At 42.5% G+C, this 66626-nt stretch overlaps 1 protein-coding gene across 1 annotated transcript; it reads left to right on the top strand.

The window, feature by feature from the left end:
• The first annotated feature begins 1483 nt into the window (after nt 1–1483).
• On the top strand, nt 1484–30569 carry kcnj3a (potassium inwardly rectifying channel subfamily J member 3a). Its single transcript, XM_046360485.1, has 3 exons — nt 1484–3095; nt 3801–4017; nt 28191–30569. The coding sequence occupies exons 1-3, from the start codon at nt 2418–2420 to the stop codon at nt 28826–28828; spliced, it is 1533 nt and encodes a 510-aa protein (XP_046216441.1). The 5' UTR covers nt 1484–2417; the 3' UTR covers nt 28829–30569.
• The last annotated feature ends 36057 nt before the right edge of the window (nt 30570–66626 follow it).

Consider the following 66626-nt stretch of genomic DNA (forward strand, 5'->3'; position numbering starts at 1 on the left):
GTGTTCTTCCTGACAAGCACGGTAATTAAATCCTATATTTTAGCCCACTGTTAAGAATGAGAATTGTTCCCTAGATCAGACTAAATAAAGTAAATAGGTAATACAATTTCCTGAAGACAAGATGACATACATTTGCGCCTACACCCTAACCGAATACGTTGTCTATGTATTTCCCCCCTTTAGAAACAAATTTAGGGGACTAGTGCAAGTGTGGATTAAATCGACTTTAGTACATGCAGTCAATAGGCTGCATTCTACAATAGGCAATGAGAGTAATAGCAACCTAATCGTATTGACAACATTGCACATAAAACAGCGCGAACGTGCTGCTCTTTGTACACTTTTATACACTCGGCAGAGAACGTTCTCTCTCCATTCAACTCAAAGCTAATCCTACGGGGCGTTCCTTTAAAACATGCATCCAATCTCCTTGATCCCTTACATATCTAGACCAATCATGTGCTTCAATTGGTCGCGGCTCTCAGTGCTGTGGCAAGACAGGACAACGATAGAGGTTCTGCTCGTGATGTTTAATTTGCAGGCGCATATGCTCCGATTTCAAAACGATTTGGAGCACAGTTGAAAAGTTAACGCGCTGACTATAAAATGGACTAATTAGATAAATAAAAACAGTACTTTTCAATGTGTGAGATATAGGAGGTTTGCTATGAGAGTGTGAGAAGAGGGTTAAATGCGTGTGTCTCACGGTCAATGAATAAATGGCCTGCTCTGGTGAACTGTGTTCGTAACAGGTTTTTGGAACAGAAAAAATGAATTGAGATCAGATGTTTCATCAATGAGAAAAATAGAAGACTATCATCCTAGTTTCACCTAGTTCCATCCTCTCCCACTACTGGACTTCCTTTCACTGCCATATTTGGTGGTGAGAAAACGTTTTAAATGGATGCTTCAGCTTTATAGCCCCTGTGATATGTCTGGGTTAACCCCTTCTGTCGGTGCTTATACATGTCGTTGTTGAATACTCGTTTCTGATTGGCTAAAAAGGGGATTCTAGAGTGGAATTCAATGGCTATTGCTTATGAAAGCAAAAGTGATTTGAACACATTTGAAAACATTTCTAGGCACACATTTGTAAATGCATAGCTCTTGTATAAAATGGATCATCATCTCGAGGCTCTATCTGTTCTCTGGAAAATAATGCAACTTTGTGGAGGATTCCACCACCCCGCAAGTGCGTCATGGAACACATCTTCCACGTCGTTCATTATTTTTCATAGAACGCATAGCCCCTCCTTGATGATCCCTTACATAATTGTCTATCCCACCATCTATGTACCACTAAAGAAAAATCAGAACGGGTTCAAAAAAAATCAATGGCACAGTAGCCTGCTCTAAAACGCGTTATTCAATGGTAGGCTGATTTGAATGGATTGCAATGATATCTTAGAAAACTGTGTTAAAGTAAATTAACTGCATACCTCTTCCCTTCCTCTTCTTCCAAACTGTATGTCTATTTAGTACCGGTAGGCAGTAGTGAGTGTATCATAGCATACGGAACGTGCAGTGCGCAGGAGCCGCGAAGGGGAAAATCGAGGGGAAAGAACGAAGCAGCCGCTGTCGGATTCTTATTGCATGTGTCCACAAGAACACCAGTAAAATTCCACCCGAAGAGGAAAGGGGGGACAGGAAAGACAGCGTGCAGGCATCATCGTTAAGGGGAACCACATAAGTATGACCGGACAGTAACTTGTTCCACGAATCCATTATGTACCATCATATTCCACTGTCAATGAACTGAATGCAGATCCTATGTGCGCACGCAGGAGCACAAAGCGGAGGTTTGGGAACCAAATTGTGTCCAACACCAACACTGACATCGGATGTGCAGCATGTATGGAGCGGTTTCATCTTGACCACGGCTTATAATCACAGTAACCAACGGTTAATTGATTACCTACAACATCTTAATTGCTTGATGGGGCGTGGAAACAATTGAAACTTTTAACCCAAGGTGTGGACTTCACAGATGAGGACATTGTTGACCCAACCTGCATTGATTGCTCTAGCCTGGGAGGGCGATGATCAGCAGCGACGCACCAAATAATAAACTGTTCAAAACCTGAACTGCGACGGACGCGTTTGGTTAGAAGATGATCCTGTGCGTAATTGTTTTTTAGCAGACTGCTTTTCGAATGAAGATCTGTTTGTAGTGATTGAAGTGACATTATCCCTCTCTATTTTCATGGATTTGAAGTGCAGTAGTAGTAACAGTATGTGGAGAGAGGGGACAGTGCATGATTAGTTCGTTACAGAACGCACTTTCCACGCCGTATTTCCAATTCCGGGATATTGCCCACAACATAAGGCCAATTACTGCAACTACAACGAAATCCTGTACATAAATAGACTTTATATTGAACCCTTCAGATTATTTCTCTCGCGGCTGTCATCGTAGTATGTCTGCACTTCGAAAGAAATTTGGGGACGATTATCAGGTAGTGACCACCTCATCCAGCGGGTCTGGATTCAACCAGCCGGCACCAGAGAAGAAGAAGAAGAGGCAACGCTTTGTGGACAAGAACGGGCGATGTAACGTCCAGCATGGAAACCTGGGTGGTGAAACCAGTAGATACCTTTCCGATTTATTCACTACGCTGGTCGATTTGAAATGGCGCTGGAATTTATTTATCTTCATCCTAACATACACGGTGGCATGGCTCTTCATGGCATTCATGTGGTGGATCATAGCCTACATCAGAGGAGACCTCCATCGAACCCACGATGACAAGTATACGCCATGCGTTGCCAATGTCTACAACTTTCCCTCCGCGTTTTTATTCTTCATAGAAACGGAAGCCACAATAGGATATGGCTATAGGTATATCACGGACAAATGTCCCGAGGGGATCATTCTCTTTCTTTTCCAGTCAATCCTGGGATCAATCGTTGATGCTTTTTTGATTGGCTGCATGTTCATTAAGATGTCCCAGCCCAAAAAAAGGGCAGAGACCTTGATGTTTAGTGAACATGCAGCTATTTCGATGCGAGATGGAAAACTAACTCTCATGTTCAGAGTCGGCAACCTGCGTAATAGCCATATGGTGTCCGCACAGATCCGCTGCAAATTGCTGAAAGTAAGTGTCACTTCTCGGCCCCACGCACAACAATATTTGTGTATCTAAACCTTAGTGCCCCATTTACTTCTGTCATGTGGGTGTAAGTTATTAGTTTTCTTATTGTTTAATTACGCCATAGTTACACATCAAATACTTAGAGGAGTATTATAAAGTTTATTATTCTCTGCTGATATTACATTTCAATACCAGTATTGCTCTTTTATCGCTTTAGAGACATTTCTATTGATATTAATGTCGGCCTAATTAAACATAGATTAATGGATTTCTAGAGCCTACTTTTATGAAGAGTCGTTTTTTTTCTCACTTTATTTGCAAATAAGCCTACCAATGTGAATTAACACATAAAGCAATTGATTCCAGGGAAGTTTAGTGGCAATGCTATTCATATATAAATATACATTTGACCATTATACAGGCCCCCTGAAGTAGAAGAGAGTCACTGGGTCATTATTAACATCTTGAGATGTGCCTTTGATGTGGCATGATGTGCCTGATTAGCTATAGCCAGAGCTATATATATGGCTCTGGCTATAGACATTGATTTACTAACTCTGTATATTTACTGATGATTGGTTTCTTTAATTGTTCACAAAATGTGGATAGCTTTCAGTATGGCTCACTGGGTTGCAGTAGTTAAACTGTCCACCCCCCAGCCTCTCTCAATCTCTCTCTCTCTCTCTCTCTCTCTGAATACTTCCATAGTCTCGTCAGACGCCCGAAGGTGAGTTTCTTCCACTGGATCAGTTGGAATTGGACGTGGGCTTCAGTACCGGGGCGGATCAGCTCTTCCTCGTCTCACCACTCACAATCTGCCACGTGATTGACACTAAAAGTCCATTCTACGAACTCTCCCAGAGATCCATGCAAACAGAGCAGTTTGAAATTGTGGTCATATTGGAAGGAATAGTGGAAACCACTGGTAAGTTATCACAAATACCTTGTTTTTCTTTCTTGCAGTATCGGGCCTATTGTATATCTATGCCCTGAGATGAACTAGTAGAGAATGTTTGGCTCTGGCTAAAGTATATGACAGCAAAATAAATGCACCAGTATGAGTGTTTTAATGATGTGAATGAGTATAACGTGAAGTTGCAGGTGTATACTGTAAGTTGACCCAGATGGGCCTCTCCATTGACCCCTGGATGATAGTGGATGTCATTGATTGCATACTATTGATGTTCTGTTGCACAACTGGATAGGTTTATAAATCATATATGTTCTGATTGATTTTACGTTTGCAGTGGAAATGGCACAAAAACAAATTGCATTTGGATATGCTCAATCTCTTTTGAATTTGGTTGGCCTGTGTTTAATACAGTACATCAACATGGCATGGGATTCAATTATGTTTAGTTTATCTAAAGAGCCAGTCCCTTGATAGATTTGTACAAATCATTTTCAACATTTTTTTATGAGATCTCCTAAAATAATTGCTGTCTAGGGAACAGTTTTGCTGTTCTTCATACTGTTCTGGGGGTATACTTTGCTTTCCCAATTTCCTTCTGAAATTGGAAACGTCAATTCAATAAAAACAGTAATGACACTTGAGAAACATTTTGGTTGCTGTGATCATATTTCAAATTCAAGTGTTTCATTTGAGGCCGTTAATAAATGGCTGCAGGGAGTACTTTAAAATTGTGGAATGACATACCAGTCCTGTCTGATGCAATACAGACCACTGCAGAAAACAGTTATGTTCAAGATGAAATAGTTGGTCCTGTACTGTACTGTACGTATGTGGCAGTGGTATACGGTTTACGTCATGTATATCCATATATCCACAAAAAAAGTTGTATCTCAAATCTGAAATCTTTTCGGTCCTCCAATTTCTTAAGAAATCCCCGTTTTCAATGTAGATTTGTGTTGATGAAAAATATAGTGTTGATGAAAAATCAGTAGCAACTGACATGCAACTTATTGACACAACTCGTATAGTATATGAACATTTAATTGTACTATTTGATTTATGAGGGGTTACGTATTGATGTTATATAGACAAAAAGGTGCAGAGAAATGGCTGTATGATAAGTCTGTCATAATGGTGCTGCCTTGTAGAATATATCCTTGGAACTAGTTATGTCATTTTCTTTTCCCAAAGTTTTGATTAATTGGTCAGTCGTTAACACGGAAAATTCTAGAATGCGGATAAGAATTTCAAAACATACACTTTGGAGTTAAAGGTTCACATGTGTCATATGCATTGGGCACAACAACCAAATTAGACAGCAAACACATTTTGTAATTGTAATTTAACATGTTTTTGATGTTTTCTCAATGTCAAGATTAATTCTAGATACAGTAGTAGTGTAATCTCGACCGTGTCAATGCGAACATACGTAGGTGGTCGGGTTAGGTTAGAAAGCAAGAAGAGAGATGTCAATGTGAAAACAATATGTGGTTAAAAATGTATGTACAGTGAAAGTCTAATCCTCAGACACTTTCATTTCGGTCCAATGTAACTCTGTTTCCATGGCAACCTCTCTTTGAGCGTTCTGGATTTCAGCACTGCACCTGAACTTAGATTTTATGCCTATGGTATGGGGGAAAACTGTAATGCATTTTAATTGTCAGTAATACACAAGTGAACATGTGGTAACCGTACACAAAACAAGAGGTCTACTGACAAAATAACCTGATATTAAGATTAAGATTAAGAACTACTTTTCTGAGATCAAATTAGGAGGTGGACTCGTGAGAGCTACCATGAGGTATTACAAGGCTTAATGGGTGCCAGATAGAATGTTTATAAAATATTAATTCAGAGACATTTACCGGTGTTAGCTAACATCAGCATGTCCAAGTTTTACATGTACATTTTTTTTTTACATGTTCATAGAAAATCAGCTCTCTTCATATTCACACAATGAGCTTTTCAAATGACATCATCATCCCAACCTCTCATGATATCACAAACTGAAAGTCAGCTCCACATGGCTTCCCATCTGTTATGTTGTCAGAGATTTGAACATAGTCACTGCATGCATGAAAGTATGATACGAGAGTGTTACAATATAATAATATAAAGGACAAGAAAAAACGACACTTTTCATATGATTTAAATACCTTTGTAATGATGGCATGTTCAGCAGAACAACGTTCTTTAAAAAAATATATATGTTTCTACATATCCTTCATTAGGGACTACTGATTCAAGTGTTATAACATTGTCATTTACATATTTGCAATTGATATAACAGATAGGATTGTTTAATCCAAATTGTTACGGTTTAGTTAACCGTTCCTTCTATAAATGTTTCAAAAACAACATTCCGGGGAACACCGTACTGAATCACTGAGTTGCAATAACATTTTCTTTGTAATATTCAAAAGTGAAATTGCTCAGACTGCAATTGATTTACCACTCGTCTGTTCAAATGGTATGCCAATTATACACAGCACATCTAACATGCAATTTTGTACTTTTGTCCCGTTCTCCATCTTTGATCATCTCAGTTACATGACAAACAAGGCTGGGATTTTAATTTCATGGCAAGCTGACTTTGAATGTGTGATTGACTAGAGGAAGAATGCTGTCACCAACACGTTTCTCCCTGAAAAGTTGTGTGTCGTTCTTTATTAACAAGACGCTTCACAGTTCAGCAAAAAAAATACTTTTGTGAAGCACTTCATTTAAGTTTCGTGTTCACTCATCAATTATGTTTAGAAACACAGTGGCTGGCACATCAGCAGGAAATGAACTCTGTGAGAAGACCGCGATGTGACTATCATGCAAATGCTAATGATTGATGGGCTATTGGGAACATGCTGTGGCATTTACATGACGCTAACAAGGCGTTTACAAATATTTTCCCGAACAACTCCAGCCGAAAGCTACAGTGGAACATTTTGTTACACTATTTGAAAAGAGCAATCCCCATATTGCGCTGGTCAAAAGTAGTGCCCTACATAGGGAATAGGGTGCCATTTGGGACACGGTCCATAACTAGTTAGCTGTGCATTGAAGTGGCCTGTTGTCTTGGCTTCCTCTCCGCCTCCTCCATGACAGTCCGAGCCTTTTTCACGATTCACTGGTATTGGAGAAAAATAGAATCTCCCTTGTTATTGTTTTTTTTTGCTATTTGTTCATGCTAAGACGTGTGGGTGGCATGAGACTGTTGTGGACTTGAATTGATTTAAAGTGCATTTGATGTTTATTCATGTGCATCTGTGAGCATATAAATACAGTATGTTTGTCTGTGGAAATTCTAGTACTGGATAAAGAAAGTGTTTTTCGAGTTACTCGTAGTCTCACGGTTGGGCTTCTCCTGTACCAAATATTCTGCCAGTTGAATCATTTCAGAGTGTTGGACTAGTAACCGAAAGCTTGCAAGTTCAAATCCCCGAGCTGACAAGGTACAAATCTGTCGTTCTGCCCCTGAACAGGCCGTTAACCCACTGTTCCTAGGCCGCCATTGAAAATAAGAATTTGTTCTTAACTCAATTGCCAGGTTAAATAAAGGTAAAATAAAACAACTTTAAAAAACTAGTATAATGCATTGGATTTGGAAACCATGGGAATTATGTTATTATCATGTTTTAATCTACATCATGATTTATGAGCCTCTTGAAATATATTGCTGTATTTGCAATGAATTTTCCCATATTTTTTTATGTTGAATATTAAACAAAAATGCTGCATATTGGACAAAAAGCATGAAAAAAAACTAAGACAGAGTGGGCATATTGCATGACGTCTCACGTCATGTCACTGGCTGCTCTGCCCCGAGAGCCCGCGTCCCCCATCTATCCAGACTGACTTGCTGCAGTCTGGTCGAAGCGATGACCAGTTCTACGAGAGCCCGCGTCCCCCATCTATCCAGACTGACTTGCTGCAGTCTGGTCGAAGCGATGACCAGTTCTACGAGAGCCCGCGTCCCCCATCTATCCAGACTGACTTGCTGCAGTCTGGTCGAAGCGATGACCAGTTCTACGAGAGCCCGCATCCCCCATCTATCCAGACTGACTTGCTGCAGTCTGGTCGAAGCGATGACCAGTTCTACGAGAGCCCGCATCCCCCATCTATCCAGACTGACTTGCTGCAGCCTGGTCGAAGCGATGACCAGTTCTACGAGAGCCCGCATCCCCCATCTATCCAGACTGACTTGCTGTAGTCTGGTCGAAGCGATGACCAGTTCTACGAGAGCCCGCATCCCCCATCTATCCAGACTGACTTGCTGCAGTCTGGTCGAAGCGATGACCAGTTCTACGAGAGCCCGCATCCCCCATCTATCCAGACTGACTTGCTGCAGTCTGGTCGAAGCGATGACCAGTTCTACGAGAGCCCGCGTCCCCCAATCTATCCAGACTGACTTGCTGCAGTCTGGTCGAAGCGATGACCAGTTCTACGAGAGCCCGCGTCCCCCATCTATCCAGACTGACTTGCTGCAGTCTGGTCGAAGCGATGACCAGTTCTACGAGAGCCCGCGTCCCCCAATCTATCTAGACTGACTTGCTTCAGTCTGGTCGAAGTGATGAGCAGTTCTACGAGAGCCCGCGTCCCCCATCTATCCAGACTGACTTGCTGCAGTCTGGTCGAAGCGATGACCAGTTCTACGAGAGCCCGCGTCCCCCATCTATCCAGACTGACTTGCTGCAGTCTGGTCGAAGCGATGACCAGTTCTACGAGGGCCCAGGGAGACCTCATCCCAAAACATGGTGACCACGCCATTTGGGGTGGAAGAGCTAACATACCCAGGAAAAATTGGGAGATGCCGTATGCTTTCCCTCATCATCTTCGTGCCCCTCGATGACAAGTGGATTTCCCCAGACGGCAGTTACAAACCTGCTTATGACCAGTCCTGGCAGCTATCGTCATGCAGGGCTTAAACCACACCGAACAAAGCAATTTTCTATCCTCACCCGGATGCATAGAATAAAAAGGAAAGAGCCAGGCCCGCGACTCTTGAAAAACAATGCCAACCCCTTATGCATGCTCTCTGTTTTACAGTTGGTGCGTCTTTTCGTGGAGAAGTGGTGTGAATCTGTTTTTCCATGGTCCTATGCTCCGTGCAGGATCTTGCTCTACTAGCCACTGTTCGTGCCCTCAGACTGAACAGGTTTTTTCCCCCAGGTTAATGTGCCTATGTCTTTTCATTTGTCGCCTTCCCTAGAAGGGCGTCCCCGTCGTTGTCCAGTATGCGCAGTGGGCGTCTACCTGGCATGTAGGAGAGCTCAGGCAAGAGTGTCATGCTCTTCGCTGATCGGGCAACTACCCTCAGATGATATCCGACGATATCCTGCCAGATCATGGGGACTATTATACTGATTTATAATCGCGAGGGTGACAACCTTCGGGCCCTCTCCCACATAGGAGTTTACCTATTGGGCACTACTTTGGGGACATGAAAAGAAGCATGCTTGAGAATAGTGGCTCCTTTTAAGGGAGGTGAGGCTCGCACCTCATTTGCCACTCTACCAGTCTGTCCCCAACAGGAGCTTTTGTTTGGTCCTTCCGAGAGTAGGCGATCCTTAGCGAATCCGCCACATGTGAGATATATCGCTCTCTTAATATCAGAGAACCGGGCTATGCAAGTTTTGCGAGGGCATGGCCTAAAAGCAAACAAAGTTGTGTGTCTCTTTTTTAATATTTTAATTGTTGTAATTAGATATTAATAGTATCCACATACTGCATTATCATAATACGTTTCCATTATAATCTTGAAAGTAAAACAAGCCAAAGAGGAGTTTGTCGTGTACAAAGACTAGCAGCAGAATAATGAATTCAGAGAAAGGGATACATCTCAGAGGCATGCGTTGGTCTGAGGTAAATAGTGTCAGAATGGAGCTTGTTATTACACACCACTGTGAAAGGATAGACAAGGCCCCTGGAGTAAGTGACCATAATTAATTCAGAATGATCACACTCAGAGCATGTCCGTCATGATCCCCGCTCTCCATTCCGCCCCACACTCAAGCACTCTGCGGTTCAAGGGTTAATGTGGGTTCAGCCGGGGGAAGTCGGCCTTCTAAGCAGGTGAGAGCAGGAGTCTCCGATTAAATCTGATGTGCCCAGGGTCAGAGCACGGCAGAGGCACGCCCCCCCCACGGGTGCGCTGATAAGACACTTATTTAATAGCCTTCTGTTCTCCAGTGGTTTACAGGGTTTTTTATTAATTTGTTTCATTTAACTTTCTTATTTTTATTTTAACGACCCGTCTCACGCATTTCATTGCATTAAGAAGCCGTTGAAGCTTCATGTTTTTCCAACGCAAATGTTAATTGTGATTAGCGACCAAATTTAGTGCGATAATGTTTTTGGAATGTCTTTTTTTTCCAGTTTACAGTATAGAACACACACTCGGTAGTACATACAGTACTGTACGTCTCATGCTGGAATTCTAACTCAGTTGAGGTACTGTAATTTCTGTAATAGACTAAATGTATATTGTGTCGAATTACACATGACCAGTTTGCATTAAGAGATATCCACTTAGTGACAGCGTACTTTTGTCTAAATTTGTCCCACTGTGAGAGAACGTGTCGATTCAGAAAACACACTGGGGAGCTTCACCTTTCCTGAAGATATAGTAATTGCACAAGGAATGGACTCCACATAATGGGCATTGGGTTGAACCAGCTATGACATGGAGGATTCTTTATCCTCTTTCCCAAGGGGAAACCAGCTTACATTGTGTCTTTGGGGATTTGTCAGGTCTCTGTATTGTGTATAGTAATATTGCCAATGATACTGTTTAGTGCCTACCCCCCAAGAAAAAAATATTCCAAAAGGGCTATTTGACCCTATGTGTCATGCAGGTGAATGAGGACCCAAAAGCGACTTGGCGAAAACAGAGTCTTTAATCCAGTAAAGTAAATCTACAATCATAAGACATAATTCCACTCGTAATGACGAGAACAGACTGGAGACTCGATCAAGAACTGCAGGTTGCCTCGGGAAGGCACTTGAACGTAGCAGACTCAGACACCTGCTCACCACGCAGCATCTGAGGGAAACACGACACGACAGGGCGATACACAGACACAGCACGGTGAACAATAGACAAGGATCCGACAGGGCAGAAACGGAAAACAAGGGGAGAAATAGGGACTCTAATCAGGGAAAAAGATAGGGAACAGGTGTGGGAAGACTAAATGATTGATTAGGGGAATAGGAACAGCTGGGAGCAGGAACGGAACGATAGAGAGAAGAGAGAGAGGAAGAGAGAGAGAAAAAGGGGAACGAACCTAAAAAGACCAGCAGGGGGAAAACGAACAGAGGGAAAAGCAAAATGACAAGACAATCTAAGACAAAACATGACAGTACCCCCCCACTCACCGAGCGCCTCCTGGCGCACTCGAGGAGGAATCCTGGCGGCAACGGAGGAAATCATCAATAAGTGAACGGTCCAGCACGTCCCGAGACGGAACCCAACTCCTCTCCTCAGGACCGTAACCCTCCCAATCCACTAAGTATTGGTGACCCCGTCCCCGAGAACGCATGTCCATGATCCTACGTACCTTGTAAATAGGTGCGCTCTCGACAAGGACGGGAGGGGGAGGGAAGACGAACGGGGTGCGAAGAAAGGGCTTGACACAGGAGACATGGAAGACAGGATGGACGCGACGAAGATGTCGCGGAAGAAGCAGTCGCACAGCGACAGGATTGACAACCTGGGAGACACGGAACGGACCAATGAACCGCGGAGTCAACTTACGAGAAGCTGTCGTAAGCGGAAGGTTGCGAGTGGAAAGCCACACTCTCTGGCCGCAACAATACCTTGGACTCTTAATCCTACGTTTATTGGCGGCTCTCACAGTCTGTGCCCTGTAACGGCAAAGTGCAGACCTCACCCTCCTCCAGGTGCGCTCACAACGTTGGACAAACGCTTGAGCGGAGGGAACGCTGGACTCGGCAAGCTGGGATGAGAACAGAGGAGGCTGGTAACCCAGACTACTCTGAAACGGAGATAACCCGGTAGCAGACGAAGGAAGCAAGTTGTGAGCGTATTCTGCCAAGGGGAGCTGTTCTGCCCAAGACGCAGGGTTTCTGAAAGAAAGGCTGCGTAGTATGCGACCAATCGTCTGATTGGCCCTCTCTGCTTGACCGTTAGACTGGGGATGAAACCCGGAAGAGAGACTGACGGACGCACCAATCAAACGACAGAACTCCCTCCAAAACTGTGACGTGAATTGCGGGCCTCTGTCTGAAACGGCGTCTAACGGGGGGCCATGAATTCTGAACACATTCTCGATGATGATTTGTGCCGTCTCCTTAGCGGAAGGAAGTTTAGCGAGGGGAATGAAATGTGCCGCCTTAGAGAACCTATCGACAACCGTAAGAATCACAGTCTTCCCCGCAGACAAAGGCAGACCGGTAATGAAGTCTAGGGCGATGTGAGACCATGGTCGAGAAGGAATGGGGAGCGGTCTGAGACGACCGGCAGGAGGAGAGTTACCCGACTTAGTCTGCGCGCAGTCCGAACAAGCAGCCACGAACGGCGCGTGTCACGCTCCTGAGTCGGCCACCAAAAGCGCTGGCGAATAGACGCAAGAGTGCCTCGAACACCGGGATGACCAGCTAACTTGGCAGAGTGAGCCCACTGAAGAACAGCCAGACGAGTGGAAACAGGAACGAAAAGGAGGTTACTAGGACAAGCGCGCGGCGACGCAGTGTGCGTGAGTGCTTGCTTAACCTGTCTTTCAATTCCCCAGACTGTCAACCCGACAACACGCCCATAAGGAAGAATCCCCTCGGGATCAGTAGAAGCCACAGAAGAACTAAACAGACGGGATAAGGCATCAGGCTTGGTGTTTTTGCTACCCGGACGGTAAGAAATCACAAACTCGAAACGAGCGAAAAACAACGCCCAACGAGCTTGACGGGCATTAAGTCGTTTGGCAGAACGGATGTACTCAAGGTTCTTATGGTCTGTCCAAACGACAAAAGGAACGGTCGCCCCCTCCAACCACTGTCGCCATTCGCCTAGGGCTAAGCGGATGGCGAGCAGTTCGCGGTTACCCACATCATAGTTGCGTTCAGATGGCGACAGGCGATGAGAAAAATAAGCGCAAGGATGAACCTTATCGTCAGACTGGAAGCGCTGGGATAGAATGGCTCCCACGCCTACCTCTGAAGCGTCAACCTCGACAATGAATTGTCTAGTGACGTCAGGAGTAACGAGGATAGGAGCGGACATAAAACGTTCTTTTAGAAGATCAAAAGCTCCCTGGGCGGAACCGGACCACTTAAAACACGTCTTGACAGAAGTAAGAGCTGTGAGAGGGGCAGCAACTTGACCGAAATTACGAATGAAATGCCGATAGAAATTAGCGAAACCTAGAAAGCACTGCAACTCGACACGTGACCTTGGAACGGGCCAATCACTGACAGCTTGGACCTTAGCGGAATCCATCTGAATGCCTTCAGCGGAAATAACGGAACCGAGAAAAGTAACGGAGGAGACATGAAAAGAGCACTTCTCAGCCTTCACGTAGAGACAATTCTCTAAAAGGCGCTGTAGAACACGTCGAACGTGCTGAACATGAATCTCGAGTGACGGTGAAAAAATCAGGATATCGTCAAGATAGACAAAAACAAAGATGTTCAGCATGTCTCTCAGAACATCATTAACTAATGCCTGAAAAACAGCTGGCGCATTGGCGAGACCAAACGGCAGAACCCGGTACTCAAAATGCCCTAACGGAGTGTTAAACGCCGTTTTCCACTCGTCCCTCTCTGATGCGCACGAGATGGTAAGCGTTACGAAGGTCCAACTTAGTAAAGCACCTGGCTCCCTGCAGAATCTCGAAGGCTGATGACATAAGGGGAAGCGGATAACGATTCTTAACCGTTATGTCATTCAGCCCTCGATAATCCACGCAGGGGCGCAGAGTACCGTCCTTTTTCTTAACAAAAAGAACCCCGCCCCGGCCGGAGAGGAAGAAGGCACTATGGTACCGGCATCAAGAGACACAGATAAATAATCCTCGAGAGCCTTACGTTCGGGAGCCGACAGAGAGTATAGTCTACCCCGAGGAGGAGTGGTCCCCGGAAGGAGATCAATACTACAATCATACGACCGGTGAGGAGGAAGGGAGTTGGCTCGGGACCGACTGAAGACCGTGCGCAGATCATGATATTCCTCCGGCACTCCTGTCAAATCGCCAGGTTCCTCCTGAGAAGTGGGGACAGAAGAAATGGGAGGGATGGCAGACATTAAACACTTCACATGACAAGAAACGTTCCAGGATAGGATAGAATTACTAGACCAATTAATAGAAGGATTATGACATACTAGCCAGGGATGACCCAAAACAACAGGTGTAAAAGGTGAACGAAAAATCAAAAAATAAATAGTCTCACTGTGGTTACCAGATACTGTGAGAGTTAAAGGTAGTGTCTCAAATCTGATACTGGGAAGATGACTACCATCTAAGGCAAACATGGGCGTAGGCTTGTCTAACTGTCTGAAAGGAATGTCATGTTTCCGAGCCCATGCTTCGTCCATGAAACAACCCTCAGCCCCAGAGTCAATCAAGGCACTGCATGTAGCACCCGAACCGGTCCAGCGTAGATGGACCGACATAGTAGTACAGGATCTAGATGAAGAGACCTGAGTAGTAGCGCTCACCAGTAGCCCTCCGCTTACTGATGAGCTCTGGCCTTTTACTGGACATGAATTGACAAAATGTCCATCAAATCCGCAATAGAGGCACAGGCGGTTGGTGATCCTCCGTTCCCTCTCCTTAGTCGAGATGCGAATACCTCCCAGCTGCATGGGCTCAGTCTCTGAGCCAGAGGAGGGAGATGGTTGCGATGCGGAGCAGGGAAACACCGTTGACGCGAGCTCTCTTCCACGAGCTTGGTGACGAAGATCTACCCGTCGTTCTATGCGGATGGCGAGAGCAATCAAAGAGTCCACACTGGAAGGAACCTCCCGAGAGAGAATCTCATCTTTGACCACTGCGTGGAGTCCCTCCAGAAAACGAGCGAGCAGCGCCGGCTCGTTCCAGTCACTAGAGGCAGCAAGAGTGCGAAACTCTATAGAGTAATCCGTTATGGATCGATCACCTTGGCATAGGGAAGCCAGGGCCCTAGAAGCCTCCCTACCAAAAACTGAACGGTCAAAAACCCGAATCATCTCCTCTTTAAAGTTCTGGTAATTGTTTGAACAATCAGCCCTTGCCTCCCAGATAGCTGTGCCCCACTCTCGAGCCCGGCCAGTAAGGAGTGAAATGACGTAAGCAACCCGAGCTCTCTCTCTAGAGTATGTGTTGGGTTGGAGAGAGAACACAATATCACACTGGGTGAGAAAGGAGCGGCACTCCGTGGGCTGCCCGGAGTAGCAAGGTGGGTTATTAACCCTAGGTTCCGGAGGCTTGGCAGGCCAGGAAGTAACAGGTGGCACGAGACGAAGACTCTGGAACTGTCCAGAGAGGTCGGAAACCTGAGCGGCCAGGTTCTCCACGGCATGGCGAGCAGCAGACAATTCCTGCTCGTGTCTGCCGAGCATGGCTCCTTGGATCTCGACGGCAGTGTTACGAGCGTCTGTAGTCGCTGGGTCCATTCTTTGGTCGGATCCTTCTGTCATGCAGGTGAATGAGGACCCAAAAGCGACTTGGCGAAAACAGAGTCTTTAATCCAGTAAAGTAAATCTACAATCATAAGACATAATTCCACTCGTAATGACGAGAACAGACTGGAGACTCGATCAAGAACTGCAGGTTGCCTCGGGAAGGCACTTGAACGTAGCAGACTCAGACACCTGCTCACCACGCAGCATCTGAGGGAAACACGACACGACAGGGCGATACACAGACACAGCACGGTGAACAATAGACAAGGATCCGACAGGGCAGAAACGGAAAACAAGGGGAGAAATAGGGACTCTAATCAGGGAAAAAGATAGGGAACAGGTGTGGGAAGACTAAATGATTGATTAGGGGAATAGGAACAGCTGGGAGCAGGAACGGAACGATAGAGAGAAGAGAGAGAGGAAGAGAGAGAGAAAAAGGGGAATGAACCTAAAAAGACCAGCAGGGGGAAAACGAACAGAGGGAAAAGCAAAATGACAAGACAATCTAAGACAAAACATGACACTATGGGACAGCCCAATAACCATTTTGGTTTCTAGATAGCACCTTTTATTTCTAAGAGTGTATAAAGGGTCAGTTAAATTGTTGATTATGGTATCATGCTGCTCCTTTTGTCACCCAGAACTAAAAGGAAAACGACAAAGATCTTGGTTATATGAAAGACTCAAAAAGGATGGGTAGGCTAGAGCTTGGTCAAAACTGACTAAAGATGGTGGCTCCTCAATAACAATATGTTATCGTTGTGCTCTGCTTTAATTTTTTTTTATATATATATATATATATATATATAATATTTGTATCATACGCTGGATAGGTGTAGTGAAATGCATTGTTTTACAGGGTCAGCCATAGTAGTACGGCACCCCTGGAGTAAATTAGGGTTATGTGCCTTGCTCAAGAGCACCTCGGCAGATTTCCACCTTGTCAGCTTGGGTATTCGAACCAGTGACCTTTCGGTTACTGGCCCAATGCTCTAATTGCTAGCCTAGCTCTCAGCGTTTTGGTCACTGTGCAGCATTGATTGATAGTGTCTGAGTGTCCCTGAAGTGCACGTTAATCGATCTATGTCTAAACAGACACAGCCACATTGACATTTTGTCTTTTGGATGCGCTTCTAGCGAGACAATCCTTAGGGGGATGCGTGCTTTCTATTTCAGTCCCATTGACATGCTGTGGGGTATTGGACCTCACTCAAACCATAGTGAGAAAACACAAGCTTAACTGAACATGCGATATCCCTTTTTAAATGGCCACACTCCGAGTGTGATTTGTCTGCCCACCATTAGTTGGTGTTTGGCTTCAAGGCTATCGATCGTGTGCCCCTCCTCCTGCTCCTCCCTCTCCTACTCCTCACCCACCATCACCACTAACACCCTCTTTCCTTCATAATGTCTGTCCCCCCCCCCGGCCCCCTGCTGCTTGTTAATGGTCTTACTGTTGTGTAGAGCCGTATGTTCCAGTGCCTGGTCTGTCACCTCACCCTGTGTAGAGGCTTGGCAGGCAATGACACTCTCCTCTCTCTCTCTCACACACACACAGCCTCTGCTCTGCTCCTCTCTGCTCTGCTGTTTACCTCCACACTGATGTTATTGCCTGAGTATTCTGGCTCCCTCAACACCCATCCCCCATAGCAGTACATTTCTACACCATTTTTTCTCCGGCAGTATATTTCCTTCTCTGTGTTTTTTTTTTCTTCTTCTTTTTTTTTTGCGCAGATTTTGCCTACCGCATGTCGTATAATGTGGAATAAGCTTGGGATGCAATAAATCTCGGGATGCAATAAGCTCGGGATGCAACCTTAACAAATTGATTGAATTCTTAAATAGCATTACAGCTGAGGAATGTTGTATTCACCTACGACGAATCAAAGAGGGAAAAAAGCAGGCCTCTAAAAGAATACCGTGTTTCATCTCAGTGTACCGTTTGATGGCGGTCACCATAGCAACAGATTGTCTGTCTTAGAGAGGACTTGTGCCCATAACAGATGTATCTGTATCAAAATGAGCGAAACATTTCTCATATCCTCTAATAGACACAATTTGTTGTGGCCTTTCAGGCGTTTCATGGAACAATGTGTATAATCCGTTGTCAGGAACCGAAAGTACCGTACTCAGCACAGTATTATTGCTGTACTGTATGTCCTGTGAATTCAAATGTTCCTTCTCAATTAAAGACGACATCTCTTGGATGCTTATTCCCTCTCTCTTTTGTCAGTTGTCCTCCGTGCTGCTCGAGCTCAGTGCCGTCTCTTTAATATTTGATACCGCGGGGCCAAAAAGCAGTCAAGCAGGGATGTATTCTTCTGCTTTTCAGCAACAACCTTCCACATGATGCATTGTTAGTTAGCTGCTGCTGCTCACCGTTTGGTAAATAATTCAAGCATTCATATGTTAATGTGATTTGTTCACAGAAAATAATCTTAATGGTGCAAGCATTAGAGGGTTGACTCATGATTCTCTGTATTCACTGTCCAGAGCGCTGATTCACAGTCTTGCTTCCGCCACTGTTTCCTTAAACAGATAATGCTTCTGTCACGCCCTGACCTTAGTTATCTTTGTTTTCTTAATTATTTTGGTTAGGTCAGGGTGTGACGAAGGTGGTATATGTGTTTTTGTCTTATCTAGGGTTTTTTGTATATCTATGGGGTTTAGGGATTGTCTAGGTAAATGTAGGTCTATGGTGGCCTGAATTGGTTCCCAATCGTTGTCTCTGATTGGGGACCAGTTGCTTCTAAAGCCTGTATACTGTGTTGATAGCCATATTCTGGTCAGTGAGGTTGCATGGATGAGTGTTTGTTGTATGCATAAATTATGTTATGCTGCTTTTAGCGATTACCATTTCCTCCTGATTCGGCACACACCGAGGCGCGAACTAGAGGTCGACCGATTTAATCGGAATGGCCGATTTAATTAGGGCTGATTACATGTTTTCATAACAATTGGTAATCGGCATTTTTGGACACCGATCATGGCCGATTACATTGCACTCCACGAGGAGACTGCGTGGCAGGCTGACTACCTGTTATGCGAGTGCAGCAAGCAGCCAAGGTAAGGTGCTAGCTAGCATTAAACATATCTATAAAAAACAATCAATCTTAACATAATCACTAGTTAACTACTCATAGTTGATGATATTACTAGTTCATCTAGCTTGTCCAGCCGTTGAATATAATCGAGGCGGTGCCTGTTAATTTATTGTTGAATCATAGCCTACTTTGCCAAACGGGTGATTTAACAAGTGCATTCGTGGAAAAAAAGCACTGCCGTTGCACCAATGAGTACCTAACCATAAACATGAATGCCTTTCTTAAAATGTGTACACAAGTATATATTTTTAAACCTGCATATTTAGTTAATATTGCCTGCTAACATGAATTTCTTTTAACTAGGGAAATTGTGTCACTTCTCTTGTGTTGTGTGCAAGCAGAGTCAGGGTATATGCAGCAGTTTGGGCCGCCTGGGTCGTTGCGAACTAATTTGCCAGAATTATGACATTACATTGAAGGTTGTGCAACGTAACAGGAAACTTCTTACCTGGGAATATTGAAGACTCATGTTAAAAGGAACCACCAGCTTTCATATGTTTTCATGTTCTGAGCAAGGAACTTAAACGTTAGCTTTTTTACATGGCACATATTGCACTTTTACTTTCTTCTCCAACACTTTGTTTTTGCATTATTTAAACCAAATTGAAAATGTTTCATTATTTATTTGAGGCTAAATTGATTTGATTGATTTATTATATTAAGTTAAAATAAGTGTTGATTTAGTATTGTTGTAATTGTCATTATTACAAAAAAAAAAAAAAATTGGCCGATTAATCGGTATCGTCTTTTTTTGGTCCTCCAATAATCGGCATCGGCCTTTTTGTTTTTTTTTTTTTTGGGGTACTCCAATAATCGGTATCGTGCTGAAAAATCATAATCGGTCGGCCTCTAGCGCAAACCTAGGACCTCTGCCTTGCTGGAACACCTGACCACCCCCCTGCGTCTTACCAGTTGGCGCCACGAGAAAAGCTAGCCATTCGCTGACACAAGTGGGGAAACTTCAGGCTGAGGAGTAAGTTTCACACATCCCCATGTGCTACACTTGTGTGCTTGCAAGTGTTTGTTTGTGAGAGGGTGTCTTACATCTGCAGATCCTTGTCTGTGAGAGAATGGAGAGGTCGGGGAGGACTTTTTACGCCCACCTTTCTCCCAGTGACTTGGACTGTGGGAGTCGAAGTGCAGAGGAAGGCTAATCTGAAAAACGGGCAATCAATCATTTGCATAAATATGTAAATGCATTGCTCAATTTGCATTGCTCTATTTTCCAAAGAGTGCAGGTGGTTGTGAGTGTTGTCAAATAAACTGTTTTCTGAAGTCAAATGATGTGTATGGATTTGTTGATATGTAAGAACTGGATTGAATAAAACAGGCATCTATCTAAAGCCGGGATGCAGGACTCTGGTCCTTGAGCTGTGGAGACAGTGGAGTTGTGCCTGATCTCCAGTATACGACTGAGCCATGCAGCAAACGGATATAATCCTCTGCTCCTGTGGCTTCTATATCCTCGATAAGCTTACGTTCGAGACTCTCTGCTCCATGAATGCCAGTACATTTTGTGAGTCACCATCAAGCAGAAACTATTGGCAATCTTCCTCCTAGTTTATGTTCCATTCCCGCCACCCAAAGAATCAATTTTATCTCCCTGTCACCTTAGCGACTTGGCTGCGTCTTGACTTTGTTATTTGAAACACAAGAGAGCTCAGTATTATCCTGCGGTGCTAGCTAGCTTCATTTACTCACAAAGTACTAGCTTTTGATAGACTCCCAAACATACAACCTCAGCGAGATCAATGTCCTTTGCCCTTAATACTCTCTCAATGGCAACAAGTTTTTGCATGAGAAATATAGTGTATATTCAATTTGAAGAGCAAAATTCCTTTGGTATATTGTAGATTTACCTGCTGTAAAAAGAAGGGAAATTGAGTCTTGTTTGCAGCTCAGTTTTCTTTACTAATAATCTGATATTTGAAAATAGTATGTGTTTTGCAGGGCTTTCACGCTTCAAATCCCATCTATCTGATTTCACCATCTAATTAAAGTTAAATATTTCGCAACATCCAGTTTTATGGCGCAACATCCAATTTATACAGAGAAGGCACGATATAAAGTAATGTTACCAATCTCCTGAGATGATCTCGAAAACAAACTGACACCACTATAGGTGTTTCTGTCTCTTAAGACTTGTTTGGATCTGGTATCACAGGAGGTTGGTGGCACCTTAATTGAGGGAGGACAGGCTCGTGGTAAAGGCTGGAGCGGAATTGGTGCCATGGTATCAAATACATCAAACACATGGTTTCTATTTGTTTAGTGCCATTCCATTTGCTCCGTTCCAGCCATTATTATGAGCCGTCCTCTCCTCAGCAGCCTCCGCTGTTGACAGTGCTCATCACGCAGTACACATTACAGGGTATACATTAGAACATCAAAGAGAGGTCTGTACACAAAGCACAGTCTGATGAAAGAGCCAGACAGACTGTACTAAATATGGTATTTGTAATATGAGCTCACGTCAATGATAAGGTACTACATAGGATTCGATCAAAACAATACACTTTGAGGAGCAGTGATGTGCTGGAAAGGGTCAGGGGCATACAGGCATTCAAACCAGTTCACTGTGGTCAGGAACTAGGGGTATAATGTATCATCCAGTATTGAGTGATAAAACCAGTGGTTTTATGGATGGTTGTTTTGATTGGGATGGCCGAAGACAAGAAATATACTTTTGTGTGTCCTGTAAATGCGCCACATTTGCCTCGGGTTGCACTCAAAGGTGACAATCCAAATAGACTTTATATGGTGTGTTTTATGCCTGTTGGTACACTACATGACCGAAAGTATGTGGACACCTACTCGTCGAACATCTCATTCCAAAATCATGGGTATTAATATGGGTTCCCCCCCCCCCCGCTTTCCTGTCTTAACAGTCTTCACTCTTCTGGGAAGGCTTTCCACTCGGGACTTGCTTCCATTCAGCCACAAGAGCAACAGTGAGCTCGGGGCACTGATGTTGGGTGATTAGGCCTGGCTCGCAGTCGGCGCTCCAATTCATCCCAAAGTTGTTAGATGGGGTTGAAGTCAGGGCTCTGTGCAGGCCAGTCAAGTTCTTCCACACGGATCTCGACAAACCATTTCTGTATGGACCTAGCTTTGTGCCCAAACTGCTGCCACAAAGTTGGAAGTACAGAATCGTCTAGAATGTCATTGTATGCTGAAGCGTTAAGATTTTCCTTCAATGGAACTAAGGGACCTAGCCCGAAACCATGAAAAACAGCCCAAGACCGTTATTCCACCTCCACCAAACCTTACAGTTGGCATTATGCCTTCGGGCAGGTAGCGTTCTCCTGGCATCCGCCAAACTCAGATTCGTCCGTCAGACAAGTGTGATTCATCACTCCAGAGAACGCGTTTCCACTGCTCCAGAGTCCAATGGCGGTGAGCTTAACATCACTCCAGCTAACACATGTCATTGAACATGGTGATCTTAGTCTTGTGTGCGGCTGCTCGGCCATGAAAACCTATTTCATGACAAACAGTTATTGTGCTGACGTGCTTCCAGAGGCAGTTTGGAACTCGATAGTGAGTGTTTCAGCACTCAGTGGTCCTGTTCTGTGACCTCGTGTGGCCTACCACTTCGCGGCTGAGCCGTTGTTGCTCCGAGACATTTCCACTTCACAATAACACCACTTACAGTTGACTGAGGCAGCTCTAGCAGGGCAGAAATTTGAGGAACTGACTTGTTGGAAAGGTGGCGTCCTATGACGGTGCCACGTTGAAAGTCACTGAGCTCTTCTGTAAGGCCATTCTACTGCCAATGTCTGTCTATGGAGATTGCATGGCTGTGTGCTCGATTTTATACACCTATCAGAAACTAATTTGAAGGGGTGTCCACATACTTTTGTATACAGTGCATTAGGAAAGTATTCAGACACCTTTACTTTTTCCACTTTTTGTTACATTACAGCCTTATCCAATATTGATTGAATTGTTTTTTCTTGACAAAGACAATGTTTAAAAATAATAATATTTTATTTTATTTTTTACAAATGTATATAAAGAAAAATATGAAAAATCACATTTACATAACTATTCAGACCCTTTACTCAGTACTTTGTTGAAGCACCTTTGGCAGGGATTACAGCCTAGAGTCTTGTGTATAACGCTACAAGCTTGGCACACATGTATTTGAGGATTTTCTCCCATTTTTCTCTGCAGATCCTCTCAAACTCTGTCATGTTGGATGAGGAGCGTCGCTGCACAGCTACTTACAGTTCTTTTCAGAGATGTTCGATTCTGTTCAAGTCTGGACTCTGGCTAGACCACTCAAGAACATTCAGAGACTTGTCCTGAAGCCACTCCTGCGTTGTCTTGGCTGTGTGCTTAGGGTCCTGTTGGAAGGTGAACTTTTACCTCATGATGTCCTGAGGTTCTGAGCGCTCTGGAGGAGGTTTTCACCAGGGGTCTCTCTGTACTTCGCTCCGTTCATCTTTCCCTTATTCCTTACTAGTTTTCCTGTCCCTGCCGCTAAAAACATCCCCACAACATGATGCTGCCACCACAATGCTTCACTGTAGGGAGGGTTTCAGGAATTCAGGCCAAAGACTTCAATCTTGGTTTATTCCCCACAACATTGATGCTGCCACCACAATGCTTCACTGTTTGGATGGTTTCATGAATTCAGGCCAAAGACTTCAATCTTGGTTTCAATCAGAGCAGAGAATCTTGTTTCTCATGGTCTGAGAGTTCTTTTGGTGCCTTTTGGGAAACTTCAAGCCGGCTGTCATGTGCCTTTTACTGTGGAGTGGCTTCTGTCTGATTTTTGGGAGTGCTGCAGAGATGGTTGTCCTTCTTGAAGGTTCACCCATCTCCACAGAGGAACTCTGGAGCTCTGTCAGAGTGACCATCAGGTTCTTGATTACCTCCCTGACTAAGGCCCTTCTCCCCGATTGCTCAGTTTGGCCGGGTGGCCAGCTCTAGGAAGAGTCTTGGTGGTTCCAAACTTCTTCCATTTAAGAATGATGGAGGCCACTGTGTTCTTGGGGACCTTTAATTCTGCAGACATTTTTTGATAGCCTTCCCCAGATCTGTGCATTGACACAATCCTGTCTCTTAGCTTTATGGACAATTTCTTTAACCTCATGGCTTGGTTTTTGCCCTGACATGCATTGTCAACTGTGGGACATTATATAGACAGGTGTGTGCCTTTCCAAATCATGTCCAATCAATTGAATTTACCACAGGTGGATTCCAGTCAAGGTGTAGAAACATCTCAAGGACGATCAATAGAAACAGGATGCACCTGCACCTGAGGTCAAGTTTGTGTCTCATAGCAAAGGGTCTGAATACTTATGTAAATAAGGTATTTCTGTTTTTAATTTATAATAAATTTGCAAACATTTCTAAAAACCTGTTTTTGCTTTGTCATTACGGGGTATTGCGTGTAGATTGATGAGGGAAAGCATGTATTGAATACATTTTAGAATAAGGCTGTAACGTAAAAGGGGAAAAGGGAATGGGTCTGAATACTTTCCGAATGCACTGTATATAGTGTAGCTTATTATACTCATCTAAAACGCACAGCAAAGCTGTTTGGCTGTGTTTGATCATAGTCATATCACCTCCAAGTTTCCAAAATGGTTATGATAGCAATTTGTCTGTAATTGGGGCTTTTCCCTATGGGTGAAAAGGAAAGCAACAGAGCAGCCTCTTCAGTGAGACTGTCGATGGCCTTTAGTGTATGGATGCAGGAATGAACCCACTTATACCTCACCACTTTACCTTTTTGCCATGCTGTCGATGGTGCTATTACAAAATTGCTGGGCTCTCCTCCAATACGAGGCCGCTCAATAGGATGCAGATCAGAAAATAGAGAGCTACCCAACAGGGAACCAGAAGTTGATTATCTGATTTCAGATGAACTGTGCGATTATCCTTATGTGTGCCAATTTCTATAGATCACTGAATATGATTATGTTGCGGAGTTAATGGAGGAAAGTTATATATTGGTAAATTTGTGGTAGAATTAATGGAGGAAAATTCTATTTGTGTTCTTTTTTGCTGGAATTAATGGAGGAAATGTCTGTTTCTTTGCTTTAATAATCTCCTGTCATGCTCCGGGGCAGTTCTGTTGAACTTTGTCACAATATTTGAATATCCTCTACTGATTATTTTCCATTGAGTGGTGTGTGATATTGACTTTTAATATGTTCTGTGTGTCTCTGGCAGTCTTTGGGACGTGACTCTTAGCCCACTTCTGACTAAAATAGCAGAGAGGCTCAGTTGCTAGAGCATGGCGCTTCCTACACCAGGGATGTGGAGTCGATTCCCGATTCCTGTCCTCGATGCACTTATTGATAAAGCCAGTGACTGATGTGGTGTACTCCTCAATGCCATCGGAAGAATCTCGCAACATATTCCAGTCTGTGCTAACAAAACAGTCCTGTAGTTTAGCATCTGCTTCATCTGATCACTTTTGTTTATAGACCGAGTCAATGGTGCTTCCTACTTTAAGTGTTGCTTGTAAGCCGGAATCAGGAGGATAGAATTATGGTCAGATTTGCCAATTGGAGGGTGAGGGAGAGCTTTGTACGCGTCTTTGTGTGTGGAGTAAAGGTGGTGTAGAATGTATTTCCCCTCTGATTGCACATTTAACATGCTGATAGAAATGAGGTCAAACTTATTTAACTTTCCTGCATTAAAGTCCCCGGCCACTAGGAGCGCCGCCTCTGGATGAGCGTTTTCCTGTTTGCTTATGGCGGTATATACAGCTCATTTAGTGCTGTTTTAGTGCCAGCATCGGTCTGGGGTGGTATGTATACAGCTACGATAACAGGCACACTGTTATTGGTGGTAAAATGATACATGAATTACTGAGGGTTTAAGCAAAATACCAGTGTAGTAGAAGTGTGCTTTTGCATGTGTACACCAATACTCGACCTTTGAGCTTACAGTATATGCCTGTTGGTCAACATGTCGTGTGACTATATGCTTTGGAAGATTTTTGCGGTGTGACAAGTTCATGATACAAATGACTACAAGATTCCCTGCACTTAGCCTCAATTGGCTTCTCAACCTCAAGTCCCTATTATTACTGTGGACCCCAGTCATTGAAGCATATTTCCATATGCCGAGAGCACTCAGAAGTGCAGAGCGATAGGGCTGAAATAATGCCCAGAATACCCTGACCGTACTCAATGTTAATAACTCTGGCACATCTGTGACTTGACTGTGGCTGTTAAAAACTGTTGTCAGCGCATTATTCTATGGACCTTGGAAACTGTGGCAGAAACAAAGATGATCATAGCTTCCATTAAGATTAGCAATACCTAGCGTACCATGATCTTTAGTCTCTTTGAATGCTTATGCTTATGATTCATTTATTGCTGCCAGGGCATTATTACGCTAGCAATTAGTATATGTGGTATTTCTATCAGGGCAACCACTCAGCTTTTAATGGACTTCAACAGACCTTCAAGAACACAAGTGCCTCCAGCTTTGTAACAGCTTGGATACTTAGTTAAAAGGAAATAGGAAGACGTGGCTCAGTTCAATGTTCTGGACTGACAGATGATAAGCCGTGCATCTCATCTCCGTTAGAATTTGTTTCTACTGATTCATGAATTGTGGGGCGGCAGTGCAAAACGCTGCTTTCAGCAGCCACGTTTTCCTAGGCATTCCGAAGAACAAAAGGTTTGCATGGAGCTCCGTGGAGGGTGGGATTGATACACTGCAAGTATTCAGATCATGTAACAGTAATTACGATATAGAGTCTGCCGAATAACAGTGACGAGAGAGTTATCACTGAAGATGAACCTGTAACTTTTATGTAAAACAAAATGAATGTTGTTGCTCATTAATTCATTCCTCATCATTTGACTAATTGTATTAATTTGTTTATGGGTAAACTGGTGGAGTGTTTGTTAAGCATTCATTTCATTCAACGTCTCCAGTAACAAAACAAACAAAAAAGAATGCCTGGTGCTCATGATCGAGTGTATCTTGTTTAATCTATGGGAAAAAAAACGTATGAACTTTGAACTTTCCTTCACAGACCTTGACGGGCAACATGGCTGATCACACGGACCTTGCTAAAAGAGTATCCCACAAAGCTCTCTTATTTTAACTTCATCTTATCTTCTTTTCTTAAAAGCAACTTTTAAGGAAAAAATAAATAATGCATGAAATCTGCTTTGGTCAGGCTGACATTCTTCAGGCAGCACTATGATGACCTAGTTAACCACTTGTCATAGGCACATTAACATTTTGAGACCAAACATGTTATGTAAACAGGCTTTGAATTGGAAGTCCCATACATGGTGATGAATATTTGTTTCTCAAAAAGGTATACGAGTTGTCAGGAAAGCCCATTGGACCCATTGCATCCTTATCTTTGCTAAGCCTCCTCTGGTCCGTCACTCAAGTCATTTGATTATCTTTAATCTGCTCTTTTGTCGTTCCTAACCAAGGTTACGATGTGGACTAAATTGCCAAGTAGCTAAAGACCCCGGGTGGCTTAGATAAAAGACATCTTACTTATTTAGGAAATTGTTTTTAAAGTGTCTTAACATGATTCAGTGCCTCTGAAAATAGCAATTGTTTCCCTGTCAATGCAAGACAAAATGAAAACAGTATTTTAGGAATAAAGATGTAGAGGCATCTTGTTTATGTTGTACTCCGCCAAAGACAATGAATCCCACTCGTGTGCACTGTACTGTATGCATTATGTATTAGGTGAACACTTGTAGTTTCTTATTTTCATGCTCCCGGTACTGTTGCTCGTACACTGATGAGAACAAGGAGCTGGATTGATGCCTGTTGCAGAATGTGCATAAAAGCGGCACCTTTAGTAGTTGACAATTTTAGCACTGACATAGTGACTTTAAAAAAAACAATAACAGAGGTAAAACACTGTGTGCTTTTTCATTTTGTTACAGTGGTTTGGGAGAGAAAATGGTTTAGTTATTTTTCTCATCAGAGCAAATCTATACAGGAATAGATCGCCCAAGGCAAACGGTGTTTTACATTGTAGCGCTTTTCATCTCAAAAGTAATCGCTGAATGCACTCGCTCAGCTATCCCCTGCACCGTTCTCAACCTACTGAGGAACTTGCTCATTAATGTTGTATGGAATCGGAAAATAAATGAAGTATTTTTTGAGGCCACTTCCTGTGTTTATATGTACTTATTCATCACGTCAGTTTGTGAGGGATATTGTTTGTTGAAGGAAAATCATCTTTGAGGAACACTTCACTCTTGTGACTGAGCTGAGGGCACTTCGTCAGCCATGTAATTGAATCAGGGTTTCTCTTTGATTCTGAAGTGTTTGTTTATATATTTGACTAGCATAGCATTCATCTCCATAGCATTAGCCTTGTCTGCCTTGTCCACAGGCAATTGTGCATAATTCCCTGCATAGAGTCGAAGTCGTCAATTACATTTCCTGAAATAAAGACATGGAGACAATCAAGCCAATCATACATGATCTTTTTTTGTTGTTTTGTCTGTGTTCGACAGGGATGACTTGCCAAGCGAGGACTTCTTACACTGAGGACGAGGTTCTATGGGGACATCGTTTCTTCCCAGTCATCTCTCTGGAGGAGGGGTTCTTCAAGGTGGACTACTCCCAGTTCCACGCCACGTTTGAGGTCAACACCCCCCCGTACAGCGTGAAGGAGCAGGAGGAAAACCTGCTCATATCCTCTCCTCTCATGGCCCCGTCCCTGTGCAACAGTGGCGAGGGGGGGAAGAACAGCTCCATGGACTGCCTGGAGACCCTGGAGGACAAGGAGAGCACCACCACCAAGCTGCCATCCAAGCTACAGAAGATGCAAGGGGGCGGCTGCGGCCGGGACGGACTGCCCATGCCTAGGAAGCTGCTGAGGATGAGCTCCACCACATCGGAGATGATCTACCCCGGGAGCATGGGGGAGCTGCCCATGAAGCTGCAGCGCATCAGCTCCGTCCCCGGCGTCTCCGATGAGAAGCAGGTGAACAAGATGGCCTCCAAGATCAGCTCCGATCACATCAGCCAATCCGTGGCAGACTTGCCCCCCAAGCTGCTAAGGATGCAGGGGGGAGGGGGAGTAGGGGGACGAATGGACGGACACCTTCCCCCGAAACTCAGAAAGATGAATTCCGACCGCTTCACGTAGAATGGGCGACCAGTTTTAACTTATTACACCCCAACCCTTTATTATTTCTAATTTATTAAAGGACATGATTCTTATATTCAAGAAAATGTAGTATATAAATACGTACAGATAAAGTATACCTAGATAGAATACCGCAGATTTGTTCCTGGATATAAGTATACATGCTATGATGAAAGACAATGTATGATAAGCACAATCTGGCACGTACGATACACTAAGTGCATGTAAAACCTAGTTTCTTTCATTTCTGGCATGACATTTCTAGATATATTATTTTACAGAGATGATTTGAGCAGGGATGTTACCTCCAATGGATCTGAACAGTTGCACAAAGCCATATGGTTTACAAAATGGAAAACCTACACAACATGGGACTCATTTGCGGTGAAGAAGGGTACATACATTCGATTTGAGTTGGCTGCTTTTGTTGTTTAATGTAAAATTGTGTGGCAATGTTCCGTTAAATGCATGCTGCTTTTATTGACTTAGCTATACAAAGGTAATAGACACAGATGTTTAGCCTTAACTATATTACCTTGTTTCCATTTCCACGATTGTTCACAGCTGTATTTTTTGGTATTTTCATGTATAGGATGATATTTTACCATGTGCAATTTTAAGAACTTCTTAGTTCAGCAAGCGTACTGTATGTTGCTGGATGATGCAATCTATATTTGAAAATGCATGATCCATATCATATGTTATATTGGAACTGGGCACAATCTTATTAAGCAACCTGAACTCACTTTTCAAGGTAACACTTATGTTGAAACGACCAGTACTTTCAATCAAATTCAATCAAATGTATTTATAAAGCCCTTCTTACATCAGCTGATGTCACAAAGTGCTGTACAGAAACTACAGCCCTATAAGCACAACACTGTACACTGTTTATGGCAGTAAGCATTTATGGCTTTTTGACATAAATGTCCTGAACAGTACTGTAAAATTACTCTTTTACCTGGAAGGAAAACAACTAAATCATGGTCATGCATGCCTTATTCAACAGTACTGCAGTTTGGAATTTCAAATTCTTATTCATTCTACATTTAATTCAACGAACATGTGCACCAAAATTTCGACTTAAGTGTTACTGCAGAAATATAGATTTAGAGGTGGACCTATAGCATATTTAGGAAAAAGTCACCACCTTTTGTCTTAAGAGTCCATATGCTCCCTGTTTAACTAAAGCAATAATGTTATAATGACTATAATCTTTATATAGCCACAGGGTCTGCAGCAGCCCAATAACCATTATATTTACCGAATCCATGGAATTTGGTTCAACTAAAAGCACCAATGATATTGTATGATCCTTATACTCTTCAGGAATAAAGATCTAAGATCAGTTCTTGACACGTTGATTTAATGGGATAGCTAGCTTTTTGTGGACACTATCAAAGAAATGAAAAAGCTTGTATCGAAGACAAAAACATGACAAAAGCCCGACTTGTTATGGATATGACATATGGTGCATTCGGAAAAGTATCCAGAACCCTTCACTTTTTCCAACTTTTGTTACGTTACAGCCTTAATCTAAAATGGATGAAATACATTTGTTCCCCTCGTCTACACACAATACCCCATAATGACGAAGTGAAAACAGATGCAAAAATGTTGGGGTAAATTTATAAAAAAAATATAAAAAACAGAAATACTTTATTTACGTACGTGTTTAGACCCTTTGCTATGAGACTAGAAATTGAGCTCAGGTGGATCCTGTTTCCATCGATCATCCTTGAGATGTTTCTACAACTCGATTGATTGGACATGATTTGGAAAGGCACACGTCTATATAAGGTCCCACAGTTGACAGTGCATGTCTGAGCAAAAACCAAGCCATGAGGTTGAAGGAATCTGTGCCTCGACACAGGAATGTCTGCAGAATTGAAGGTCCCCAAGAACACAGTGGCCTCCATCATTCTTAAATGGAAGTTTAAGAATGGAAGTTTGTAACCTATAAGACTCTTCCTAGAGCTGGCCGCCCGGCCAAACTGAGCAATCGGGGATCAAGGGACCTGGTCAGGGAGGTGACCGAGAAACCAATGGTCACTCTGACAGAGCTCCAGACCTCCTTTACGGAGATGGGAGAACCTTCCAGAAGAACAACCATCTCTGCAGCACTCCACCAATCAGGCCTTTATGGTAGAGTGGCCAGACAGAAGCCACTCCTCAGTAAAAGGCACATGACAGTCCGCTTGGAGAATTCCAAAAGGCACCAAAAGGACTCTTAAGACCACGAGAAACAAGATTCTCAGGTCTGATGAAACCAATATTGAACTCCAATTGAATCAATATTGGAATAAGGCTGTAATGTAACAACAACAAAGTCAATGGGTCTGAATACTTTCCGGATGCACTGTAATAAAATCTAAAGGTATGTTTTGAATGTATGAATAAGCACGACTGGCTTTATTTTATAAAGTGACCTAAAATGGTTTATTATATACAGTAAGTCAATGCAGTATCATATCAAGCTTGCCATTGGATTAAGTCTGTTCTCTATCCAGAGATAAGCTTTAGTTCAGAATCTTAAATAAGCCTATGTGACATGGATCATAGTATCAGAGCTCCTGGTGCCATTATCCTCAGTGCTCCTGAAGTGTAGACTAAATCCTCACAATGCACCTTAAATCAGCACTTACCTCAGCTGAGCCAATTTCCCTTTGGCATCAAGGAAATCTTTGCACCAGGTGCTATTTGCCTTGATCATCTGCCCTCAGAACGCCAGTGTCGCTGAGATCTCTATCCATTAAAGGTTTCATAACTGCACCCAGAAAAACTGCACCCACACCGTCGTCCTTGACTTACTGTATGTGAACTTTAAAGACCTACATCTTTGTCACATGTTCTCTTTTCCTACTGTAGGAGAGGCAGGTAATAGCAGAAACTCTGACTTGTAATTCTGCTCAGATGTGTTGGTGGAATTAGAACAAGCAGAGCAATATGTATTGAATGGCTCTGCTGATGTGTCTCTCCTTGTTTCATTGACATTGCCTGTATCTGTTGGTACTAACTGTAAAGAGGGTACTACAATAAAATGCAAAATGCTTGTTGACATCTGAAGAGTTAAACATGTGAAGGCGTTATGGAAATGCCTTTTCATACTATATCCTGTAAAGTGAGGCTGCCTATTGCAAGGACATTGCAGTTATTAGCAGCTGATCATCCAAATAGATTACATTTAGAACTGGCTGGTAATGCACTTATAAAAGGACTACATTCTCCAGTTGCATCCATCTGCGGTTCCATAGAATCCAAACGGAACTAAAATAAACACCCTTCCCCCATCTATTTGTTTGCTAAATAACATAAATGTTCTTGCGTTCAGCCATTTGCAATTAGGATCCCACTTTGTTTTCATATCACAACAACAGTGGCACTGAGTTGAATATTCCATGCTAAATATAGTCTGTTGACTTATGAGGACTGACTGCTTGCACAGCGCTCTCTCTCTCTTTTTCTCTCTCTCATGAGTGACAGCCAAACAGACACCTTGTGAATTTTAAATATACAGTACCAGTCAAAAGTTTGGACACACCTACTGACTCAAGGGTTTTTCTATATTTTATTATTTTCTACATTGTAGAATAATAGTGAAGACATCAGAACTATGAAATAACACATATGGAATCATGTAGTAACCAAAAAAGTGTAAAACACATATATTTATATTTGATATTCTTCAAAGTAGCCACCCTTTGCCTCGATGACAGCTTTGCACACTCTTGACTTTCTCTCAACCAGCTTCACTTGAAATGCTTTTCCAACAGTCTTGAAGGAGTTCCCACATATGCTGAACACTTGTTGGCTGCTTTTCCTTCATTCTGCAAGTCCAACTCATCCCAAACCATCTCAATTGGGTTGAGGTCAGGTGATTGTGGAGGCCAGGTCATCTGATGCAGCACTCCATCACTCTCATTCTTGGTCAAATAACCCTTACACAGCCTGGAGGTGTGTTGGGTCATTGTCCTGTTGAAAAACAAATGATAGTCCCACTAAACGCAAACCAGATGGGATGGCATATCGCTGCAGAATGCTGTGGTAGCCATGCTGGCTAAGTGTGACTTGAATTCTAAATAAATCCTGACAGTGTCTCCAGCAAAGCACCATCACACCTCCTCCATGCTTCATGGTGGGATCCCAAGCCTTACTTATGATTCAGTACTACACAAATTGGTTTAATTATTTATTTACTGGCTAATTAAATGGTAACACAGAATAAACATAAACACTATGTTAAAAACAGATCCCTAGCGGGAATGACAACAATATGGCTGCTACTCTCACATACAGTAATCATATACTTTGTACACGAACCACCGCCTTCTGAGTAAGAAATCATGAATGTATTTACGTGAAATTCCAAATCTCTTTTGATGGACAGGGCCTTGGAAAGGGGGCCTTTTCGCGGCATGCTTGTAAGGTTCGGAATGTCGCAAAATGCAAGCCTTCTACTGTTGTTCTTCTCCGTAGGTGTCCGATATCCGGTGACTTGTCATGTAGTCCTGAACAGAACTACAGAGTTTATTTTCCTTCCATTCACTCCTGAAGATGCCTCTTTGAAGATAGGCAAGCCGGGTCAATGGTTCCCAGTGGGGTGAGGAGAGCAGCGTAATATGATGGGTTGAGCAGAATGGTAGAATGGTCTCACTTAAATTCCCTTTTCTAGATACTTTACTTAGGATAGCTAATCAGCCGTACCAGTGATTGTCCGGGAGGTGAGTTTATCGTTTCTCTACCTCTTGTTGATATTCAAAGTTCAGACCACTTTAAACATGCAGCTGCAGCTCAATGCTTTTCTGGTCTGGTATGTGATTCTTAACCCATCATTTTATACAGTTTGTTCAAAACAGCAGTTCATCAGGCTGACACTCTCTGACCTCACTCAGGGGCATGACTTGTCATGGTTTTTTAAATGTTCCAGTTTACCTTTATTTAAGTAGGCAAGTCAGTTAAGAACAAATTCTTATTTTCAATGATGGCCTAGGAACAGTGGGTTAACTGCCTGTTCAGGGGCAGAACGACAGATTTGTACCTTGTCAGCTCGGGGGGTTTGAACTTGCAACCTTCCGGTTACTGGTCCAACGCTCTAACCACTAGGCTACCCTGCCACCCAAGTGTATGTAAAGCAATTATCTCAAATGGCTCCTAAAATCACATCCCTTTCTTAACAACTACACTTTCATTATTTTTCATATTACATGCACTACACGCAGGATGGAAACTTTGCACATGTAGTGGGTATACTTTCCAAGTTACAGTATTTTCTTTCTAATAGTTTTATGACAACACAAAATAACAAACAATATGACATTAGTGTTCTATAGATCGCCTCTGACTATTCCCCATGTTCTATGCTAGAAATATTGTTCCAGTATTTGCTTTTGAACGTGTTAGAGTTTCGGCGGGAAAAAGTATCTTGAAACAAAGCACATTTGGAGAGGGAGAACATAATCTTCTCTGTTTGATTGACAACAGTACTTGAGTTGTTTTTTCCTCCCTCCTTCTACGGGTGAGAGGGGGTCTGGTTGAAGTTATTCATTGCAAACATGATCTGACCTATTTGGATCCTCACAGGACATCATGACAAGACCAAAGGACAAATTTCCACCGGTCTAATGTTGCTCGTGTTTCTTGGCACAATCAAGTCCCTTCTTCTTATTGGTGTCCTTTAGTAGTGGTTTCTTTGCAGCAATTTGACCATAAAGGCCTGATTCACGCAGTCTCCTCTGAACAGTTGATGATTTCATACAGTTGAAGACAGAAGTTTACATACACTTAAGTTGGAGTCATTAAAACTTGTTTTTCAATCACTCCTCAAATTTCTCGATAAAAAAAACGATAGGTTTGGCAAGTTGGTTAGGACATCTACTTTGTGCAAGTCATTTTTCCAACAATTGTTTTACAGACAGATCATTTCACTTATAATTCACTGTATCGCAATTCCAGTGGGTCAGAAGTTTACATACACTAAGTTGACTTAAACAGATTGAAAAATTCCAGAAAATTATGTCATGGCTTTAGAAGCTTCTGACAGGCTAATTGACATAATTTGAGTCAATTGGAGGTGTACCTGTGGATGTATTTCATGGCCTACCTTCAAACTCAGTGCCTCTTTGCTTGACATCATGGGAAAATCAAAAGAAATCAGCCAAGACCTCCACAAGTCTGGTTCATCCTTGGGAGCAATTTCCAAACGCCTGAAGGTACCTTGTTCAAACAGTACAAATAATAGTACGCAAGTATAAACACCATGGGACCACGCATCCGTCATACCGCTCAGGAAGGAGATGCGTTCTGTCTCCTAGAGATGAACGTACTTTGATGCGAAAAGTGCAAATCAATCCCAGAACAACAGCAAAGGACCTTGTGAAGATGCTGTAGAAAACAGGTACAAAAGTATCTACGTATATCCACAGAAAAACGAGTCCTATATCGACATATCCTGAAAGGCCGCTCAACAAGGAAGAAGCTACTGTTCCAAAACCGCCATAAAAAAGTCAGACTACGGTTTGCAACTGCACATGCGGACAAAGATCATATTTTTTGTAGAAATGTCCTCTGGTCTGATGAAACAAAAATAGAACTGTTTGGCCATAATGACCATCGTTATGTTTGGAGGAAAAAGGGGGAGGCTAGCAAGCCAAAGAACACCATCCCAACCGTGAAGCATGGGGGTGGAAGCATCATGTTGTGGGGGTGCTTTGCTGCAGGAGGGACTGGTGCACTTCACAAAATAGATGGAATCATGAGAAAGGAAAATTATGTGGATATATTGAAGCAACATCTCAATGGGTCTTCCAAATGGACAATGACCATACTTCCAAAGTTGTGGCAAAATTGCTTAAGAACAACAAACTCAACGTATTGGAGTGGCCATCACAAAGCCATGACCTCAATCCTATAGAACATTTGTGGGCAGAACTGAAAAAGCGTGTGTGAGCAACGAGGCCTACAAACCTGACCAGCTCTGTCAAGAGGAATGGGCCAAAATTCACCCAACTTATTTTGGGAAGCTTGTGGAAGCCTACCCGAAACGTTTGACCCAAGTTAAGCAATTTAAAGGCAATGCAACCTAATTGAGTGTATGTAAACTTCTGACTCACTGAAATAAATCATTCTCTCTACTATTATTCTGACATTTCACATTCTGAAAATGAAGTGGTTATCCTAGCTTACCTAAAACAGGGAATCTTTACTCTGATTAAATGTCAGGAATTGTGAAAGACTGAGATTAAATGTATTTGGTTAAGGTGTATGTAAAATTCTGACTTAAAATGTATGTGTTATTTCATAGTCTTGAGGACTTCACTATTATTCTATAATGTAGAAAACAAATATAAAAAAATAAAGAAAATCCCTTGAATGAGTTGGTGTGTCCAAGCTGTTGACTGGTACTGTAAATCAGCTTCACTAGAGTTATGTTATTCCCCCAAAAAATGATAAATAAAAAACATATAAAATAATTTATCTTTCATCTTTCTGTGTTTCATAATTGTCCTTCAATTTGCAAGAGGCTGAATGTATCTCACCGGAGAAAGCATTCGAGTTAACGAAAAAGCGCCCCATACTATTGCGGAGGACTTTATTCTTCCTGTTGCCGTGGATATGGCTGGGACAATGCTGGGGGAAAAGCCCCAAAAAACTATACAGACAATGACATCATCAAACAACACCATTTCACGACGCATCAGTGACATGGCAGGAGATGTTTTGAAACAATTACTGTTTCACAATACAAGTTAGGTAATTCTATGCGTTATAGCTGGATGAGTCAACAACCTGGCACAGTTCCTGGTATATGTCTGTTATGTTTATGGGGGTTCAATTAAGGAAGACATCCTCTTCTGCAAACCACTGGAAACCAGGACAACTGGAGAGGATATTTTTAAAGTACTGGACAGCTTTGTAACATCAAATGGACTTTGGTGGTCAAGATGTGTTGGTATCTGTACTGATGGTGCAAAAACCATGACAGGGAGACATAGTGGAGTGGTAACGCGCGTGCAAGCAGTTGCTCCAGATGCCACTTGGGTACTCTGTAGCATCCACCGAGAGGCTCTTGCTGCCAAGGGAATGCCTGACAGCTTGAAAGATGTTTTGGACACTACAGTGAAAATGGTTAACTTTATTAAAGCAAGGCCCCTGAACTCTCGTGTATTTTCTGCATAATGCAATGATATGGGCAGTGGCCATGTAACGCTTTTACAACATACAGGAGTGCACTGATTATCAAGGGGCAAAGTATTGACACATTTGTTTCAATTGAGAGACTAGCTTAAAGTTGTCTTTATTGACCATAATTTTCACTTGTCTGAACACTTGCGTGATGGCGAGTTTCTCACACGACTGGCCTATCTGCTTGATGTTTTTTCTCACCTGAATGATCTGAATCTAGGATTATAGGGACTCTCAGCAACTATATCCAGGGGCAGGACAAAATTAAAACTATGATTAAGAAGTTGGAGCTCTTCTCTGTCTGCATTAACAAGGAGAACACACAGGTCTTTCCATCATTGTATGATTTTTTGTTTTGCAAATGAACTCAAGCTTAGGGACAATGTCAAATGTGATATAGCGAAGCACCTGAGTGAGTTGGGTGCACAATTACGCAGGTACTTTCCCAAAACGGATGACACAAACAACTGGATTCGTTATCCCTATCATGCCCTGCCTCCAGTCCACTTACCGATATCTAAACAAGAGAGCCTCATCAAAATTGCAACAAGCGGTTCTGTGAAAATGTAATTTAATCAGAAGCTACTGCCAGATTTCTGGATTGGACTGAGCTCAAGAGAATCCTGCCTTGGCAAATCGCGCTGTTAAGACACTGATGCCCTTTGCAACCACGTACCTATGTGAGAGTGGATTCTCGCCCCTCACTGGCATGAAAACTAAATACAGGCACAGACTGTGTGTGAAATTGTTTTAAAGACTGAGCATCTCTCTAATACAACGCAGAGTCATGTGCATCCTTTCAAGCACACCCTTCTCATTAACCTGTGGTGAGTTATTCACGATTTTCGATGAACAAATAAGGTTTTATATGTAAGATGGATAAATAAAGAGAAAAATAATTGATTATTATATTATTATTTGTGCCCTGGTCCTATTAGAGCTCTTTGTCACTTCCCACGGGGTACGCAGTTGGAGGTTGAATGTTTGAAGGGGCCCGAGACTGTAAAAGGTTTTGAACCACTGATCTAAGATGACTGAAGAAATCTTTCATCAATTTTGACATTTAAAAAAAAAAAACTTCTAAGATGTTTGGTACAGTATTTCTCAATGAAAAAATGTGCATGAATACGAGTCGTCCCTTGTTGAATAACATCAAAGACTTTATTGAAGAATCGCTACTGTTGAGCAATCAGCCATGAGGGGCATGGACTGCGGCTCCGAGCTTAGGTTTGCCTCTAGAAAAAAATCTTGTGCCCGAACAGCTGAAAAACCCCCACCGAAGTCCAAAACTAACAACAACGTCACAAAATGTTGTCATAATATAAACTCTTCCGAACTGTTTCGGCTGTGAAACATGCGGACACCATAAGACTAAGCATAGGTGATTTGATGATGTTGACATGTTTAAGTTGAAATGGTGCTGAAATAGTGGAGGCACTTTCTTTGCGACTTGCAGTAACTCTGGTGTTAGTAGTCAATAGTTGTTTAGTAGTCCAAAAATATTGGAAACATTAACATGGTGCTGTAGGTCAAGTAACTGTTTGTTACATACAGGAAATTAGCTTTAAAACAAACAAATCTCTCCACCCCATGGCAAAATGGGTAGAATTGTAGGACATTAGCTGTAAAACATTTGTCTCTGCCTGATGGCAAAATGAGGAGCAGTGGAAGCAAAATAGCACCATAACATCAAACATCCACTACCAGATTTTACAGTAGGTATTGGGTCATTTTCTGCTCATTTCGATGCCAAACCCATCACTGGTGTGCATGGCCAAAGAGCTATTTTCATGTCATCTGACTAAAGCACCAGTTCGGAAAATAATATTATTGTAAAAAATGGTGGTGGATCTTTGATGTTATGGGACTATTTTGCTTCCACTGGTCCTAGGGCCCTTGTTAAGGTCATCAGCATCATGAAACGTTACCCAGTACCAGGATATTTTAGTCAAAAACATGGTTGCCTCTGTCAGGAGGCTGAAACTTGTTCCCAAGTAGATTTTCCAACAAGACAATAACCCCAAGCACACATCAAAATCCACAAAGAAACGGGTTATTGGCCACAAATATCAACATTGTGCAACGCCATCAAAGTCTCCGGACTTGAAACCCATTGAAAACCTGTGGTTTGAATTGAAGAGGGCAGTCCATAAGCACAGACGACAGATATCAAGATTCTGGAAGGATTCTGTATGGAGGAATAGTCTCGGATCCCTCTCAATGTGTTCTCCAAATCTCATAAAAACATTTTAGAAACAGACTAGGTGCTGTTATCCTTTCAAGGTGAGCTATTGAAGGTAATGAAAGTAATGAAGGTAATGAATTACCTTTGAGCTATTGAAGGTATTGAAAACAGGGGAGTCAATTATTTTTACCCCTACCTTTTTGAGAAAACAATTCTAACTTGTTTAACAAAATCTCTTTCACTGAGCAATTGTATTAGTATACAATAATATAATTATTCTGCCCCTGAATTGCGTTCCCATGCAAAACTAGACAGATAGCTAACAACAAAGTCTTCAATATAACTCCCAAAGCGTGACTTTTCTTGATTGAATATATTAAACTTTTATGTTGTGACACTGCAAAATACAGAAAATAATATACTTCAGTGTTCAATTCGACATATTGTAGCTGTACATTGTATCTTTCAAGTTGAAGTTGCAGGAAAATAGAAAGCACGTGCCAAGGTACCATGCATCTGGCATGACACCAAACCATATGGCTAATTGTTACTCATATGGTAATTGACTAACTCCTTTCATTACTCTAATAACGTACAACCATCTCTGTAGAATTAACAAAGCATATCACTGTAGAAACAGTAACAAAACTACAGTATTGTATATTTTACCATTTGTTTGCGTGACGCACGAGCAAAGTAATACAGCTAACGGCATGCATGAAAGGCAAGGCAATTTGTGTGAGTAAATGCAACCAACATTGATATGTAAGCAACTCGGCAATAAGATTATCATCACTAGCTAAATGCTTGAATCGAACTTACAAACAAATATTTTCCTGAGGCTGAAGCTTGACAAGAAATAACTACACTGAAATACCTGCACCGCAGCACGTACAGTCTTTCTAAGTACCAGAAAGCTCCACTAGGGGGCGAATAACACCACAGAACACAATGAAAATCCATCTTAACCATTGTAATAAAATGATCTGTTACCTTCTAACAGGATGGCAGCACAATCATTTCCCCATGTTTTACAATATAGCTCAGCATTCATCTTCATCAATGGTGTCAATCATTTCTAACCCCACTGTACATACAGGTAACTGCCAAAATAAAGGAAACACCAACATACTGTAAAGTGTCTTAATAGGGCATTGGGTCACCACAAGCCACCAGAACAGCTTCGACTCACCTTGGCATAGATTCTACAGGTGTCTGGAACTCTATTGGAGGGATGTGACACCATTCTTCCACAATTTTTATACATGACCCATGTCATGGAATGCTTTGCGGTCAGAATGAAAATGCCAGTCTTGTTATTGGAATGATACTCTCAGATTCACTGATCAATAATTTAATGGTGTTCCAATATTATAGGAAAACATGCTTGTATTTATGTTACATCTGTAATAAGTAAGTCTGAGGTGCCATAGAACTCAAAACCGACCTTTCCCAACATGGTATGGCTAATAGGGGAAGTTGGAACTTAGGTCCTGGACACATAATACTGTGGGAAATCACACACTATGTAGGGTCATGACCTGCTTCTATCCAGGAACATATTACTGAAATCCATTTGCCCCGAGAATGAGTTTAGAGGACTTTTCCATTCATTTTGACATTTATGCAGTACCTCTGCATTTAGACTCTTAACTTATCCAATCTGAATGTGGAGACAAAGGTTGGGTCAAAAAAGCTAGCATTTGGGTGCGATCAAGGCATCACTGAATAGCATACAGGTTCATGCTATTGTACCTTTAGACCTAAAACAATGATGATCTGCTGCATAACTCAATGCTAGTATGTGAGTAAATAAGCATTTCACGGTAAAGTCTACACTTGTTGTATTCAGCGCATGTGACAACTAAAATTTGATGTACATTTTATTCAAATTTCATCCATTTTATTCTGCTGCTGGAACATGACAGTCATGACAATCAAGTCTTAATTACATAATTGAAACAGATGTTTTCTTGGGATGTATCCAGTGTTTGGTTGATGCTGCCTCTGGACTGAACTCAGACCTACCCTTCTAAATCCATATGACTTCATTCAACAAAAGCCAAGACCGACAGGAGAGATACAATAATTTCATTACAGACAGCTGAAGCTGAGGAATAAATGGTTGTGTAGGATGAATAATGTTTTGTCACAATCCCTATAATCCTGTAAATTTGCAATGTCAGTGATCAAAGTGATAAAAACTGAGTTAGCAATGCAGGGTATAACTGTGAGGGAAACATTACAATGGTTGGAGGGTGTGAGAAGAAAGACAGAGGGGGGCACACGACTGTGTCAAATTGGCTTCTTACCAAAATACTGTATGACAGACCACGTATACACCCCGCACACCTTTATTGACACACACACAAACAAAACAAAACAAAAGCAAAGTCTTCTCAGGGTTTGTTCATTCAAAAAAAGCTTTTGACTCAGTTTGGCATCAGGGTCTGCTATACAAATTGTTGGAAAGCGGTGTTGGGGGAAAAATATATGACATTATAAAATCACTGTACACCCTGCTGGACTCGGAAATCAAATGTCTACTGTTTGCAGAAGATCTGGTGCTTCTGTCTCTAACCAAAGAGGGCCTAGAGCAGCACCTAGATCTTCTGCACAGATTCTGTCAAACTATACCTACCTCGGCCTAAACATCAACATCACAGGTAACTCCATAAGGGTGCGAACAATCTAAGAGACAAGGCAAGAAGGGCCTTCTACAGCATCAAAATGAACATAAAACTCGACATCCCAACTAGGATCTCGCTAAAAATACTTCAATCAGTTATAGAACCCATTGCCCTCTATGGTTGTGAGGTCTGGAGTCCTCTCACCAACCAAGAATTTACAAAATGGGACAAACAACCAATAGAGATTCTGCCTGCAGAATTCCACAAAAATATACTTTCTATACAATGCAAATTCCCCAAAAATTTAAGCAGAGCAGAATTAGGACAATACCCGCTAGATACCCAAATCCAGAAAATAACTGTTTAATTCTTCAACCCCCTAAAAGGAAGCGATGCCCACACATTCCACCACAAAGGCCTCACCTACAGAGAGATTAACCTAGAGAAGAGTACCTTCAGCCAGTTGGTTCTGGGGCTCTGTTCATAAACACAAACAGACCCCACAGAGCCCCAGGACAACACTACAATTAGACCCAAACAAATGATGAGAAAGCAAAAAGATAACTATTTGACACACTGGAAAGAATCAACCAAAAAACATAGCAAATTGGAATGCTATCTGGCCCTAAACATAGAGTTCATAGCGGCAGAATACCTAACCACTGTGACTGACCCAAAATCAGTGAGCATAGCCTTTCTATTGAGAGAGGAGGCCTTAGTCAGACCTGGTTCCTGAGAGAAGAAAGGCTATGCTCACACTGCCCAAAAAATGAGGTGGAAACTGAGCACCACTTCCTATTCTCCTGCCAAATGACCACATTTGAAATACCAATATTTATCTGTTTATTTATCTTCCCCTACTATTCGTACAACAACTATTTGCACATTGCTAAAACACTGTACATAGCTGACACATTTTTTTTTACCTTTGTGAGAGAGAAAGAGAGAGAGAGACTTTCCTGTCTTCTTGTCTGATTCTGTCAAGACTTGTTTCACAGATTCACACTTCTCCAAATTCCCATAACACAAACAAAGCCATCGAGGCTGAATTGCTATTTTAAGTTTATTGATGAACAAAACCTCAAAGCTCCAATGCAGCCATTTCTAATTCAAAATCAAATCTGTGATTTAAAAAAAAAACTGTCAAAAAGAAACAAATGGCTTCATAGCGAAGAGCAATTTCTCAATCAAGATTTTTGCTAGGACTGTATGGGAGTGGTTTCGGTAAGGAGGGGAAAGCCGAAAATTAGCTGTTGGCAGACAGGTTTAGAACTCTTCCACTGGGCACACCACATCATATCATCGTGGATGATTGGGTCATATTTGGTTGAGACGTTGACCAATGAGATTACAACCTATATTCACTGCCTTTTTGCCAACCCCTTTGCCATAACTAATATCCTGAGCACCAAACCATCTGCCTCCTGTGTTTGCATCGGGGTCATATCCTGAGACGTGATAAATGACCTATGCATGCTACCTTAAACATGCACACTTGATACGATTACATAAGAAGAAATGTATGGTTACAGTAATCTCAAAATGTGAACCATGGATGTGTTACTCATTTTAACTTTTGAGTGTTACGTTAGTCTTAACTTTAGGCTTTTTACAATATTATAAAGTAATTCTGAATTGTGCTTGGTTGACAATGCATACAAATATCAACATTTATTAAAGGAGATGTACGTATCTGCTGGTTGGATAGTTCCCTGTAAACCATGGCTTTAATCCCATTCCTTAATTATTTTATTTTTGGTTGAATTGGAGATGTGAATCAAACATATAATTTGTTAACTTGTAGTTAAGTTAATAGGCTATTTAGTGTATTTCAAACGTGATATTGATTTGTGTTTGGTTGTCAACGCAACCAAATACAGCATTTGAAGGAGATTCATATCCTGCTTGGATATTTCCATCTGTGCCACTGACTGAGTCTGTCTTTAATACCAGTTTGTCAGTCTGACTTTAATTCCAGTTTGTCTGCAAATGAATAATTGATGTGCTGGATTCTTTGCTCCATCTCAACCAAATATCTTAGTGAAATAATAGGACCAAATCAAATCAAACTTTAAATGCACTTTTAAAAAGTTGGATTTGATTTAATCCAAATCTTTAATTTAGATTTTTAGTTGATGTGGAGCAGTGAATCCAACATATCAAATATTAATTTGTTACTAATTAGTTGAATCCAGACTTAATCAGTGGCACAGATGGGACTATCCAAGCAGAATATGCTGTACATCTCCTTCAAACTTTGATATTTGGTTACGTTGACAACCTAACACAATTCATCATCACTAAATATCATTATATTTGAAATCAACCATAGCTTGAAACACTAGGCTTATTGTGTCATCCATTTTTAGTTGAATTCTGGATTCAATTCAGATATAACCAATGATGACTTTGCAAATGCTATATAGGCCTAAATAGTCTCATTGATGATATATGACTTATAAAGTATGGTCACATTTTATTGTCCCTGTTAAACCTAAGCTTTGGAATTACTTTGAAAGTAACATTGAATCTATTTCGTTTTCATGTTGAGATCACTCAACAATCATTCTCGCGATAGCACATTGGTAACAGTCAGAAAAAGATCTATTTGATAAGCAGGGCTTGGTTAAAACACTGGATGCACGACTGAAGGGTAGCTCTAGATCATTTCTCCAGTAGGAGGTGTTACCCAATCTATTGTATCTGATGTCGTTTAATAAAAGGTACACATTGAAGGATTTATTTTATAAGGTTTGTCTATATTGAAATTTGGTTACCATGATGACATAATCTTGTGGTTGAAATTTCACCCTCAATTCACATTACAATACGCTGACAAATTATATTGAAAAAAAATGTTGATTCAACCAGTTTGCGCCCAGTGGGCTATTTTGTATTGGTCTCTTAACTAATTTAACTCATGGTGATGTCACCCAAAACTCCCTCCCTCTAAAACAGGCTGAAATTTCAGTCTGTCTTTTCAATCCATTCTTACACTAAAAAGGCATTATTATAATTGAAACAATTTCACAGTATTATTCTAAACTCATAGTGTGGAAATATATATACAGTGCATTTGGAAACTATTCAGACCCCTTAACTTATTCCACTTTTGTTACCTTACAACCTTATTCTATAATGGATTAAATACACACAATGCCCCATAATGACAAAGCAAAAACAGGTTCTTAGAATACATAAAAAAATAATAATAATAAATAAAACTGAAATATCACATTTACATAAGTATTCAGACCCTTTACTCAGTACTTTGTTGAAGCACGTTCGGCAGCAGTTACAGCCTGGAGTCTTCTTGGGTATGACGCTACAAGCTTGGCACACCCGTATTTGAGGAGTTTCTCCCATTCTTCTCTGTAGATTCCTCAAGCTCTGTCAGGTTGGATGGGGAGCGTCGCTGCACAGCTATTTCCAGGTCTCTCCAGAGATGTTTGATCGGATTCAAGTCCGGGCTCTGGCTGGGCCACTCAAGGACATTCAGACACTTGTCCCGAAGCCACTTCTGCGTTGTTTTGGCTGTGTGCTTTGGGTCGTTGTCCTGTTGAAAGGTGAACCTTCACTCCAGTCTGAGTTCCTGAGCGCTCTGGAGCAGGTTTTAATCAAGGATCTCTCTCTGTACTTTGCGCCGTTTATCTTTCCCTCGATCCTGACTAGTCTCCCAGTCCTTGCTGCTGAAAAACATCACCACAGCATGATGCTGCCACCCCCCATGCTTCAGCATAGGGATGGTGCCAGGTTTCCTCCAGACGTGACGCTTGGTATTCAGGCCAAAGAGTTCAATCTTGGTTTAATCAGATCAGAGATTCTTGTATTTCATGGTCTGAGAGTCCTTTAGGTGCCTTTTGGCAAACTCCAAGTGGGCTGTCATCTGCCTTTTACTGAGGAGTGGCTTCCGCCTGGCCACTCTACCATAAAGGCCTGATTGGTGGAGTGCTACAGAGATGATTGTCCTTCTGGAAGGATCTCCCATCTCCACAGAGGAACTCTAGAGCTCTGTCAGAGTGAACATTGGGTCCTTGGTCCTCTCCCTGACCAAGGCCCTTCTCCCCCGATCGCTCAGTTTGGCCACCGACCAAGCTCTAGGAAGAGTCTTGGTGGTTCCAAACTTCTTCCATTCTAGAATGATGGTGGCCACTGTGTTCTTGGGGACCTTCAATGCTGCAGAAATCTTTTGGTACCCTTCCCCAGATCTGTGCCTTGACACAAACCTGTCGCGGAGCTCTACGGACAATTCCTTTGACCTCATGGATTGGATTTTGCTCTGACATGCACTGTCAACAGTGGGACCTTATATAGACAGGTGTGTGCCTTTCCAAATCATGTCCAATCATTTCAATTTACCACAGGTGGACTCCAATCAAGTTGTAAAAACATCTCAAGGATGATCAATGGAAACAGGATGCACCTGAGCTCAATTTCGTGTCTCATGGCAAAGGGTCTGAATACTTATGTAAATAAGGTATTTCTGTTTTTTATATTATATAGATTTGCTAAAATTTTCAGAAGGCATTGTAAAACTGGACCTTTAAAAGACCTACTGTAAGATCAGTGGTGTAAAGTACTTTACACCAAAAATACTTGAAAGTACTATTTAAGTAGTTTGAGGTGTCTGTACTTTACATTACTATTTATATTTTTGACTACATTAATTTTTACTTCACTACAAAATGATGTACTTTTTACTCCATACATTTTCTCTGACACCAAAAAGTACTAGTTACAATTTGAATGCTTAGCAGTACAGGAAAAAGGTCAAATTCACACACTTATCAAGAGAATGTCCCTTGTCATCCCTACTGCCTCTGATCTGGTGGACTCACTAAACATAAATGCTTCCTTTGTAAATGATGTCTGTGTTGTAGTTGGCCCTAGCTGTAAAAATAAAAAGTAATAAAAAAGGAAATAGTGCCGTTTGGTTTGCTAAAGATAAGGAATTTGATGTATAGCATTTACTTTTACTTTGTACTTTCACTCAAGTATGACAATTCAGTACTTTTTCCACCACTGTACTAAAGTACATTTAAAATATGATAATTTTAGACTTTTACTGAAGTAGTATTTTACTGGGTTACTTTCACTTTTACTTGAGTCATTTTATACTAAGGTATCTTTACTTTTACTCAAGTATGACAGTTCTGTCATTCTGTCATTTTATATTAAGGTATCTTTACTTTTACTCAAGTATGACAATGACACCTCTGTGTGAGAGCCATTTGGTGCTGTGCCAGACACTGGGGAAATAGGCTCAATTGTAAGACAAATCTCATGTACCCTTGTGAAAGACGCAGACAATTAGACACACAGGTCAGAGGATCAATATAAGAGAGACTAATCCCCACCCCCCTCACCTCTCACTCACACACCCAAGTTGTACTCTTTCTCCATATCTTCAAAAAAATCTCTACCTCTCAAACATGTGCCCCGAACTCCCTCCACACACACACACACACACACACACACACACACACACACACACACACACACACACACACACACACACACACACACACACACACACACACACACACACACACACACACACACACACACACACACACACACACACACACACACACACACACACACACACACACACACACACACACACACACACACACACACGCATCTGTGCACGCATGCACATGCAACCTAACAGATGCCTCGTCTCTGGTGTATTGTATTTGTAAGAAAACTCGGGTGTGGGCGTCTGCAAAACAGCTCTGCACCTGAGTCAGAATCCATCTCGGCTCGAGTCGCCAGCAGCGAATGCGGTGGAAAAGAGCAGAGAAGAGAATCACACCAAGCCCACTCTCTCTGGAATACTTTGTCTGCATCCCAAATGGCATATAATAGGGTGTCATTTCGGACACAGCCTGTGTCTCTCTGCTCCATTGATGCTGACCTTATTTTCTCGCCCCCATTACATGTTTACTGTAAGAACTATTGCCCTCCTCTGTAGCATGGTGTACTACAGGACTCATAATGCTCTGTAACTATAGCCAGTTGTATCTTACTAAACGTGTTCCCCAAAGCTATGGTGTCCCGTCTCCTTATTCTTGAGGGCCCGGCATTGCCTAGCAACCAAGACACAGTAGGCTTGTTGACACATGATGCTGCTGGGCTTCCTCCCCACTTAGCTAGCATGCATTACAACATCATCCATGCGCCAGGGAAGAATCTCATCACTGCAGATATGCTGTCGTGGGCACCACTGGGTGACCTACCATTCACCAACAACCTACAACTGGGGCACGCAGAGGCCAAATTGAGCATGTCTATCTTACACTTTGGAACAATGCAGAGGGCTCCATATATGTTGACATGATTGGTTGACGGTAGGTGTATAAACACAAACTCACTTCCTTGACAACTTCCTTCACAACAGCTCTGCGCTGCTCTAGGTGCAAGAAGAACGAATGGCCTGACTTCTGCAGAGGCCATATCACTGTAAATGCCGCATGGCCAATGCAGATGGCGTGTAGAGACCATGTAGCGCCGGTACGGGGATACCGGTAAACACATGCCGTGGTCAAGGTTGCGACAGCGTCAGTGAAATGAGTGGAATTTAGTAATTTAAAAGCGCATATCAGGCCGAGAGCCTAATTCTGCTTAGGTAGATTGATGAGTTTTAGTTTAAAAAAACGATCTCTCCACAGAAGCGACAGTTACAGGATGGTGGAACAGCTTGATTGCCATAGAAACATCAGGGAAACTGGGCAGAAGGGAGTGGTGCTTCAAATACATCAACATATTTAATTGAGCCTCTCATTCTCATTAATTGCCGGCCTCAACACATTACGGAAATAAATGAATTGTATGGAAAGTTCCGGGGGCAGGTCGCCTGGATACTGGACAGCCAACAAATTGGCAGATGCAAACAGATTATCATCTTCAGTGGACAACAGGTCTTATGCTTGAACAAAAAAAAAGTGTTTTGTCATTTCGTTCATACTGGTGAATCGGCATTTGAGTTGTGTGCAGCGCAATGGACATATAACGCACAATGTCTCTGGAAACTCATTGGCCACACACTTGTTGATTCGAATCAACGTTGTTTCCACATCATTTCAATGACATTTCGCTGAACCAATTTGGGATAGACGTTGAACGTCTGCGTCCAGTGGGGAGACTGTCTGGGTTGGCAATAGTCTACTCAGTGTAGAAAAAACAGTCGATCCTGCACCCTGGACCTACGGGCTGCGGTGAAAACATTTGCACACAAAAAAGGACACCAGGGGAGTCTCTCAAGTTTGATTAAATGTACCTTAAATATTTGCACGTTTGTGTAGGCTATTAGCCAGACAAAACCCGCTAGGTTCAACAATAAATATTTTCTGAATTTATCCTCAAGCCGGCTACTTTTTTCGTCATTGTTATGTTAATTTACGTCATTTTTATACTTTTTAAAAATGAATAGCAGCTAAATAGCAGATACATACGGTATATCCTAGCTATAGATACTACACTGCATAATAAAAAAATCCTTATTAAGCTAGTGTTTTGAGGGTGGACTGACTGTATGATTTTTAACTAATGGGCTGGTTTTATGCACAACAACTTTCTATCCAAGCTGAAAGAGCAGAGGACGGTTATGTTCAGGTACCTTATACAGGACAGTTGCATATTCGCAAAAAAATATATTGGTAGCTGATTAGTGTGATGTTGCATCTAACATTAATTTCACAACCTGCAATGTTTGAATTTCCAACTTTAATTACTGAACAAGTAATTACATTATTGCCACTAGCCAGCAGTCAAAAAATGTCCGCATTTGCGACACCCTGTATAGCTTTGTGAAATGTTAGGCTCAACAAGACGACCAGAAATGACGACCAAATAGGCCTATCGATAAACATGTATCCATCCATAGTTAAAGCAAAGCTCTACATGCCCTGACACCACAGAGAGCCTATCATAGATTTGATAGGATTGCAGCCACGTAGACACGTCGCAATTTCAGCAACATGGACAGCAATTGGTAGTCTATGCTTTGTGAGTTGCTGTCTGGCTGAACTCTGACCTTGCGGAGGTCCAGAGGAACTGCGTTACTCCAGTGGCACAGACACTTGTTCTAGAAAGCAATGCATCACAATAGAGTACATTAATTAAAAATGGGGGGATGATCTAAACAGTTGTTTATCATGGTTGTTCTATTCAGGAAATTTCCACTCAGCAGACAGACCTGATGACGATGACAGCTGATGATGGCAAATAAGCAAATAAATGACAGCAGAAACCCTTGCATGCCATACGGTATTTACCACTGAAGAAGGTACTGTAGACATTTAAAAATTATTGATCGTTTGGCTGTCGTATTGTGCTGATGCTTTAACTATTACATTGAGTATATTTAATCAATTGAATGAAATTGAATTTTGTAAAATAATTCTACGAATTGGGGCTGCATTTCCAAGGAATATCATACTACCTTCCATTACCGAAGCCCCTGATGAGATTTTTTTCAGAATAAGCAACTTGAGGACATGCTTTATAAATACATCGCCATGAGGAATCTTCTTCTGCAGGCTGCTTGAGCAATAATCAATCAAATCAAATGTTATTAGTCAGATGCGCCGAATACAACAGACCTTACAGTGAAATGTTTACTTACGATCGATCCCCTAACCAACAATGCAGTTTAAAATACATACGGTTAAGAATAAGAAATAAAAGTAACAAGTAATTAAAGGGCAGCAGTAAAATGACAATAGCGAGACTATATACAGGGGGGTACCGATACAGAGTCAATGTGGAGACTATATACAGGGGGGTACCGATACAGAGTCAATGTGGAGACTATATACAGGGGGGTACCGATACAGAGTCAATGTGGAGACTATATACAGGGGGTACCGATACAGAGTCAATGTGGAGACTATATAAAGGGGGTACCGATACAGAGTCAATGTGGAGACTATATACAGGGGGTACCGATACAGAGTCAATGTGGAGGCTATATACAGGGGGTACCGATACAGAGTCAATGTGGAGACTATATACAGGGGGTACCGATACAGAGTCATTGTGGAGACTATATAAAGGGGGTACCGATACAGAGTCAATGTGGAGACTATATACAGGGGGTACCGATACAGAGTCAATGTGGAGACTATATACAGGGGGTACCGATACAGAGTCAATGTGGAGACTATATACAGGGGGTACCGATACAGAGTCAATGTGGAGACTATATACAGGGGGTACCGATACAGAGTCAATGTGGAGACTATATACAGGGGGGTACCGATACAGAGTCAATGTGGAGACTATATACAGGGGGGTACCGGTATAGAGTCAATGTGGAGACTATAAACAGGGGGGTACCGGTACAGAGTCAATGTGCGGGGGCACCGGTTAGTTGAGGTAATGTGTACATGTAGGTAGAGTTATTAAAGTGACTATGTATAGATGATAACAACAGAGAGTAGCAATGGTGTAAATGAGTGGGAGGGGGCAAGGCAAATAGTCTGGGTAGCCATTTGATTAGGTGTTCAGGAATCTTATGGCTTGAGGATAGAAGCTGTTTAAAAGCCTCTTGGACCTAGACTTGGCGCTCCGGTACTGCTTGCCGTGCGGTAGCAGAGAGAATAGTCTATGACTAGGGTGGCTGGAGTCTTTGACAATTTCTAGGGCCTTCCTCTAACACCGCCTGGTATAGAGGTCCTGGGAATGCTCTGTCCTCTTTTTCCTGTAGTCCACAACCATGTCCTTTGTTTTTGATCACGTTGAGGGAGAGGTCGTTGTCCTGGCACCACACGGCCAGGTCTCTGACCTCCTCCCTATAGGCTGTATTGTTGTTGTTGGTGATCAGGCCTACCACTGCTTTGTCATCGGCGAACTTAATGATGGTGTTGGAGTCGTTCCTGGCCGTGCAGTCATGAGTGAACAGGAAGTAGAGGAGGGGACTGAGCATGCACCCCTGAGAGGCCCTGTGTTGAGGATCAGCGTGGCAGATGTGTTGTTACCTACCCTACCACCTGGGGGGGCGGCCCGTCAGGAAGTACACGATCCAGTTGCAGAGAGAGGTGTTTCGTCCCAGGGTCATTATCTTATCGATGAGCTTTGAGGGCACTATGGTGTTGAACGCTGAGCTGTAGTCAATGAATAGCATTCTCACATAAGTGTTCCTTTTGTCCAAGTGGGAAAGGGCAGTGTGGAGTGCAATAGAGATTGCATCATCTGTGGATCTGTTGGGGCGGTATGCAAATTGGAGTGGGTCTAGGTTTTCTGGGATAATGGTGTTGATGTGAGCCATGACAAAGCCTTTCAAAGCACTTCATGGCTGTAAATGGGAGTGCTACGGGTCGGTAGTCATTTAGGCAGGTTACCTTAGTGTTCTTGGGCACAGGCACTATGGTGATCTGCTTAAACATGTTGGTATTACAAACTCGGACAGGGAGAGGTTGAAAATGTCAGTGAAGACACTTGCCAGTTGGTCTGTGCATGCCTGCAGGACACGTTCTGGTAATCTGTCTGGCCCTGCGGCCTTGTGAATGTTGACCTGTTTAAAGGTCTTACTCATCTCGGCTGCGGAGAGCATGATCACACAGTCATCCGGAACAGCTGGTGCTCACATTGATGTTTCAGTGTTATTTGCCTCGAAGCGAGCATAGAAGTAGTTTAGCTCGTCTGGTAGGCTCATGTCACTGAGAAGCTCTCGGCTGTGCTTCCCTTTGTAATCTTCAATGGTTTGTAAACCCTGCCACATCCGACGAGCAACAGAGTACGATTTGATCTTCGTTCTGTATTGACGCTTTGCCTGTTTGATGGTTTGTCGGAGGGCATAGCGGAATTTCCTATAAGCTTCTGGGTTAGAGTCCCGCTCCTTGAAAGTGGCAGCTCTAGCCTTTAGCTCAGTGTGGATGTTGCCTGTAATCCATTGCTTCTGGTTGGGGTATGTACGTACGGTCACTGCGGGGACGATGTCATCCATGCACTTATTGATGAAGCCAGTGATGATGTGGTGTACTCCTCAATGCCATCGGAGGAATCCCGGAACATATTCTAGTCTGTGTTAGCAAAACAGTCCTGTAGCTTAGCATATGCTTCATCTGATCACTTTTTTTATTGATATAGTCACTGGTGCTTCCTGCTTTAATGTTTGTCTGTAAGCAGGAATCAGAAGGATAGAATTATGGTCAGATTTGCCAAATGGAGGGCGAGGGAGAGCTTTGTATGCGTCTTTGTGTGTGGAGTAAAGGTGGTCCAATGTTTGTTTTTTTTACTCTGGGTGCACATTTAACATATTGATAGAAATTTCGTAAAACGTATTTAAGTTTCCCTGCATTAAAGTCCCCGGCTAGTAGAAGCGCCGCCTCTGGGTGAGCGTTTTTTGTTTGCTTATGGAGGAATACAGCTCATTCAATGCTGTCTTAATGCCAGCCTCTGACTGTGGTGGTATGTAAACAGCGACAAAAAAAATACAGATGAAAACTCATTAGGTAGATAGTGTGGCCTACAGCTTATCATGAGATACTCTACCTCAAGCGAGCAATGGCTCTAGACTTCCTTAGATATCATGCACCAGCTGTTCTTTACAAAAATATATAGTCCACCACCCTTTGTCTTACCAGAATCCGCTGTTCTATCCTGCCGGTGCAGCGTATAACCAGCCAGCTGTATGTTGATAGTGTCGTCATTCAGCCACGACTCCGTGAAGCATAAGATATTACAGTTTTGAATGTCCCGTTGGTAGTTTAATCTTCCGCGTGGGTCATCTATTTTATTGTCCAAAGATTGTACGTTTGCTAGCAGAATGGAAGGAAGTGGGGGTTATTCGAATTCTCAGAAAGCAGTCTGCCCTCCGGCCCCTTTTTCTCTGCCTCCTCTTCACGCAAATCATGTGGATCTGGGCCTGTTCCCGAGAAAGCAGTATATCGTTCGCGTCGGGCTCATCAGACTCGTTAAAGGAAAAAAGGATACTGCCAGTCCGTGGTGAGTAATCGCAGTCCTGATGTCCAGAGGTTATTTTCGGTCATAAGAGACGGTAGCGGCAACATTATGTACAAAATAAGTTAAAAACAACACAAATAAACTGAAAAAAACACAATCGTTTGTGGGCACGTAAAACGTCTGCCTTCTTCTCCAGCGCCATTTTATTACATCAATCTTTAGCCACCCATCTGTTGGAAAGATACTGAAGGGAGGGAAATGGAGTTTGTGCATACTGAGAGTATCCTAATAATTGTGGTGCTTGAAGCAGAGCCACTAGGACTAAAATAAAACAAGTGCTCTCAGATAATCCATCCTAGCTAAAAATACGCCTTTTCATATGGGGGTGGGACTCACTCCACTGTATCTTCGGCTGCTCTCTGTTCTGCTGCTATGGAAGCACCATGGTTTCATAAGCCAGTCCCTAGTTGCATGTGTCATATTCTGTCATGGTCCATGCACATGCATATATATATATATAGTAATTTTCACATACATACACAGAAATAACCAATGATCCAAGGAAGAATCACATACTATAAGCAAGTTATATACACAGCAACAATAATAATCACATTTGTTTTGAAACATGGACACGCATGGACACGCATGTATGTGATGAAATGAAGGCAAACAAGTTCAAATACTTTCCTACAGAATATAATATTGATGAGGAATGCTCAATGTTTTGCTTGAGAATGAATAATTAATGATACATTCTAAATACTTCATGATGAGGATTTCCCTCCTGTACTTGCTACCTAGCAACAGCAAACGGCATCTGAATTGAATTATGTTCTCAGAGTAATGCATGGACTCGGAATTATAGGCCTCAATTTGAATTCAACCGCTATTGTAAATGTTTTAAGAACCAAAATATTCATTTCAATATTAGCTTAGGCATTTTCCTTGCTACAGCGATTCACTTTACAATACCACTGTAGGGCATCCCAGGCTCTGCACATGGCTATTCATTTCATATGAGCAAACACTGACTTTGCCTGTCACGAAATATGATTATGTTGACTTACATATTTTATGAGTTTACCTGATTGTGTTATTGATCTCAGCCGGTGAATGTGAAAGCAGGATGGTATATCCATATCATTACATATAGAACTCTTAATATTCTATTTACGTGTAGAACAGAGACATTTAACAGGACATCTGTGGCTGTTTCTCCCCACTTATCTCTGGATGAAATGGCCTGACATTGCTGTGAAATGCTGTTGAGGCATTTTGGGGCTGCTTTTGCTCAAAAAAAGCCCCCAGGCCCTTGTGCTGTTAATGTATAATGAATATTTAAAGAGTCCCTGTTCTGTATTGTGCTTGATTAGATCCCCTGGTTTTAAGGTGTAATGTGCTCTACATCAAATCAAATTGTATTTGTCACATACATGTGTTTAGCCGACATGACTGCGGGTGTAGCGAAATGCTTGTAATATTCTTCTGCTCAACTGCTGCACACAGCTTAGTACATTTTTCCTGGGCTCTTGACTTTTCACTAATACTTTGCTTTGTCTCTGTCTCTTCTATGTCTCTCTGTCTCTTCTATGTCTCTCTCTCTCTCTCTCTCTCTCTCTCTCTCTCTCTCTCTCTCTCTCTCTCTCTCTCTCTCTCTCTCTCTCTCTCTCTCTCTCTCTCTCTCTCTCTCTCTCTCTCTCTCTCTCTCCGTCACTCAAGTATCGCATACATTTACATCTTAAGACATAACGCAGTGCAAGAAAATACCAGATCTTCTTGCTAAAAGTGAGTAATGTACCGAGGCGTTTAGCTCAGCGGGCTAACACAGTCTTGAGGCCAGGAGAAGAACCTGGTTTAAACCCGGTTGGTTTCAGACAGTCCATGCGCTGTTGTCATATAGAGATCACCTTGCCATGACCAGTCAGACTCCCGAGGCCCTCTGTCTCTCAAAAAGATGTTCACGCAACACAAGTACCTCATAAATAATAGATGACTGATGGTTTAGTCTGAGTCCAGTTCTATACTGGTATGATAGGATGGGGTATCCACTGGGCACAGATGTCAGTTCGACATCTAGTGGTTTACACGTGATTGAGTTGTCAACTAACATGAATTCAACGTGAAAAAAAAAACATATTTACCATATCACTGGATTTAGGTTCAAATATGACATTTCCTTATGTTGATGACTTTTTTCATGTTGATTCCAAGTTGATTCAACATCATCACATTACATTTTTTGTTTGAAATAACATGGAAACAATGTTGATTCAACCAGTTTTTGCGCAGTGGGTAGCTTCTTTCACTTCTGGGCTAAAGCACTTACAAAATAGACTTAGCACTACGTGTATCGAAACCTTAATTCACCCCACCTACATAATTATTTTATGCTATTAAATGAAAAAGAAGAAGCAGCATTCACACAGCGTCCACTTTGGTTAACTGCTGGAGCCTGAACCTCTCTAACCTTTTATCCACAGGGAGCTAATTCAATAAATATAGGGCATTGGTCAAAAGAAGTACACTATAGTCAAGTAAATAGGGTTCGATTTAGGACGCAGACAAAAATGTTTTAGAATAGAAGAACTAACCCTACTGTTATTGTAGCTTTCTACTACTGCGGAAAGTGATGCTGACCTAAAGAAGACCTGCGTTGTTCTTCACTATGTTGTTTGGACCTTGGACAATATAGATACATTATATGTTGATGTTATTGTTTTGGCTGTTTTGAGCAATGGGGAGCTTTAAGAAGATACTGTGCTCTGACCCTGTGCTCTGTCTGTAGCCTACACATCAGCTATGAATTTCAGTGGCTTCTATTTCGATGTACAGTAGGTCATAATCTTAATTACAAAATGATGTCTCTTAGATATTTCACTATCACATTTGAATCATTTGTGGGTGTACTTATAACTGGAAGGTCTTATAGGTCAAACGATAATGTAAATATTGAGAAAATAGATGTGACAATCTTGATGCTGTACCAACCATTCTCAATATATGAATCAAACATCTGGGCCTGTATTCATAAAGCGTCTCAGAGTAGGAGTGCTGATCCAATCTAGGATCAGTTTTGCCCCTCGGATCATAATGAATGCAATTATATGGACAGGGGAGACCTGTTCCTTAATCAGCACTTCTACTCTGAGGAACTCAATATGGATTCATCAACCATCAGAAAAGTAGAACTTGTTTGTCTCCTAGCTGACTGTCACGCCCTGACCTTAGAGAGCCTTTAAATGTCCCTATTTGGTTTGGTCAGGGTGTGATGTGGGTGGGCATTCTATGTGTTGTATTTCTTTGTGTTTGGCCGTGTGTGGTTCCCAACAAGAGGCAGCTGTCTATTTTTGTCTCTGATTGAGAATCATACCCAGGTAGCCTTTTTTCCCACCTATGTTGTGGGATCTTGTCCTTGTATTGTTGCTGTTGAGCCTTACAAGGCTGTACGTTTCGTTGGTTCTCTCTTTCTTGTTTTTTTGTGGTTATCATTAAAGAATATGATTAACCTACCCCACGCTGCATCTTGGTCTAATTCCACCAACGACGATCGTCACAGAAGATCCCACCACAAACAGACCAAGCAGCGTTTTCTGGAGGAGTGGACATGGGAGGAGATACTGGAAGGCAAGGGACCCTGGGCTCAGGCTGGAGAATATCGCCGTCCTAAGGAGGAAATGGAAGCAGCAAAAGCGGAACGGCGAAGATAGGAGGAGTTGGCACGACGAAGCATGCACGAGAGGCAGCCTGTTAGTTGAGAATTATCTGTTAATTGAACGATTTGAATATTCCGCCCAGAAACATATAATTGTATGGAATTGATTAGAATGTATAAAATCATAATCAATAAATGTGTAGTCCTAGTCAGAATCAGGGTAAAACAATATGTCTTTATGGTATTTTAAACACAGACTGTCTGAGCTTGATGCCGACCTGACTAGAGATTTGGGAGAGAACTGGGAGTATGTCTCAAGGACAAGGTCACTAATCTCTGTCGGGTGGGTAGTGAGACTTTGTGTGCATAGCAGGACATTGTGTGCGTCTGTTTGTGCGTATGGTTGTGTGTATGTGTGTGCGTATGATTGTGGGGTTGTGTGAATGTGTGGGTGTGAGAAGTCAGTATAAAATTCATTGTTTTGTATTCTTGACTTCAGAACGTTCCCGTGAATAAACCTTTTGGACCATTTAGCTGGGCCTCCGTCTGTTTCATTTGCCAGGATCTTACAAATTCTGGTTTGCAGACTGAGAGTAATATAATTAAATTGGGTTATGTACCTTGAGAACATAATTATCTTATCACAGCCCCCACATTTTTGGGGGGAGGCACACGGGGCGATTGGCGGAGTCAGGTTATAGACCTGAGCCAACTCCCCGTGCTTACCGTGGGGAGAGTGTGACTAGTCAGGCCCCATGTTATGCGGCTCTGCCCAGTGTGTCTCCGGTGCGCATGCACAGCCCAGTGCGCTACATTCCAGCTCGGATTGTGCCGGCTCAGCGCTCCTGGTCTCTGTGTGTCTCCACAGCCCAGTATGTCCTGTGCCAGCGCCCCGCAGTTGCCGGGCTAGGGCGAGCATCCAGTCAGTCTGGGGCCTGCAGCAAGGTTCCCCAGCCCGGGGCCTGCAGAGAGGGTCGCCAGTCCGGGGTCGGCGACGACAGTCCCCGCACCAGAGGCGCCACCAAAGTGGGGGGAGCCAGAGGTGGTGCGGGGTCTGCGTCCTTAGAGATCCTTTTTATATCTCTATTTGGTTTGGTCAGGGTGTGATGTAGGTGGGCATTCTATGTGTTGTATTGCTTTGTGTTTGGCCGAGTGTGGTTCCCAATCAGAGGCAGCTGTCTATCGTTGTCTCTGATTGAGAATCATACTCAGGTAGCCTTTTTTCCCACCTATGTTGTGGGATCTTGTCCTTGTATTGTTGCTGTTGAGCCCTACAAGGCTGTACGTTTCGTTGGTTCTCTCTTTCTTGTTTTTGTGGTTATCATTAAAGAATATGATGAACCTACCCCACGCTGCATCTTGGTCTAATTCCACCAACGACGATCGTCACACTGACAAAATGACTGAAAGAGTTGTTGAATTTCTGTTCATACAAACCCTGTGATGGGCAGTGTGGTCGTGTTGCGCAGAAAATCTGCCTAATTGGTCAGCTCAAATTTGAAATGGACCATTCGTTTGGTTTCTCTCTCTGACCTATTTTTCTTGCCTGGAATTTATTTTTAAGCAAGGAAATGGTGAAATGGTGAAATAATCTTAATTAGGGTAGGAACTTGGCGCGTTCGGGGGTTGGCTTACAGGGTGGAAAGAGAACTAGAACGTGGGTGACTCTGACAGCCTTCTCATCACGGCAAATGGTGGCTACATTAAATTATGGGGCTACTTGTCAGACGGAATGAATCACTCTGCCTGTAATGTACAACACTGTCGAGCCAAAAGAAAATGCATACCATGCCATTTCTTTTTGGGCCTAATCATTTAGATTTGGTTTGTTTAACTTTCTATTTTACCATCACGAATAGGACAAAACAGCACAGTCTGACTTTTGATGGATTGATTTGTCAAAAAGAAAAGAAAGTAAGGTACGTTCCTGAAAGAGATCTTCAACTTACACTTGCAAACATCCACTATTATCTGAATATGGTGTGGCTAACGATTAACCCAGAGGGGACTGTCACTGAGAAAATCACAGATATTTGACTGCATACATTATCTAATTGATCGGTGGGCTATGTCGATGTCTGTCTGGACACCTGCAATGGTGGTGCCTGTTGGAGACAGGATAGCTAGGAGCCTTCCAGTGAGCCTGACTTTCTATGGTAACAGGAAGGATGAACTCCTTAGGGCAGCAGCTTGACTCACCATCTGAATCAACACACGGGGTCAACATTTTTCAGGTCTAGTCTAGTCGGGGTGAAAACAGTTTGACATTATTTGAGTTCGTACCCATGAGATTCAAATGAATTCGTCTGGGTTGTTGTTGCCAATATGGATGACAATATAAAGCAAATAAATAAACCCATCAATGCACAAAGGAAAGATTTAAATTCAACAATGGGCATCATCTATTCCCTTCTTTCCTGACATGACAGATATGGCTGTGGACAACTAACCCCTCAAGGACAAAAGAGCAGCACAGTTATCTCAGGCTAGCATTTGATCCTGCTGCCTTCATATCACGTCGGCTGATAGAGGTAGACAGACCGCATCAAAACAGATTTGGACAAAGGGACAGAAGTCCAGAACCAAATCACGACGACTTGAAAACATCAACTGCATCTCTGCCGGACAAACATTGGTGGTGATGAGCAATTAAACGTGGTGGTAGGGGCCATTTTAGCAGTATCCTCTGTAGGCTGAAATGATTCAGTCTGACTTTGCTCCAAATATGCTAACCATCTGTTCCCTTTTAATCCAGTGCTCCAATCCTTAGCTCATGTTTAATTTATCTGCGCTAATTACATCATCAGCATACACAAAAGCCTCCCTGCAAACCAGGCAAACAGTGAAGGCAATGGAGGTGACCCCTCCTTCCCTAGCCCTGTTAGATGCTCTTTTATAGATGTCTGCATGTTTAGCAAAGCAGAATAATTATTTCACTCCTACATTTTCTATTATTTCCCACATGTAGAGGATCTTCATTTGACCAGTATTGTCGCAGGCAAAATATTCCTAAACTTTTAGTCCATAACGTTGCTTGATCTGGAGATAGGCTATTAGCTGGCCAAAATTAGAATACATGAAAAGTGCAATGCTGGTAATATAACCCTCTCTGCAGGTTTTCAGTTAATTTATGTACACCATGAAGCTCATCTGCATTTATTGTGGTACAGGTTTAATCTCAGGAACAAAAGAGTGATCAAATTAAGATCCTACACGTGTAATATTGTCCCTTGGTAATTTTGTCTTAATTTGTTCAATGTGTCCTCCTCTATAATTGTCACCATGACAATCTATGACACTGAGTAAGCATACAGTACATAGCACACATATCAATGATTTGACTGTATTAGTGGAGTATTTATTTTCTATTTAAATCTTCTGTATGGGAAGTCAAGTGTGACTCACTCTGATATGATTATTCCCCTGAGGAAAGTGGATTCTAATGAGAGGAGAACATATGGAAGTGGAATATGTAATGGGCTTCTCTCTGTCTCTCCCTTTCACGCGCATGGATGCACGCACGTACACCCTCACACATACAGACCCCTACTTGAATGAATCAGCCACAGGCCAAATTATCCTGATGGACTTTTACAGTGGGCTGTGTTTCAACAACATTCTGCCTCTGGCACCCACAGTAACAGAGTAAGTGACATGTTACTAATTATAAACTGGGTGGTTGGAGCCCTGAATGCTGATTGGTTGACAGCTGTGGTATATCAGACCGTATAGCAGGGGTATGGCAAAACATTTATTTTTACTGCTCTAATTACATTGGTAACCAGTTTATAATAGCAATAAGGCGCCTCAGGGGTTTGTGATATATGGCCAGTATATCAAGGGCTGTGTCCAGGCACTCCGCATTGCGTCGTATATAAGAACAGCTGAGTTATCTCTGTCTGTGATCAGCTCTAAACTAGAAGCAGGAGATAGGCATCACCAAACAGAGAGGTGGAAATTGCATGGGGAAGAAATGAATAAGAGGCCCAACTCACATTTACGCACCTGGCTAAGTGCTTGAGGTCAACACAAAAGTGCAATGTAAGCCTACAACGTAGTGGGTAGTCAAAAGCAGTACACTATAAAGGGAATAGGGTGCCATTTGCGACACTGGCAAACACTCAAATTGCTGGCACAGCTACTGCTGCAGTTCCAGTAACAGTGAAGCACACTGTTCTAACTCAAGTAGTGGAGATCCTCACTATAATTTCATTGTAAAACATTGCAAAATATACGCTCCCAACAGTATTGTATGTAATAGCTACAGCAATTGTCTGTATATAATTGCATGCACCTCATTTCAGTGGTACCCCTCTGCATGTTGAAACTCAAATGAATCCAGTAATCCGAGCCAAACTAATCTTTTTAATTTATCTTCTAATGATTGCTACAGTTGTAGGGTCTTAGTCTGATCACTCTTTTGTTGCTGAAAATTGTCAATGCAAACTTGTAGTTTATTCAAGGTTTAAAAAAGACTTCTTTAGTTTGTAATTTACACTTTAAAATGTCAGACATGATTTGCCATAATTAAAAATATATCAACCCTGACAAAATATGTTCATTAATTACAACCCACATAATAATTCACATTTCCTGTTGTTGCAGGATTATTTTCCTGCTGTAGCAAACTGGATCAAATTAAGAACCTACATCTGTACTCTCATCAAAACATATTTTAATATATACAGTCAGGTCCAAACATATTGGCAACCTTGTCCTTTGATAAAGATGAGCAAAAAATACTGTATAAAATAAATAATTCAACTTCTGAGTTATATTGTATGCTCATTTTTTATTTATTTTTACAATTCTATTATTTGAAACTAATACACAGAGAAATGTATTTGTTTAATACATTTTTTTTTCTTTCTCAAAAAGATTGGGGTCAAAATTGTTTGCACCCCTGTTTTCAATACCTTTCAACAACTCATCCTCCAAGGATAAAATCACAGAGCCTTTTTTCTAAAATGTTACCAGTTAGGCACATGTCACACTTCCCCACTTCACAGGAGAGGAATTTGAATGTTATTTTTTTTTATTTTTGATCAAAATGCCTTCTGAAACATGTGAACAGGTGCCTTAATAACAAACTTGTATGCCATATGTAAATACAAATAAACCATTTAAATTACGAGCCCAGTTGGTTTATCCACGGAAAAAGTCAGGAACCTTCCCACGAGCCACGATTGACTGATATGATGACTGGGCTGGACATGCCAAGAGATGAGTTTGGATTAGTCTGCTATGTAGCATGCTTCTGTCTATAAAATAAGCTGCTCAGTATGTGTAAATAATCCTTGCTACTGCAGCTTTTTTGAAAGACATAACTTTAGCCATGGAGAACTGCAAAGTGTTGCTACTTGTCTCAACAACATTGCTGCCCTGCATTTAGCAGGCACTATCGACAAAGATCAGTGGGAAAAAAGTTGTGATGGACTACTTTCTGCACACGGACAATGTGAACTGGAGTGACTTTAAGCAACGGGCCAAACAAGCTGTAGCTTCAAACATAACGGAAACAACACAAGACGCCTTACTTAGTTAACATGGTTCCAGTCCGCCGTGAAATGTTCATCCATGTATACAGGTAAGAGATACAGTTTCAGATATGATATATTTCTAATTTTGTCAGAAAGTCATTTTCGTTGCATGTTAAAGCGTACTATTAGCCAGCTAGCGAAAGTTAGCTTGCTGTCTCGCTAGCTAATGTTACGTGTATGATCTGTGTAGTAATGTTATTCATATCTCAGAAATCCATTTGCATTGCTAGTTAGAGCCTAATGTTATCTGGCTAGCTAACGTGGAACCTAGTTGGTTAGCTTTAGCTACCTGAAGATTCATACTACCGCATTTCATGGTGGCTAGCTATGACAATCCGTTTGTACTGTATGGGTTGGGATTATGGTTAATTGTTTAGCTAACTAGCTAGCTATCTACATGTCTAAACAGAAGACTCCACTTCGCCAGAGGATTACATGACCCATCAAGTTAGCCAGGTGTGTCTGGGGGTGATTACGGCATTTCTTTCACATGACCCATCAATTTAGACAAGTGTGTCTGGGTAAGAATCATCTAACAATTATAAAATATTTATAAAAACACCTTCATTAGGAAATGCATCAGCGACGTTGTCCCCACAGTGAAGGTTTGCTGCTTTCCCAATCAAAAGCCCTGGATTAACACAGAGGATGGTGCTAAACTAAAGGACAGGGCTACCACACACAGGGCTATCGCTGACAACTCTGAGGCCATAGCTGAGGACAGGAACAAGAACAGTATGTTCTGCTATGATCTCCGCAGAGTCATCAAATGAGCAAAAGGACAATATAAGAATAAGGTGGAATCATATTACAACGGCTCTGACGCCTGCCCGGGTGTGACAGGGGCTACCGTCCATCACGGATTACAAAGGAAGACCCAGCCTTGATCTCCCCCACGGTGCCTCTCTACCAGACCAACTCAATGCATTTGACGCACGCTTTGACAATAACAACTTTGTGCCAGGTGTGAGAGCCGTCACCGACCCACAGGACTGAGTGATCTCAGTCTCTGAGGCCTACGTGAGTAAGGTCTTTTTAATCAGGTCAACACCTGCAAGGTCACGGAGCCCAACTGTATTCCAGGGGGCGTTCTCAGAGTATGTGCAGAACAGCTGGCAGGCATTTTAACGGTCATTTTCAACCTCTCCTTGTCCCAGTCTGTAATCCCCACATTTTAAGATGACCACCATCATGCCTGTCATGTTTTGTCTTAGATTGTCTTGTCATTATGCTTTCCCTTCTGTTCGTTTCCCCCTGCTGGTCTTATTAGGTTCGTTCCCTTTTTCTATCCCTCTCTCTCCCCCTCCCTCTCTCTCCTCTCTCTATCGTTCCGTTCCTGCTCCCAGCTGTTCCTATTCCCCTAATCATCATTTAGTCTTCCCACACCTGTTCCTTATCTTTTCCCCTGATTAGAGTCCCTATTTCTTCCCTTGTTTTCCAATTCCTGTCCTGTCGGATCCTTGTCTATTATTCACCGTGCTGTGTCTATGTATTGCCCTGTCGTGTCGTGTTTCCCTCAGATGCTGCGTGGTGAGCAGGTGTCTGAGTCTGCTACGTTCAAGTGCCTTCCCGAGGCAACCTGCAGTTCTTGATCAAGTCTCCAGTCTGTTCTCGTCATTACGAGTAGTATTATGCCTTTTGTTTGTAAAGTAACTTTACTGGATTAAAAACTCTGTTTTCGCCAAGTCGCTTTTGGGTCCTCATTCACCTGCATAACAGAAGGATCCGACCCAGGAATGGACCCAGCGACTACAGATGCTCGTAACACTGCCGTCGAGATCCAAGGAGCCATGCTCGGCAGACACGAGCAGGAATTGTCTGCTGCTCGCCATGCCGTGGAGAACCTGGCCGCTCAGGTTTCCGACCTCTCTGGACAGTTCCAGAGTCTTCGTCTCGTGCCACCTGTTACTTCCTGGCCTGCCGAGCCTCCGGAACCTAGGGTTAATAACCCACCTTGCTACTCCGGGCAGCCCACGGAGTGCCGCTCCTTTCTCACCCAGTGTGATATTGTGTTCTCTCTCCAACCCAACACATACTCTAGCGAGAGAGCTCGGGTTGCTTACGTCATTTCACTCCTTACTGGCCGGGCTCGAGAGTGGGGCACAGCTATCTGGGAGGCAAGGGCTGATTGTTCTAACAATTACCAGAACTTTAAAGAGGAGATGATTCGGGTTTTTGACCGTTCAGTTTTTGGTAGGGAGGCTTCTAGGGCCCTGGCTTCCCTATGCCAAGGTGATCGATCCATAACGGATTACTCTATAGAGTTTCGCACTCTTGCTGCCTCTAGTGACTGGAACGAGCCGGCGCTGCTCGCTCGTTTTCTGGAGGGACTCCACGCAGTGGTCAAAGATGAGATTCTCTCTCGGGAGGTTCCTTCCAGTGTGGACTCTTTGATTGCTCTCGCCATCCGCATAGAACGACGGGTAGATCTTCGTCACCAAGCTCGTGGAAGAGAGCTCGCGTCAACGGTGTTTCCCTGCTCCGCATCGCAACCATCTCCCTCCTCTGGCTCAGAGACTGAGCCCATGCAGCTGGGAGGTATTCGCATCTCGACCAAGGAGAGGGAACGGAGGATCACCAACCGCCTGTGCCTCTATTGCGGATTTGATGGACATTTTGTCAATTCATGTCCAGTAAAAGGCCAGAGCTCATCAGTAAGCGGAGGGCTACTGGTGAGCGCTACTACTCAGGTCTCTTCATCTAGATCCTGTACTACTATGTCGGTCCATCTACGCTGGACCGGTTCGGGTGCTACATGCAGTGCCTTGATTGACTCTGGGGCTGAGGGTTGTTTCATGGACGAAGCATGGGCTCGGAAACATGACATTCCTTTCAGACAGTTAGACAAGCCTACGCCCATGTTTGCCTTAGATGGTAGTCATCTTCCCAGTATCAGATTTGAGACACTACCTTTAACTCTCACAGTATCTGGTAACCACAGTGAGACTATTTCTTTTTTGATTTTTCGTTCACCTTTTACACCTGTTGTTTTGGGTCATCCCTGGCTAGTATGTCATAATCCTTCTATTAATTGGTCTAGTAATTCTATCCTATCCTGGAACGTTTCTTGTCATGTGAAGTGTTTAATGTCTGCCATCCCTCCCATTTCTTCTGTCCCCACTTCTCAGGAGGAACCTGGCGATTTGACAGGAGTGCCGGAGGAATATCATGATCTGCGCACGGTCTTCAGTCGGTCCCGAGCCAACTCCCTTCCTCCTCACCGGTCGTATGATTGTAGTATTGATCTCCTTCCGGGGACCACTCCTCCTCGGGGTAGACTATACTCTCTGTCGGCTCCCGAACGTAAGGCTCTCGAGGATTATTTATCTGTGTCTCTTGACGCCGGTACCATAGTGCCTTCTTCCTCTCTGGCCGGGGCGGGGTTCTTTTTGTTAAGAAGAAGGACGGTACTCTGCGCCCCTGCGTGGATTATCGAGGGCTGAATGACATAACGGTTAAGAATCGTTATCCGCTTCCCCTTATGTCATCAGCCTTCGAGATTCTGCAGGGAGCCAGGTGCTTTACTAAGTTGGACCTTCGTAACGCTTACCATCTCGTGCGCATCAGAGGGGGACGAGTGGAAAACGGCGTTTAACACTCCGTTAGGGCATTTTGAGTACCGGGTTCTGCCGTTTGGTCTCGCCAATGCGCCAGCTGTTTTTCAGGCATTAGTTAATGATGTTCTGAGAGACATGCT

Source organism: Oncorhynchus gorbuscha, linkage group LG01 (assembly GCF_021184085.1).
Source record: "Oncorhynchus gorbuscha isolate QuinsamMale2020 ecotype Even-year linkage group LG01, OgorEven_v1.0, whole genome shotgun sequence".
Classification (NCBI taxonomy): Eukaryota; Metazoa; Chordata; class Actinopteri; order Salmoniformes; family Salmonidae; genus Oncorhynchus; species Oncorhynchus gorbuscha.

Excerpts from the sequence above, each read along its gene's own strand:
- kcnj3a (XM_046360485.1), top strand. The coding sequence starts at position 2,418 with ATGTCTGCACTTCGAAAGAAATTTGGGGACGATTATCAGGTAGTGACC. Across the intron at positions 3,096-3,800 it reads TCCGCTGCAAATTGCTGAAA|TCTCGTCAGACGCCCGAAGG; the intron begins GTAAGTGTCACT and ends ATACTTCCATAG. Across the intron at positions 4,018-28,190 it reads AGGAATAGTGGAAACCACTG|GGATGACTTGCCAAGCGAGG; the intron begins GTAAGTTATCAC and ends TGTGTTCGACAG.